Below are 71,067 nucleotides of genomic sequence, written 5' to 3'. Positions count from 1 at the left end.
CTCAAGATGAAAGTGTGTTTGAATTTTAAGAGAATGAAAGAGAGTATAAGAAAAAAAATTCTGTCTTTGGGGCCACATGAAAACTGTGGTCCAAAAGAGAAATAATTTAATAATTATTTAATTATTAGTTACTATTAATACTAATTTAATAATTATTAGGGTAAAGATTCGTTCAGTGTCTGCACCATCATCACAACCACCACCATCACCAACTCCATCGCCACCATAATTGTTGTCACCACCATTGTCTCCATTAACACCACCTCCATCACTATCACCACCTCCATCACCACCATCATCTCCATCACCACCACCTCCATCACCAGCACCATCATCACCAGCCTCTCCATCACCGCCACTGTCATCACCATAACTGTAATCACCACCATCACTACCACCACCCCAATTATCATCAACACCATCACCACCACTTCCATCACCACCATCATCTCCATCATCACCATAACCACCACCACCTCACCAGCACCACCACCTTCATCACTACCACCTCCATCACCACTATCACCACCATCACCACTACCTCCATCACCACAACTATTATCATCTGCATCACCATCATCTCCATTATCACCACCTCCATCACCACCATCTCCATCATCGCCACCTCCAGCTCTGTCATTACCATAACCAATACCACCTCCATCATCACCATTACCTTTACCTCCATCACCACCATCACCACCAACTCCATCACCACCACAACTATTATCACCACTGCCATCACCACTACCTCCATCACCACCATCACCATCCTCTCCATCACCACCAGTGTCACCACCATAACTATAATCACCATCATCACCATAACCACCCCAATTATCATCACTATCACCACCCCACCACCACCTCCATCAACACCACCATCACCATGACAACTATCACTACCATCATCACCACCACCTCCCACTCCATCATCACCATAACCACCACCACCTCCATCATCACCATCACCAGCACCACCACCTCTATCACCACCAAAACTCTTATCACCACTGTCACCACCAGTACCTCCATCACCACCATCACCATCCTGTCCATCACCACCACTGTCACCACCATAATGTTATCACCACCATCACCACTACCCACCACCATCACTACTCCAATTATTATCACCACCATCACCACCAAAACCAATATTACCACCACCACCACTGGCACCATCACCCTCCCCTCATGGAGAAAGTGACATCTAAAGTAGATTTTGAAGCTGGGTCAGAATTTCCCAGGTAGACAAGAAGAAGGTATTACAAATCCAAGACCCACAGTGTGTAAAGACAGGAAGAGCTTGTTTGGGGTGGAAAGGACTAAGAATGTTTGCCCTTCCTGAGGGTAAAGGTAAGAGAGGCTGAATAGGCGGGCGGACTGAGGGCTTGGGGAATGGTACATGTTCTGTTACAATCACATTTTTTCACTGTTGCTATTCAACACACTTGGATTTTCTGTTACAGGCAAAGGAGTTTAGAGAGGGAAATTATTAATTCACATGTTTATTCATGAATTTATTCAACAGGTATTTATTAAGTGCCTCTTACGTGCAAGATTCAAGGGATACAGCTAAGAACAAAACCACAAAAATCTGTTTAGATAATCTCATCAACCCTCACGATAAACCCAGAATGTAGTGAGTATATGTCCATGTTGGTATTATTAGCAAATAAGGCTTCTAAGCCCTAATTGAATGTTCACATTCTTCATGGCAGTCTCCTGTGGGATGCACGAAGTCTATTTCACAGAAAAAACTGAAGCATGAAGAGGTTAAACATACTGTCCAGACACATCCAGCTAATCAGGAATATAGCCAGGATTCAAAGCAAACCTGCCCTGACATCCAAACTCATGACCTTTCCCTTTCAAAGTGCTGACTGTGATAAATGCATGAAGCCATAATTTCAGACACTGGCCGTTGGTGAGTGACGAGCATTGGTATATTTTTGACATTGAATTTGATGTGCTTACTGGGGACATGCTTTCATTCTCCTTTCGTTTCTCTCATTGCAGGATACAATGACAAAATTCTGTCTTGCCAGTATTTTCCCATTTCCTCCTGAGAACACCACAGGCTCCCCAGGAAGTTTGCTGAGAACAGCTGTTCTTGGCTTTCCCCAGCCAGGATCCACAGAGGCTTTGAACACAGTCAAAGGGCCATTTCTTCCCCACACATTCCAAAGCAGCTTTTCAGCTGAACTGTCTCTGGGAGACGGGAGGTGTCACAAGCTGGGAGGATTGCTGGATAATCAGGGAGGCTCCCAGGTGCCTGGCAGAGAGTCCTCACCGCCCCTGCCGGATGTCTGGCTGTCATCTGAGAGGACCGAGCATGGCAAGAAGCAAAAGAGCAGCACCAGAAACCAGTTTCTTCATCCAAAACGTGCAGGCTCCACGCCAGAACAGAATCCACAAGCCGAGGCGCTGGGCCTTCTGAAGTCTGGGAAATCACTCATTCATCCCCAGTAAAAAAAAGAGCAAAACTTCCAATACTGGAAAAGGGGATATGGGGAGAAGTTTTTAAAAAATATCAGTCCAATATGTGGGAAAATATGGGGTGCAGACATACTCAGGCGTCAGGCGTCCAGATCCACGATGGTGATCAGCATCATGCCTCCGACTCCAGCGTCAGCCCTACAGTGAAGAGACACGCTGAGGCACAGCCGGTGCCAAGCCATGTTTGTAAATGAATACAGTGAGTGAAGTTATAGAGGGAGCTAACCAGCAATCTAGGAGGTGCCTCTTGTAGGGAAGAACCCAGGAAAGCCACCTTGCTTGATTTGAGAGACAGAAGTGAGTAGTGAGAAGACACTGCCTGCAAAAAGCCTCCAAATCACACATTTGAAGCTCTCCACTGTGCTTCCTGCTACGACAGGCCCTGCTGGGGTGCAAGACTGTGCTGCACATGGTCCCACCCTCTGATGCCTGTGATAGAGTGAGGAAGTGACCCACATATTAATGTTGAGAGCTGCGGAACTGTATGAGATCCTTGGCTGCTGGGACGCAGAGAGCCATGTGCTGTGCCGTCAGAGGGCAATTTCATTGACATTTATGGTCAACAAGTTCACTGCTCCTGCCCAAGGCTTTTTCCTCCCCCTTGTTATCCCTATATTACTATTTTGATGCATGTGTGTGCAATAGCCAGGGTGACACATACCGTTTTTCCTTCCTATAGAAACTGCCCCTCCCTAGGTGTCTGCCTGTGGGAGCTGTCATTTTATCACCTGTCCTGCTCCCATGTCCAGAAGTGTTTGACCCAAACAAAGGCACCTGAACCAGGTAGAGATCGTTAAAATTAGGCCCTGGAGTCAGAGAGAGCCAAGGCAATAGGTCTTGGTGGCAAAAACTGTAAGGCATAAGCTTTGGAAGACATTGGGGATGGTAGTTCCACCAGGTGTGTCCGAGTAGCTAAGAATTCTCACCCTCTGTGGTTCCAGGTAAGAGTCGGCTGCAAGACAAAGGTACTTCTGGTTTGGAAGGCAGACGTTAAGCAGGGATGCTCTGAGGTTGGTGTGGAGTGCCAGGCGCTGCTCCCCTTCACCTGCTGGCATACCTGGTGCTTGTGAACAGCACCTGTGCCAAGGGATCCCCTAGCCCTCACCAGGTCTCCTCCAGTTCTCCAGGTTTCAGGTTAGATGAGGGGCACCAGCCCCTTCCTCAGGTCACTGTGTCAGCCAGGCTGGAGTGACAGATGTGGACTCTGGTCTGACCTTCAGGCTTTAACCAGACCTCACTCTGCCCTATCTCATACCCTGGTTTTCTTCTCCCTGCCCACCTGGCTGACCTGCAGAGGTTCTTGGCTGACCACCAGACCCAGGATGACAGCCTTCCACAGACATCTCCCCAGCTCCCGCCACTGGGGGACCTAATTCCTGCAGTGATCTCTGTCTCATATCACTCTTGGCAGTGTGGCTGCCCAGGTGGAAGCCCAGCTCATGGAGGAGGAAGCCCAGCTCATGGTGGAGGAAGCCAGCTTGCAAAGAGAGAACAGAGCCAGCACACACACTGAAGCAAAGGCAAGGGCAGATGGAAGGTTCTGGCAGCATCACGTCAAGGCTCCCATCCGAGGCCTCCCTGAACCGCACTCTCTCCAGGTGTATCCTGCTCACTCGGCGCCATCTTGGATGCTGCAGGCTGGTACATTCCCACTTCCAAAGCTCTGTGGGGCTGGGTTCCTCTCTTCTCTGTCCAAATATCCCAGGAAGTGGATGGTTTTATCCAAATTCTGCAGGTGAGTAAAGACAGTCTCCAGGATGTGCGGTAGCTTTCCAGGGATGAGGTAACTAGGAGCAGAGCTGGTGTTCAAACCCAGTCTGCTCAACTCAAAATCCACAGCATTTCCCCACCCTAAAATGACCATGCTTCCCTGGCTTGCCCACATCTGCACTGCTGGTCTTTGGCCATTCAAGTATCAGCTTCCTGAGCACAGAACCTGGCTGTTCCTGCCATCTCCAGCTCCTGGAGCAGGGCCTGCATGGAGCAGCATTTGCTGTCTGTGTAGTTGCAACCCCTGGGATATGGGAACGTGAGTGAGGCTCCGTAGGGCAGGCGTCCCTATCCACAGTGATGCTGGATGGGTGGCTCCCTGCTCCTTCACTGCCTCTAGAGATGGGGGTGGGAGAGAGGAGGACCAGGTGGATTTGGTTGCCTGTTGCAGGGTAAGGTGGTGTAGAAACTCTGGGTTCCTTCTGTTCTATGTCCATATTCTCCAGGAAGCCTTCCCTAACCACCCACACAGCCCTGGCTCTTCCAGACACTCCAACTCTTCTAAGTTCTCAGCACACAGTATCCCCTTGTGATTCTGCCACTCGTTCAGTCCATGGCTTCCAACTCCCAATCATCTGCCTCTCCCACAGAAATGTGTTGCATGGCTTCAGGATCCCCCAGGCATGTCACCTCCAGCCCAACATTGTTAACTTTGGCCATGCTGGCCCATGGGGACCATTACGCCAGCCTTAGCAGACCCTGATCCAGGTGTCCAAGTCAGCCACCGAGTCAGGCCCAGCAGCAGGTGTGTAGCTGGTGGCTTTAGCCTTTTTTTCTGGCCAGAGACCACCATTTCTTCAGCCACAGTGAGTTTCCTCTGTCCGTGGAATCTGGCCTCTGCCTTGGGGTCCTGACTCATTGCCTACTCCCTGCTGGGGCTGCAATCCTGTCGCGACATCCAGCCTAATCCTCGTCCACACCCTCCCCTGCTGAACTGCACTCCACCCGGTGGCTGCAGAAACCCTGAATCAAATAACTATGAACTCAAAGCCCCACCACCTGCCTACCTCTGGCCACCAACTGCCACCACCTCAGAATTCCCTTGCACTCCACTTCCTCTGAGCCCTTAGATCTGGGACATGGCCAAGACCAAGTCCCTGGAATAGACCCACTGGCTCAGAGATCATCTGGCCCCACCTGCCAGACACCTCCATGGACCCAAATTGCACCCCATCCCCAATGCCCAAAGCAAGCCCTTTAGAGCCACCTCCAAGGGCCCACCCAGGTCCCTGCCACACCCAGCCCTGCTCAGTTTGCCCACTTCTTGCATTGAGTTCTAAGGTTGTTCTCCCACCTCCACCAGCCATAACTAGGAGGTGAGTCACAGCCACCAGTGGCTAGCAGAGAGTGCCCGCCCCGTAGCTATGGTGCCCAACTCTGGCACATGCCTGTAGCACATGAGTCCCATCTGGCCTGGCATGTCCAAAGCTGTCAGAGTATGCCAGGTGGGAGACAGCTGTGGCTAGGAGTGGGTAGGTGTGGCCACACTTTCAGAAATGCTCTGACTGCTGTGCCTCCAGCCCTTCGGGGTTGCTGCCAAAAACAACCATCTCCATCATTAGGGCCATCACAAAATAATAATTACAATTATATAAGGATAAGAATAATAGCAATTGATAACAATAAAACAGCAAATCAGCCTCCACGGAGTACCTGAGCTGCACAGTCAGGTATAGTCTCAGGGTTGTGCATGGGTTATCCTAGCCTCTCAGCAGTAGGGAGATGAATTTTATTGTCCTCATTTCACAGGTGAGTAGTTTGAGACACAGAGATGTGCTGAGATGTGGGGTCACCCTGGAAGTCTAGGCCTGCACCATGCTGCCCTTCTCAAACCCATACCCTTTTCAGGCTGTGAGTCCCCCAGGGAGCCACTGGAGTGACCTCCAGGCTCTCATTCAAGGAGGGAAAGCATTTTTGGTCTTGGAAAATGATGCAGAGGGGCTGATTGGCTGAAGTCCCACTGGTCAGGTTATTCCAGCATTTGGAAGTGCCACTGGAGGACGATGGCAGTTGTATGATTTTTAGGTTTTGTTTGTTTTTGTTTTTGTTTTGAGACTGAGTCTCGCTGTTGCCAGGCTGGAGTGCACTGGCACCATCTCGGCTCACTGCAATCTCTGCCTCCTGGGTTCAAGTGATTCTCCTGCCTTAGCCTCCCGAGTAGCTGGGACTACAGGTGTGCGCCACTACGCCTAGCTAATTTTTGTATGTTTAATAGAGTTGGGGTTTCACCATGTTGGCCAGGATGGTCTCTATCTCTTGACCTTGTGATCCACCCTCCTCGGCCTCCCAAAGTGCTGGGATTATAGGCGTGAGCCACCGCGCCCGGCCCAGTGTTAAGGTTTTTATCCCAACACCATGGATTCCAAGCTGAGCACCCAGTAATTTTTTTAAAATTCATTCCAGAGCAGAGGAAAATGAAAGCCACTGGTCCAGCCAGGGGACCCTTGCAAAATTCCAAAGTCACATCGCAGCCTGTGCATGGATGGTTATGGTTTACACCACACCTTTTATCGTCACTAGTTTCATTTACCCTCCCAAGGGATTTCTCAAACATTTCCTCAGGTTTATGGGTGAGGAAATCAAGATCCTGAAAGATGAAGTAACTTGAGGAGGGTTGCACAGCTGGAAAATAGCAGCCATGGAGCCTGAATCCATCCAGGTTTTCTATCTCTACATAGAATTCTATACAGTCTTTCCCCCTCAGGTTTTCTCTCCCTGCTTCAGATTCCTGAGTCTCTACTGTTTCTTTGCTTGCACTGCTTAAAGGTATCTGCTATCAACCATTTGCATCTTTATATTCTCTCTGAAAGTAATTGTCCTTCATTTTGTCTTGGATTATAAAGGCAGTTCTCTGTAAGAGGACTGTCTGGTATCAGCAAACAAGCCGTGGCAGCTCAGCATATACCCTTGCAAATAAAGGGTGACCTGCTTACCAGCCCACACATGGTTTCTATCAGCCTGCTTTCGCTTATCCTGGAAGGAGTGCTGGAAACCTGAATGAGTGAAGGGAAACTTCCCTTCTTCCACCTGCAAGGCAAGCTGTAGGATGGCTGCTTCCAAAGCTACACTCAGTATGACTCCTCGTTCTTGTGCTGGTGGCTTGAACTGGTAATGGTACCCATTTGGGAATGCATGGAACATTCTTGGAGAATAAAAGTGTGGGCTTGTGCATCTCTTCACTACATCTTCTCTGCCACTCGGCCCTTTCCCTGGTCTTAAGTAGACAACCACTCTGTTTTCCTGAATTTCTGAAAGCTCAGAAATGAGCGTTTCTTATCCTTAACTGTATAATAGCACATGAAATAGTCAGTAGTTACAGGTGAACTATTAGGGTAACCACTGATTGTCCATCAAAACTCCTCCTGAACTGCAAGGATCTCAGCCATCCTTCACATTTGATTTTTGCTGTCTGATTCATTATTGATAGCACATGTTTCATTTGAGAGGAAAGAATTGTCCTCCTGGGCTCCCAGCAGTGTTAGACACCCAACACCCTCTCTCTCGATGCTGGAGGATGAGAATGGTGAGCAGAGTGACTTCGATGAGCAGAGTCAGCTCCCTATCCTCGTGTTCATCTTTAGTAATGCCCATTAATAGTAGTTAATTCATATTTTATTAATTACTACTATAGCTATTGCTGTGATTATTACTAATTGCTTTTAACTGATCCTCTCCACATGGGTCATTGCATTTGATAGCACTGCTAACAATTTGATGAAATGAACAAAGCAGGTACTTCAGTAGTCCCATTGGACAGATGGAAATTGTGAGGCACGGAGGTGAGGTGACCCGGATGAGGTGGCCCAGCTTGCTGTGGCTGTAGGATCTGTGCTCTACCTCAATGTCACAATGCCCCTCTGAGATGGGCCCCGTGAATGGGTGGGGTATGGAGGTGCTGCCTTTTTGTTTAGAGGTCTTGATTTGACTCAATATCTGCTTCCGGTGGGTGCAAGTGATGTTGAACTCACACCACCACAGAATCCTTTTTTTTTTTTTTAAGATGGATTATCACTCTGTCACCCGCAATGAAGTATAGTGGTCCGATCTCAGCTCACTACAACCTCTGCTTCTTGGGCTTAAGCAATTCTCATGCCTCAGGCTCCCAAGTAGCTGGGACCACAGGTGCAACCACAACCCTCAGCTAATTTTTGTATTTTTAATAGAGATGGGGTTTTACCATGTTGGCCAGGCTGGTCTCAAACTTCTGACCTCAAGCAATTCACCTGCTTCAGTCTCCCGAAATGCTGGGATTACAGGTCTGACCCTAAGTGTCTGTGCCTTCCCTGATATGTGAGCTTATGAGGACTCGGGCTATTTCTCTCTCCCTGGCACCTGACTTGCTCCTGGTACGTTAGAGACACTCAACCCACTTTTCAACTCAAGTTTTGTCTCTTTGGAAGGAAGCAGGAAAGGAGGAGGAGGGAAAGGCAGGTGAGAAAGGTGGCTGGGACCCCTTCCAAAGGAGAAGTCGAATGGTTCAGAGATGGAAAACTGAAAGTGATGTCAGCCCCTGTGCCGGGCTGCACGAACCATCCAGAAAAACACTAGAGTGAGTCATCCCAAGAGCCGGCATCTAACAGTCATGGCTTTATGTGAGGACATGCAGACAGTCCCAGAATTTCCTTGATTTCTCCCAAACTTTCTCCACTAATAGTATCCACAGACTTTTCTGCTTTTATATTAAGAAATTCTTATGCAGCTGTACATCCATTTAATAACCATGTGACATTTGACAGATGACTCTATCCCAAATCTCAGTTTCTTAATCTGCATAGTGGGACAATAATCTCCCACAGACTCGTAAGATGTAAGTTTTTGTGTATGTGTGTGTATCTATGTGTGTGTGTATACACATGTGGTATACACAGAAATATACATGCTACTGAAATCAAATTGGCAGCCTACCTGAAAGTGCAGAAAAACATTAAATTAGGGACTTTTTGGCAGTTTTGCAATTTTCCTTCCATAAATACTTTTCTGAAATGCTCTTTTTAAATTTCTTTCTTTTTTCTCTTCTTTTTTTTTTTTCCGACTCCCGAGTTCAAGCGATTCTTCTGCCTCAGCCTCCCGAGTAGCAGCTGGGACTACAGGCACGCCCCACCATGCCTGGCCAATTTTGGTATTTTTAGTACAGACGAGGTTTCACCATGTTGGCCAGGATGGTTCTGTCTCCTGACCTTGTGATCCGCCTACCTTGGCCTCCCAAAGTGCTGAGAATATAGGCGTGAACCATCGCTCTCAGCCCTTTTTAAATTTCAACAGTTTTTTGGGTACAGGTGGTTTTTGGTCACTTGGATTAAGTTCTTTAGTGGTGATTTCTGAGTTTGAATGCACCCCTTACCTGAGCAATGTACACTGTACCCAGTGTGTAGTCTTTCATCCCTCACCACCCGCTCCCAACCTTCTCCCCTGGGTCCCCAAAGTCCATGAGATCGTTCTTTGCCTGTGCTCACAGCTTAGCTCCCACTTATGAGCAAGAACATACAATATTTGGTTTTCCATTCCTGGAAAAAGTTACTTCAGTTAGAATAATGGCCTCCAGTTCCTTCCAAATTGGTGCAAAGTACATTATTTTGTTCCTTTTTATGGCAGAGTAGTACTTCGTGGTGTATATATACCACATTTTATTTATCATCTCATTGGTTAATGGGCATTTAGGTTGGTTCCATATATTTGCAATTACAAATTTAACGGCTATAAACATGTCTGTGCATGTGTCTTTTTCATATAATGGCACAAAGGATTTCCTTTGGGTGGACACCTAGTAGTGGGATTGCTGGATCAAATGGTAGCTCTACTTTTAGCTTTTTAAGGGATCTCCACACTGTCTTCCATAGCGATTTTACTAATTTACATTTGCACCTGCAGTGTAGAAGTGTTCCCTTTTCACCACATCTACACCAACATCTATTGTTTTTTGACTTTTTAATGACGGCCATCTTGCAGGAGTAGGGTGGTATCTCACTGTGCTTTTCATTTACATTTCCCTGATGATTAGCGATGTTGAGCAAATGCTCTGTTTTTATATCCTCTTTTGTTCTGCTCTTCCACCAGCATCTAGATCTGGCTAGAATGACACTTAGCATGGACATAGGTCTGTATTATTATTTATTTTTTTTTTTTTAATTTTTGGAGACGGAGTTTCGCTCTTGTTACCCAGGCTGGGGTGCAATGGCACGATCTCGGCTCACCGCAACCTCTGCCTCCTGGGTTCAGGCAATTCTCCTGCCTCAGCCTCCTGAGTAGCTGGGATTACAGGCACGCGCCACCATGCCCAGCTAATATTTTTTTTTGTTTTTAGTAGAGACGGGGTTTCACCATGTTGACCAGGATGATCTTGATCTCTTGACCTCGTGATCCACCTGCCTCGGCCTCCCAAAGTGCTGGGATTACAGGCTTGAGCCACCGCGCCTGGCCAGGTCTGTATTATTTTAAGTAAAATTGATTGACAGCATGTCTTCCAATAATTTGGCTGTCTCAGGCAACCACAGATCCAATGTAGTTTCCTGTTGCCCATTGTACAGGTGGGTATACTGAGAACCAGAGGAAGGGGTGGCTTCTCCAGCCACCAGGTGCATTATGGATCACCTATGTCTGGAACCCAAACCACAGGCCCAGGCCCTGAGACCTCCCAGAGCTCGGAGGTGCGGTGGGGTTGAATGAATGGGTTGCCTGCTCCCAGGCTGCACCTGGGAAGTGGGACAGAGCCATGTAACATCTATGCCAGGCAGCTGTTATTCTACAGCAGTGCCAGGGTGCCCACACCCATTCCTGCCCTGCCCCAGGGAAGGAATCTAGGGGTGGACCATTCTGCTCAAAGATGAGCACAGCAATCAGGGCTGTGGAGCTGGGAGGGTATGGCGTGTGTCACTCTGGTTTCTGGTGCTCTCACCTTTATGTGGTTTGCTGGGTGCCAAACACCCAGGTCCTAGCAAGCCAGGCCCTCATCAGTGAACCTATAGAGCACTTTAGGTGTACCTAGCACAGTGCCCCTTGCTATTTGGGATGGGAGAGGAAAAGCAAGCCTGAGCTTTTCCGAAGGGTGAGGAAGAGAACTCCCAGATGCTTTGCTCTCTGAGTGAGACACTTGGCAGGGCCAATTGGCCAGGCTGATCCGGGAAAGGGGTGGAGGTGGCAGAGGCAGGCTCAGCAGGTAATTGGGCAAAGTCCACCCAGTTTGTAGACAAGGCTTGTGGGGCTGAGGAGCCTAGAGGAACACACTTGGAACCTGGAGGCTGCAGGACCAGGACTGAAAGAGGACTAGGGATCTGCGACACCTGGGGAAGGCCAAGGAAATCCGACCTGAGGAGAAAGGAGGAACTGGGGAGGTGAGGTTAGTCCAAGGGGCATTGTGTGTGTGTATGTGTGTGTGTGGTCTGTCTGTCTGTTTCTCTGTCTTAGGGAACAGGAAGAGAACCAAGGGCCAAGGTGATCACTCAAATAGACAGACATTCTGCATCCTTCTCATGTCTAACTGGATCACCAGTCTGGCCAAGAGTTTCATGGGTCCCTGCTGGCTGTCAAGATGCTGTGGCCATGCTTTCATTTATGGTCTACCAGAAAGCTGTCCATGCAACAAAGCATTCAAAACCAGAAGACCTGATTTTTGAATCCTGAATCTGCTGACTGTCCAGCTATATAGGAAACTCACAAAGTTGAGGTGAAAATTACATAATGTCTATCAATAACCATATCTACTAATACATGTATGAAAGTACCCTGTTTTGCAGAGACAGAGACAAAGAAGAAAATAAGATAAGGAAAATCGAAGCCGGCCCCCACCAACAATGTTTCAATGCAAATTTACCCAAATATTTTACATTTTTGCTGATTGAGAAACACATGTGGTTACTTATTGATATATAAGAACCCTTTGCTGTTAAGAACATTAGCTCTTTATCTTGTACACACGTTCCGATTTGTAATTCCAAATTTTACATGTTCTGTAGAGTTGAAACATATTGTATAAAGATGGTATATCCATCTTTGCCATCTTTTCTAACATGGTTTCTCACTGTGTATCATGCTTAAGTTCTTTCTCATTCTAACATTATGAAAAAGTTTTCTTCCAGCACTTGTAATTTTGTTTTTTGAAATGATTTGTTTGTTTCCCAATAACTCACCTTTTCTCAAATGTTCTGAAATGCCGTCTTGAATTTATTTGCTATTTACAGAATGCTTCCCAATTAGTTTTTTTGAAAATATGTTTCTATTTCTCTCTTTATATTCTTACTCGTTAGATTTTTGTATGGAAAGATTTTCAACATTTTTTACTAGAAGCTTTTTAGGGTAACCGAGGATCTTGGAGATAGCTTAAAAATAGTTTCTTTCAAAATCAAATATTTATTAACTTTAACTCATTTATTGATTAAGCTCCTCAATTGCCTTGTTGCTTGGAGGTACAGTATAATTTGCTCTAGTGGGATTTGGGCTTTGCAATGTTTCACATTCTTGATCATTGGCTCCCAAAGCTGTCTGTCATGAGCATCAACTGGGGATCCTGTGAAAACCAGAGAAAAGGGAGGCCACCCAGGGAAATGCAAAGTATGATCTGAGATGGTGGCCCAGAATCTCTCTCTCTCTCCCTACTCTACTATAAATGGACAATTGGGTTGTTTCCTCTTTGGGTTTATTACATAAAGGTGCTATGGACATTGTAGTACACATCTTTGTAAACCCACAAGCACTCATTTCTATTGGGCATATGCTCTGAGATATAATAAATGGGACAAAGGGTAAGCATATGTTTACCTTTTATAGATCCTGCCAAGCAATTTTCCAGCCACTGCGTTGGTGTTGGTTTGCATACCCACCAGCAGTGGAAGAGAGTTCTACTTGCTCCACGCCCTGGTGTTGCCAGTTCTTTTAATCTGAGCTATTCTAGTGGGTGTGTAGTGAGTTCTTGTAGTTTTGTTTTGCATATTTCTGATGACTAATGATGTCAAGTGCCTTTTCAGATGCTTATTGGCCATCTGGATTTCTTCTTTCGTATTTTTTCATGTCTTTGCTTAGTTTTTAAGTTGTTGTCTTTTTTCAGTCGATTTGCAGAAGTCCTTAAAAACAGCCATGAGCCCTTTATCAGACACAGGCATTACACGTACCACTCCCAGCCTGTGACTTGCCTTCGTACTCTCTTAGGTGATCTCAGAGGAACAAGGCTCTTAATGTTAGTGAAATTCCATTAATCACTTTTAAAAAACGATTAATACTTTCTACCTATCTCATGGTCAAGAAGATGTTCTACTATTAATATATTTTCTTCTAGAAGCTTTATTATTTTGATTTTTGTGGGTTTCGAGCTTAAAAAAATTAAAGATGAATAGTTTCATATGGTCCAATCTAATATCTTTCACATTTCAGTCTGTGACTTCTCAAATTAACTTCTGTATGTTGAGTAAAATGGTCACTGTTTATCTTTTTCCTATATGGACATCCACTGTTATTATTATTATTATTATACTTTAAGTTCTGAGGTACATGGGCAGAACGTGCCTGTTTGTTACATAGGCATACACATGCCATGGTGGTTCACTGCACCCATCAACCCATCATAAACATTAGGTGTTTCTCCAAATGCTATCCCTCCCCTAGCCTTTCACTCTCAACAGGCCCCAGTGTGTGATGTTCCCCTCCCTATGTCCATGTGTTCTCATTGTTCAACTTCCACTTATGAGTAAGAACATGTGGTGTTTGGTTTTCTGTTCTTCTGTTAGTTTGCTGAGAATGATAGTTTCTAGCTTCATCCATGTCCCTCTAAAGGACATGAACTCACCCTTTTTTAATGGCTGTAGAGTATTCCATGGTGTGTATGTGCCACATTTTCTTTATCCAGTCTATCATTGACGGGCATTTGGGTTGGTTCCAAGTCTTTGCTATTGTGAACAGTGCCTCAATAAATATATGTGTGCATGTGTCTTTATAGTAGAATGATTTATAATCCTTTGGATAATAAGGAATTGCTGGGTCAAATGGAATTTCTATTTCTAGATCCTTGAGTAATCGCCACACTGTCTTCCACAATGGTTGAACTAATTTACACTCCCACCAACAGTGTGAAACTGTTTCTATTTCTCCACATCCTCTCCAGCATCTGCTGTTTCCTGATTTTAATGATCGCCGTTCTAACTGGTGTGAGATGGTATCTCATTGTGGTTTTGATTTGCATTTCTCTAATGAATGTGATGATGAGCTTTCTTTCATATGTTTGTTGGTTGCATAAATGTCTTCTTTTGATAAGTTTCTGTTCATATCCTTCACCCACTTTTTGATTTTTTTTCTTGTAAATTTGTTTATGCTCTTTGCAGATTCTATATATTAGCCTTTTGTCCGATGGATAGATTGCAAAAATTTTCTCCCATTCTATAGGTTGCCTATTCACTCTGATGACAGATTCTTTAGCTGTGCAGAGCTCTTTAGTTTAATTAGATCCCATTTGCCATTTCTGGCTTTTGTTGTTATTGTTTCTGGTGTTTTAGTCTTATGAAGTCTTTGCCCATGTCTATGTCCTGAATGATATTGCCTAGGTTTTCTTCTAGGGTTTTTGTGGGTTTAGGTCTTACATTTAAATCTTTAATCCATCTTGAGTTAATTTTTGTATAAGGTATAAGGAAGGGGTCCAGTTTCAGTTTTCTACACGTGGCTAACCAGTTTACCTGACACCATTTATTAAATAGGGAATCCTTTCCCCATTGCTTGTTTTTGTTAAGTTTGTCAAAGATCAGTTGATTGTAGATGTGTGTTGTTATTTCTGAGACCTTTGCTCTGTTTCATTGTTCCATATATCTGCTGTGGTTCCAGTACCGTGCTGTTTTGGTTACTGTAGACTTATAGTATAATTTGAAGTCAGGTAGCATGATGCTTCTGGCTTTGTTCTTTTTGCTTAGGATTGTCTTGGCTATGTGGGATCTTCTTTGGTTCCACATGAAATTTAAAGTACTTTTTTTCTAGTTCTGTGAAGAAAGTCAATGGTAGCTTGATAGCATTGAATCTATAAATTACTTTGGGCAATATGGTCATTTTCACAATATTGATTCTTCTTACCCAGGAGCATAGAATGTTTTTCCATTTGTTTGTGTCCTCTCTTATTTCTTCAAGCAGTGGTTTGTAGTTCTCTTTGAAGAGGTGCTTCACATCGCTTGTAAGTTGTATTCCTAGGTATTTTATTCCCTTTGTAGCAATTGTGAATGGGAGTTCACTCATGATTTGGCCCTCTGCTTGTCTATTATTGGTGTATAGAAATGCTTGTGATTTTTGCACATTGATTTTGTATCCTGAGACTTTGCTGAAGTTACTTATCAGCTTAAGGAGATTTCGGGCTAAGACAATGGGGTTTTCTAAATATATAATCATGTCATTTGCAAACAGCAACAATTTGATTTTCTCTCTTCCTATTTGAATACACTTTATTTCTTTCTCTTGCCTGATTGCCCTGGCAAGAACTTTCACTACTATATTGAATAGGAGTGGTGAGAGAGGGCATCCTTACCTTGTGCCTGTTTCAAAAGGAAGTGCTTCTAGTTTTTGCCCATTCAGTGTATTGGCTCTGGGTTTGTCATAAATAGCTCTTATTACTTTGAGATATGTTCCATCAATACCTAGTTTATTAAAATTTTTTTAACATGAAGGGGTGTTGAATTTTATCAAAGGCCTTTTCCTCATGTATTGAGGTAATCATGTGGTTTCTGTCACTGGTTCTGTTTATGTGATGGATTACATTTATCGATTTGCACATGTTGAACCAGCCTTGCATCCCAGGGATGAAGCCGACTTGATCATGATGGCTAAGTTTTTGATGTGCTGCTGGATTCAGTTTGCCAATTGAGGATTTTCATATGAATGTAGGTCAGGGATACTGGCCTGAAATTTTCTTTTTCTGTTGTGTCTCTGCTAGGTTTTGGTATCAGGGTTTTTGTTTGTTTGTTGGTTGGTTGGTTGGTTGGTTTTTCCATTCATTGAAAGGGTCATCCTTTCCTTTGAACTGCAGCGATGCCCTTGTCACATATCAGGTGACTTACTGTGTGGCTCTGTTGGATTCTCCAGTCCTTTCCATTAGTTAACTTGTCTGTCTCTGTGCCAGTACCTTAATTCTGTAGCTTTATAGCCGTCTTGATATCTGGTGGCTGAATGCTTTAAAAGACAATGGAATCACCAGGTAGGAGTCACTTGTTTAGAGTAGGATCCTCAAACTTGGGTGCTCATTAAATCTCCTGGTTTGAAGTTCTTAAAAGCACCCTCACCCAGGCTTTATCCTGCATCAACTAACTCAAAATCCCCAGAGGAATGTTCTGAAAATAGGTATTTTTTTTTCTTTTTTTTTTATTGCATTTTAGGTTTTGGGGTACATGTGATGAACATGCAAGGTTGTTGCATAGGTACACACATGGCAGTGTGGTTTGCTGCCTTCCGTCCCCTCACCTGTATCTGTCATTTCTCCCCATGCTATCTCTTCCCACCTCCCCACCCCCCCGCCCCTCCCTCATTTCCTCCCAACGGACCCCAGTGTGTAGTGCTCCCCTCCCTGTGTCTATGTGTTCTCATTGTTCAATACCCGCCTATGAGTGAGAATATACGGTGTTTGATTTTCTGCTCTTGTGTCAGTTTGCTGAGAATGATGGTTTCCAGGTTCATCCATGTCCCTACAAAGGACGTGAACTCATCGTTTTTGATGGCTGCGTAATATTCCATGGTGTATATGTACCACATTTTCCCTATCCAGTCTATCATCATTGGGCATTTGGGTTGGTTCCAGGTTTTTGCTATTGTAAACAGTGCTGCAATGAACAAGCCCATTCAAAAATGGGCAAAGGATATGAACAGATACTTTACAAAATAGGTATTTTTAAAGCTCCTAGGTGATTCTAATGCACACCCAGGACGAAAACAGCTGCTTTAGAGATAGATTATTCTCATTTTGTGGTTAAAGAACTAGAAGCCCAAAGCCACATTTACAATTTCAGGAGGCATTAGATTGTTCACTCACCTTCTCCAGGATGCAAAATCCTTGATATGCTTCTCTTGCCCTCAGTTTTCTCCTAGAGAACACCTACTTATCTGTCAAAACCCAGCTTAAGAGTGCCCCATCTATGAAGCTGTCTAGAGCACCCCAGGTAGGATCAGGTGCCTCCTGCCTGTTCTCATGTCCCAAAGTTACCTCTACCTTGACCCTTACCTAGTGTGACTTGTATCTCTGTGCTCTCCTGTGTTCCCATCAGACCAGAGCTCTTGGAGTTAGGGTGTGGCATGTTCATTAACATGTTTCTGGCATCTGGGAGATCCAAAGAATGATAGTGAGGATGGAAATTCCTATCTCCCCTCTCACACCTACACAAGGAAATAATGTAAAAAATATTCAGACCACTCCCCAGCCTCTGGTCAGTGCCTCCGGCCGATTAACTTATAACAATAATTCCCCCAGACTGGACAATCCGCTTCATCCTCCTAGCCTCCGTGAATACCAGGCACAAATCCATGGTCCTTGAATCTTAACTGGAGGGAGGCAGGGGCTGCCTCAAGTCCAGGCTAAGGTCCCTTAATGGGTGTGTGGAGGGGGCTGCTCCCTCCCATGCCTGTCTCCTTCACTGCTCTCCACAGATGTTCACCTCCTCCTGGGCTCTTTTTCCCAGGCAGGACCAGCAACTTCCCACCAGGGTGTAGCACCTGGCTGGCCTGCAGCCCACCTGTGGCTATCCTCTGTCTGTGGCCTACTGGCCTCTGGCACTGTCTGAACTCAGGCATCACCAGTGCTACCCATGTCGCTCGGTGGGCATCCCCACCCTGGCCTCTCCCTACATTTCTTCTGTGGGAATTTGCCCTGGAGCAGAGTGTGTCTGGGGCAGGCAGGCAGGGAGGCGTGGCCCTTGGACTCACAAAGGCCTCACCCTGTAATTAGAGGGCAGGGTTTTCCCTCCCAAACCAGGGGTGCAAACCTGGATTCTGGGTCAGTGTCCACCTCACTGACTCTGATCTTCCACTGCTACAGCCTCCACAGTCACAGTGGGACCACCTGCACTCCCTAGCTTCAGCCTGTCCTTCTGTCTCCTCTGCCTTCCTTTGGTGACCAGAGCTGGCCAGCGTGAAGTCTCTTGTCTTGCCAGTCACACAGTGTCTCTGACCCATGCATCCCAGCAGGCAGACCTTGCTCCCTGGGTGAGAGAAGGGAGGGAAGGTGGTGGCTCAGAGGCTTCTTCAGGGGTGCTTTCCAGTCTGGGCAGTTCTGGAACCCACATCCCAAGGCCTTGTTCATCTAGGCCCTGAGTACATAGAGCTTGTGGCTGAACTAGGCCTGGGAATGAACTACTGTCACCTCTTTCCGAGAAGGTTTCTCTGGGTAGCCTGCTCTGAATAGCTCTGGGAATGACAGTCCTGTGTGTGCTAAAAGCAACAACCCAAAGAAAGGAAAAACACCACCCATAGCTCTTCCAAGGCCTCTGAGGTGCTTCAGTCAGATATGAGCTACTATGAAACACCACTAAGTGGGGAAGAAATATATGAATGATTTTTCTGCTCTCTGGAGCTCACTAGATAAAGCAGAATTGAAGATAGGTATGTGGACCTTATTGCTCTTCCATCCCAGGATTAGTGAGTTTGGGAAGTTCTCAGACGTCATCAATGCTTCTCTCTCCAAATGATAAAACAAGATAAGAATTTTATTTTATTTTAAGCCTTTGAAAAGTTAATCCTAAAGCAATATCTGTTTTTTAAAAGACAGTTTGGAAAATATAGAAAAGTAAGGGGAGGCAGAGACAACAGAACCCAAAGATGGTCTCATCACTCCAGCACAGCAAATATGAAATAGGAAAACAATTTGTCATTTCTGTGATCATGAACTTTGAGGTGAATTTTTAGTTCCTGTTCTTCTTAATGGAAGTTATGCATTTAGTTGTCTATTCATCTCTCAAACTTTTTCCCCAAAGGACTCCATGTGAGCTAAGGTAACAGAGCTGACACCTTGGAATACATGAAAAATAGCAAAAGAAAATGGTGAGCGATAAATGGGAAGACCCCAAGAAACCCAGTTATCAACCTGTGCCCATGGGCTGCAATGATAACATTTAGGTTGAATATTCAGTATTAGGACTCCAGGCTGATCTATTTGTAGACCATTCTGGCCTCCATACCAGGAGAGCAATTGGGAAACAGAGTCATTGCAAAAGGTGTCTAGTAGACTTCATTAGGGAAGCCACAGCCTCGTGGGTGTGGCCAGTACAATATCTCACCGCCACCTCCAGAGGTGAAGAGAACCCCCGGGGAGGTGCTGTGGCCATTGCTCCCAGAGCCTCTGTCACCTGCCCACTCACGCCAGCTCATTTTATTAGCCTTACTCTACTTTTCTAAGAAGCCATGGAAGTATAAATAATAAAGCAAGAAAGGCAGATGCATTTGGCTGGCTCAGTGGACTTCTGAATACACCGTGAGTATGAGACCTTTCCTTCCAAAAGATCAAGTGTTACTTGTCTATTCCACACGAAGCTTGCTTCAGATTAAGGGAGGATGTAGCAGTGTTCCAGGAGCATGTATGAAAGGAAAATTCTAGAGGATCTCCAAAATCTGGGGAAACCCCTCTTGAGGAATTTGCTGAACATCTTTGCCAGAGTATCTCAGGCATCTACTGCCCAGGGCTTTTCTAGAGAAAAAAAAGCTTCATGAATGTGAGGATGGGAGAGGTCTTGGGACATAAGGTGGTGCCTCCAACTTGGGTCCACCCCTGCTGCATGACGCTGACCACAGTCAACCTTGTATGTGAGGTGTTTGTGAATCTTTATCTCTCCCTGAGGACAGAGGCTGGATCCATCAACTCACTGGTTCATGGAGAAAGTGAGTCCAACCAGCCTGTTCAATGCATTTCTGCAGAATTGCCTTCACTGGCTGGATTCTCACCACTGATGCACATTGCAACCATCATCTCTTCCTTTGTCCAGTCTGGGCCTTGTTTCCCTCTTTATGGCACAGCCAGTCCTGAAGCTGATGATCTCTCAGCCTTTCCAACTCATATATCCCCTCCTCCTAGAATTAAGTCACTGAAGGGGAGGAGGACCAGGTCAGGCAGACAGCTGGAAGGATCTTGAGAGTTTGGAAAAGGCTACGGGGCTAGTTTGGCTGAAAGTCAGTCTGCAGTATCAATATGAACCATTTCTTGGGCATTGTCTCAGTGTCTGACACTGAGTGAGGACTCAAACATATTTCTTAAAGAATGAAGGCAGAAATCTACAAGGCAAATTACAAAGTGGAATGGTGACATGTGCTCCACTCTTTGTTTTCCAGGAAAGAGTAAAAAGCATATTGCCGTGGTCATCAGAGTTTGTTTATGGGGCTTCTCTTACTTCTAAAAGGGGAGAGAGGATATGTCTTACCACTTAGTTCTAAACATGCTTTTTAAAAATAATCATTGAATTTCTAATGTCTATAGAGTGATTCCTCTTAAAGTAATTTCAGTCCCTTAAGGCAGGTGAACCACAGAGCAGGCCTGGAGTGGCTTGTCAAGTGCAGGGCTTTGGTGAGGGTCTTCTGTTGGAAGACCACAGTACATCTACAGCAAGGATTCATCAGATTTCTCAGCCCCAGGGAGGGCACTGAGTTTACCCAAATGCAGCACATTCCAAGGGGTACTCTGAAAAGTTTCTGAAGAAAGGTGGGGTCTCAGAGGGCTTGGGGTTCTTGGGGCAGGAAGGGGTGCCTGGTGCATGCAGCCAGTGGGGAAATCATCTCCCCAATGAGCAGGCAACACACTGGTTGCCTGAAGCTCACTCTGCTGGGGCTCAAGACATGGGAGCTTGTCTAAAGCATTCTAAAGTTTTTGGCCTCGTTGGCTTAAGGAAGGATATTACATCAACTATTTCTAGCCAATTTCATCCCAGGGAAGAGAGGTAGGATGGTCAACTATCAGGAGAGGGGTGACCTACCCAAGCCGAGGGGAGGTCTCTCTAAAGTAAACTGTGGTTCCAAACCACTGTGAACTGAGCAGATCTCCTGTAGCCTGTGTGTCTGCTGTCTGTTTAGGTATTGTTTCTCCAAATATCTAAATGTGGTGATAACGAGGGAGCCCGTGTAGCCTGTGTGTATTCTGTTTAGATATTGTTTCTCCAAACTGTGGCGATAACAGGGGAAGCACTTCGTAAAATTACAAATTTTATTATTGTTGAGTCTGCTGTCACCGCTCCCTGTTGCTTCGATTGGCTGATTGGGACAGTGTGGGAGGCGGAAGCAGTGCCCTCCCACGGGGAACCCTCTCTCATGTAGACTTTTTTTTTTTTTTTTTTGAGACGGAGTTTTGCTCTTGTTACCCAGGCTGGAGTGCAATGGCGCGATCTTGGCTCACCGCAACCTCCGCCTCCTGGATTCAGGCAATTCTCCTGCCTCAGCCTCCTGAGTAGCTGGGATTATAGGCACGCGCCACCATGCCCAGCTAATTTTTTGTATTTCTAGTAGAGACGGGGTTTCACCATGTTGACCAGGATGGTCTCGATCTCTTGACCTAGTGATCCACCCGCCTCGGCCTCCCAAAGTGCTGGGATTACAGGCTTGAGCCACCGCGCCCGGCTCTCGTGTAGACTTAAGCTGCCTCTGCTGCCTGTGCAGAGGCTTCCTGCCTGATTTGGATCTGTCTTCAGGATGAATGACTTCCGGGTCAGTGAGGCACTATTTTATCTATTCATAAGAGAAAGAAATTATTTTTCGCAATTAATAGGGAACATGGGAGCAGGATGGTCAGAGAATTGAAATACTGACTACAGCTTTGCCTGTCCCATGTGTTCCCCATGGAGTTCAGTTTCTATCTTGTATTTTTTTTTCTTGGTTTTATTTTAATTTTCTCTCTTAATTTATTTTGAATGACAACCAAACACACACACACATACACACACACACACACACACACACACACACACACACACATTCCAAACTAAAAGCCAACAAACAATTACCCAACTCAGGAAAGCAACCTATCAATTCATTAGGAAGTAACTAGTTACTCAGCTATTTTAATTGACTGAATTAAAAAATTAGGCTACTCAGGCATCTAACACAACTGACAAATTTGGGTCAGTTTAAAGCCTGTGATGACAGATGGAAAGGCCAAGAATGAGGCCGATATGGGCTGTTTGGGGGAGAAAGGCCGGATGTTGGCACTCAGGGAGCCAGAAGAGGAGGCTCGGTGGGGACTTCTGGGACACAGGCATACAGCAGTGGGAGGGCACTGAGACCTGGCCAGGCGGGGGTGTGGGCTGTGTCCTGTGGGGGGTGACAGTGTGATCAGCAGCATCTCATGAGGGTAGAAACCCAATGATTACCATATCACCCTCATTTAACAGATGAATACTGAGAGCCTGAAGGTTTAGGAGACTTGCCTTGAAACACCTGGCAAACACAAGCTGGGAGGACATCTATCCAGACCTGGAAGTCCATAATCCGGTCTCGTTTCCAAAACTTGGTAATGCAGAGAAAACGTGAGGGCTCAGGGACTGAGCAAGCATCACTGTAAAGCTGTGCGTGCCAGGAAGCATTCCTAAGACGGTGCTTTCTGCAGGTTCCTTTCCTGCTCTGGCCCTGCCCTGCCCAGCCTCCTCCCAAGGCTCCTGCTGGGTTGCTGAATGGCTTCCATCTAGTTGGCTGCCAAACCCACTGCTGAGAATGTTTTCTCTGCTCCTTGAGGGACATGTCTTAACTTCTCCACTTCTGAGCACTAGGAACTTGTGCCCACTCTGAATAGCAGAAGCTTCTATTTTTAATCCAGGCAGCCTTCACAAACAGTGCAGCCCCCTACACCCTGAGATGGACTCCTTCCCATTTTCTGTTTTCTTTTGTTTATCTGAAGCATCCTTGGAAATTTTACTAATTAATTTCTCTTCTATAATCTGTTTTCAGACAGCCTGCAGAGCCCATGTTTATCACCACCTGTTACTAAGTTCTACCAAAAAGTGTTTTTGAGGGATAGAAGGTACTTAGAGAGCAGCTAGGTTCAGAGAGGGGACGTGCTTTCTGAAATGTCACATAGCTATGAAGGCATGAGAGCAGAGCACAGAACTCCTGCCTACTTAGTAGTCTTGGCATTTTAAAAATATCTATCTGCCTTTATTTGTGAGAATGTTTTTGGCTTCAAGGAAGTGACCATGTAACTCAACGTTACTAGAGGTCTAGAGGCAGGGTGGGCTCTGGGGTCATCTTTTTCTGTGGCCCCAGCTCCAGTTTCTCCCAAAAACCATTGGATGCATCCTCTTTGTGCTCCAGCTTTGTCTTAGCATCACTTCCTTCATGTGGCAAAACTGCTGTTAGTCCCTGCTCAGGACATCCCAGAAAAGAGACAGACAGCACCCCAACATTCCAACAGTCTTGAAACCCTCCCTGATTGCACCCCTTCAGCCACATACCCCTCCCTAAACAAGGATCAGGGCAGAAATTCCCACCTGCACTGATTGGATTAGGTCTAGCTCCTGAACCCACCAGTTGCAGGACAGTTGAGATGCCCCTGCACCAATCAGGGCCTCCTTTGGAGCTTGGCAGGGCTTCCGTCCCTGAGACACATGGGCTGCCTGAGAGAAGGGTATATTGCTGAAAAGAAGGAAAAGAAAGAGAAGAAGAAGAGAAGAGAAGGAGAGGCAGAGGAGAGGAAGAGGAGGAGGATCTATTGGGAAGCTGGGAGGGTGGATGCTTAGGAACAATGACCAGTATTCACTAGAACTTTCCAATACTATACTACAAACTCCTTGAAGACCTTTGCTGTCATCAAGGCTCTATCCACAGTGCTTGGTGTAGACGGATTTGGGCATGAAGAACCTGGAAACAGGGGACACTCCTAGGTACAGGCCTTACCTGGTGTTCATTCTTCTGTTCATTCAGTCAACCAGAAAGAGCCAGACATGGGAATTTAGCTGTGCAGACCCTGCTGGTGGCTGGCCCAGTTACCCTTTGCTGGTGCTGCTGTGAGGGCTGGTTGCTGACAGCTCACAGCAGCCCTCTCCTCTCCAGGAAAATGCCCTTGGCTGATAAGACCTAAGTGACCCAGTTATGCACCATGACCTGCATCTAGGGAACAGATCACAGCCACCAACTGACTGATTCTGTCCATCAGGTCAGCCTGGAGAGCCCTCCTGCTGTGGACCAGGCCAAGGCTAGATATCACCTTGGCTTCTTCCCTTTTCCATCCCACTCCCCTCACTTCCCTGCAGGCTACTGCTGAGGCAACAGCCTCAATACATAACATGCGCCTAAAGCCCCATCTCAGGTTCTGCTTCTAGGGAACTCAATCTAACACAACCATGAATAGCCTTTACTGTGGACAAGCTCACTATTACCTATGGATTACAGACATATAAGATATAAATTACAGGAAGAAAGCAGACTAAACGATATAGCAGATGCCCAAGCAAAGAAATCTGCCTTCATTTTACATATAAATTGGCGTAACCATTATTGACAGCAGTATGTCCAACCAGAGAAATCAAGAAGCTTTCTAGGCCAACATGCTTTTGGCATCTCTCTGTAGCATTGGGGCTGGAGATAAAGGGAAAACAGTAACTCAAAGTCTTGTCTCCCGGAAACTCACAATGGCATTGGAAGATGTGAAAGCTGAGAAGTGGGTGAAATGAGTGGCAGTCCAGAGCCAGGCAGACCTGGCTGCTCCTCTCCCACAGTGCCGTCCCCATTCCCTCCCTGGGAAACATGTAGGGAAGAAGGTTTTCTGGAGACCTGGGTCCTCCTAGAATATCTACCACCTAGGGAACCTATGAGCTTAAACAAAGGGCTTGATCTCTGCAGATTAGTCATGATTCTTTTGGCTGAAGGGGAAAAAAATTTCAACTCAAACCAACCAACTCTAAAAGGGAAATTTATTGGCTCTTACTCTGTGGCTGCAGCCTCTGATCAATGAACAGGGTGTTTCCAATGCTCACCTTGAGATCCTGGGTATTCTGGTTCAGCTCACGAATGATATAATGGAAGCCCTCATGAAGATCTTTTTCTGGCATGTTTCTGAAGTTGGAAACATGAAGGTGCATAGTAAATTGAGGTAAAGCTTAGTCCAGGAATTCCGAAGATGTGTCAGTCCCTTTCCATCTTTCCACCCCCCTCTATCTGTCTCCTCTCCTTCTGCATGTGGACCCCATGGCCACATTCAGCTTCTGGGCTACGTCACAAAGCCAACTGCCCCAAAGTTTAGAGAGTGACACTGATTGGCCTGATTTTGGTCACACTCTTATCTTTAACCAGCCAATGTGGCAAAGGAAAGAAGTATTATGTTGACAGGTCTGGGCCACATGCCTACACAACGGGGTATCCTCACTGTGGCCCAGTGGAGGGGAGAAGTTCCTCAAAGGAATTGAGACGCTTTCCATAAAGAGGGCACAAAAACAAAAGATGTCTTCTGCATTCAGTCCTCCTATTTACAAAATGTGGAAAATCATTTCTAGTCCCCAGGGTGATGATAAAGGTTAAATGCTATTTTAAAAAGACAAAGCACTCAGAAACTGCCATGTACAACACACACTAGTCACTCTATTTCTTCTTTCATCCGGTCTTCCTCTGGGTTACATGTGGGCAATGGGGTTATCATGTTCTTTTTTGTTGTTGTTAACCTCAGGTCTACTACTCAACAGGATAGTCTTCAAGGAGAATGAACCCCACGCTGGGCCTGGCCATTTTTCTGGCTGTTTTCCTCACTGTGAAAGGTTTCCTGAAGCCAAGCTTCTTGCCAACCAATTATGAAACTTTGAGCCAGGCCCAAAGGCAGAAGGAAAGAATGGCAGCCAAGAAGCTTACAAGGCAGAACATGGATTTTGGCTTCAAGTTGCTTAAGAAGCTGGCCTCTAACAACCCTGGCAGGAACATCCTTCTATCCCCCTTGAGTATCTCTACAGCTTTCTCCATGCTGTGCCTGGGTGCCCAAGACAGCACTCTGGATGAGATCAAGACGGGGTTCAACTTCAGAAACATGCCAGAAAAAGATCTTCATGAGGGCTTCCATTATATCATTCGCGAGCTGAACCAGAATACTCAAGATCTCAAGGTGAGCATTGGAAACACCATGTTCATTGATCAGAGGCTGCAGCCACAGAGTAAATTTCTGGAAGATGCTGAAAACTTTTACAGTGCTGAAACCATCCGCACCAACTTTCAGAACTTGGAAAATACTCAGAAGCAGATCAATGACTTTATCAGTCAGAAAACCCATGGAAAAATTAACAACCTGATCAAAACTATAGACCCTGGCACTGTGATGCTTCTTACAAATTATATTTTCTTTCAAGGTAAGGCTTTTGGCATGTTGGTGTGGAAAGAATAGGATGACCTTTAGACTTGGGTTAAAAACCTGGGTTGGCCACTTGTTTGCTCTGTGATCTTGAATTCATATGTGATTTATCTCTCAGAATCTCACTTTTTCTATCTGTAAAGTGGGTACCATGATACACAACTCATCACACAATTATTGAGATTTAAAGTGAAAATATATGTAAAATGAGCTTTATGCAGTCTATCATTTTCATTATTGGTGAGTATTCTAACACAACATTGATTATACAGGTTGGAATGATGTTTTATTCTCATCTCTTAGATGAGAAAAAATTCAGAGAGAGATTGATTAACTTACTACAAAGCCCATCAATGAGAGTCAGGACTGGAACCCATTTCTTCTGACCCTAGCACTGTGTGCTTTCCACCACTCTAATCAGACACCTGAGATGGTGATTATGTTGATTATGGTGATGGTGATTACTTGGTGGGTCTCCTTATAAAGTCTCTTTATCAGACTGAAAAAAAAAAAACAGTGGAAGAATCTTTTCAAATTTCAGCTTTATCCCCTAACACCACACAGAACACATGTACACAGACAGATTGGCCAAAATAGGTGAGAATCAGAGGCCAACACCCATCAGTCCAGACAAAATCACTGCTGGGATGTCAGCAACATGGTATTAAATATAAAAAATTGAGGGTTCTCAAAATCCACAGAGAGACTGATGGCTAAAGAGAAAAATAGGTGACCAATGACAGTCTAAAATTTCAGTCTGCCCAAACCAGAGAAGGAAAGAGGAGAATCTTGAATTTCCTGAAATCCCTATGTCCCCTACATAACAATAAGAATAACAGTGAAAAGAATGCTGCTGCCAATGACTAGCACCTACTCAACACTCACTATACACAGGCACTGAGCTGTGCTGCCTTATCCCACTACATGTCAAAGCTGTCAATATCCTCACTCTACAAATAAAAACACTGAGGTTCAGGGAGATTGAGACACTTGTCCAGGGTTAACCCTTGATAACCTTCTGGACAGGCAGATAGAACAGTGAGGCCAGGATTTGAACTCAGGGAGTTGGCCCTATAATGGGGACTCTGAAGTAGCAGGCTTGAAAGACCTAGGTCTGAGTCTATGCCCAATAGGTCAAGGTATCTTCAGAGTCCAGGCACCCAGGCTTCAGTGTTCACTGCTCTTTGGTAAGCTCCAATGGCAGCCTGTTCCACCAGTTTTCTTAGTCCCACATGAGAGCAGCTCCTTCAGGGATGACTCAGATTAGAATCAAGCATTTTTTCTCACAACAAACTCAATTAGTCCTCATTAATTGTAATGCAATCCCCTTTGTTAAGACATAATCTATGGGCTTTCTCAGGCTCAGGGGAACCTGGGATTATGGCAGTCTGATGTTCCTCTCTTAATTCACCAACCTAGTCCTGGCTTCTTTTGGGGACTAATAATTGCACCTGAGCCCATCTTATCAGAAGCCTCCAGGACATGGCATAAGGGCAAGGACTTCCCTGATATCCCAGAATATCCCCCTTTACCATGAATCTGTGTGAACAGAGACCAGTGGTTAGTTGGATTTAGTCACCTCTTTTCCCTTGGGATAATCATGTCATCTTGTCTTTCTTCAATCTAAGGCAAGTGGCGACATGAGTTTGATCCAAATCTAACTAAAGAGGAAGATTTCTTTCTGGAGAAAAACAACACAGTGAAGGTGCCCATGATGTTCCATAGTGACATGTACCAAGTTGGCTATGATGATAAGCTCTCTTGCACCATCCTGAAAATACCCTACCGGAAAAATATCACAGCCATCTTCGTCCTTCCTGATGAGGGCAAGCTGAAGGACTTGGAGGAGGGCTTGCAGGTGGATATTTTCTCCAGATGGAAAACATTACTGTCACGCAGGTAAAGAGGGTGCCTAGGCCTTGCAGCTTTTTCCTTCTCCCTGTCTTCCCTCTTATTTCTTCTATCTGAGCTCTTACCTTATGGCCAAGTTCTCTTCTGGGCTCTATAATAAACTTGTATTATGGTGGGAAGTGGATAGGGGAATAAGTCACATGAATAGAGTGAAGTTCTTGGCTCTTTGAGGGAGATGCATCAAGACTGTGAGAGCACAGTAGATGGAGTCTTAGTGGATGGAGGGCAGTGGTCAGTGAGGACTTCATGAGGATATTTGTGCCAAGTCTTCAAGGTTGAGTGGCAGTCTGTATGAAAGGGGGAGGAGCAAAGGAAACTTCAAGGACAAACAGGGGCTATAAAAGGGGGCTGTGAGTTGTTTGCTGTGAGAAGAATGATGTTGTCAACTGTGGTGTCACACTAAAACCCATGAAGTGTCCCGAGTAAGTTACACGAATAATAGTTGAAGAACCAAAGGGAGTTAAGTATTTTTTTTAAAAAACACAAACTGAGATTAGATTAATGCCAAGCCTACAGAATTCCTTCCAGGTACTTGCTTATTGACAGATTTGGGGGAGAGAGGTAAGGGTTGATGTTGGGTTTTACTCTTGGGGACAGAGTGTCAGCATGGACATACATGGTGCCTTAAAAGTGGCTGGGATAGTGGCCTCTGGTGGCCAGAGCAGTGAAGGTGATGTAGCAGAGTGGGTAGCTTCCACTTGGACAGGTGTCAGATGGCTGTGTTCTTCTCGTTCCCTCTTTCAGCTTTCCCCTGTCATCATTCCCCATGCATCTCCTTAAAGGTGTTTGCTGAAAAATTCTGCCACACCTGATGTCCTATCAGGCACCAAGGACGGTTCCAGAAGAGGTAGAGATGATGCCAGGACTGAGCTTGGCAACTCATGGGTGGTGACTGAACTTATGCAACTCCTTTCACAGAGAACATGGCCTTGGAGGCATCATTGCAGAAGGCATCTCTGATATCTAAAGTGAGCTGCAGGCTTAAGAAAGGGAAATTCTGATTCCAAATGCTTCCAATAAAGTCACAGTTCTGGGAGTGGGGGAGTGAAGTGGCACAGCATCCCAAGAGCACTGCCATCCATTGATATTGGCATAGCCTCACCTGCCCCTCCCATTGGGAATGAGGGAGCTACAAGGGTTGGCAGGGTCTGGCCACTAAAACAAAAGGAAGGGTCCAGATTACAACCTTTAGCCGAAACTTGGTCTTCCCTTCTGTGGTGTGTGGTCATACTCTTGCCAACATCACATTTATTCAAGAGAATAAATGTGCCTTAACACAGCATTGCCCCACAGAAAACACACCCAAATGTGAGCTCCTCTCTCCTTCTCCCTCCCATTGGCTGAAGAGGCAGAGTTCCAGGGTACCCCAGCAGAACTTTTGAACCTCTGGTTTACTGAATGGCAGGTGTCCTGCACATCTGACCCTTTTACCCTCAGGTTGAAGCCCTAGGGCAGCTGCCTTTCCACTGAAGATGTTCCCAGTGGGAAGGGCAGGTGAGGCTGTGCAGATCTCAAGGGATGGCAGTGCTCTTGGGATGCTCTGTCACTTTTCTCCCCTATTCCATAAATGTGACTTTTTTGAAAGCATTTGGAACCAGAATTTCCCTTTCTTGAGCCTGCAGCTCATTCTAGATATCAGGGATGCATTCCGCAATGATGCCTCCAAGGCTGTGTTCCGTGTGAAAGGAGCCGCATCGGTTCAGCAAATTTACCACCAACAGGATGTCCCATTTTGTCCTTTAACATGGGGACATTCCCAAAGGGACTGACATGTTTCTGCCTGCACTGTACAGAGTTTTAGAGTTCACAGAGATGGCTTTGGAGGCCTCCCTAGGAAATTGGGGGGTGTAGAAAGTGAAAAGAAGGTGAAAAATGGGAGGGATACCAGATGTTCCACCTCACTTCATCCAGAATTCCTGGCTTTGTGAGACTTGGACTCCAGAAGATGATGTTTCCTGTAGGACTCAGATTACAGTGGCTTGAGACCCTGCAGTTGCTTTGCTGGAACTCGGCGTCCTGAGTGCACTCTACCCCCATCTCCAAGCCATGTCTGACAGTTTCCTACAGGGCTATAGCTCAGATGTTGCACTGAGGGTTTCACAATCCCCTCGCCGAGGCCCTCTGCAGCCTATGCTGCTGTGACCACCATCAGGCCACCACCAACCACACAGGGATTTTCCCTGGGCACTGCCACCATCTCTTTGGCTTCAGGCTTCATCTCATTTTGAACCTTTACTCAAGAGTGGAATAGAACCTTCAAGATTTTCTGTAGGCTAGCACCAGCCTTCCTGGAGATTTGGGAATAACACAACTAAGGCTCTTCACAGGGACTCAGGATAACTTAGAGTCCATGGAAGTGGCATCTTATGAAGTCCAAGTGCAGGCTGCTCCCAGGCTGTCTTCCAGGGCACTTCCTTCCATTTAACTAGTGCCTAGGCTGCCTCCCCCATCCTTCTGGGACTGCTCCCCACATCTCCATGACTTGAGGCCAGGCCTCCCTGCCAGGAGAGTCATGGAGAGGAAGGTTCCTCTCACCCCAGTGATCTCTGGCCTCCCCAATCACTTCTAGTCTTGAAATGACAGATAGGTTAATAATGTCCACCTTCCTGAGAAGAAACTCCAAATCCTCTTGCAAGACGGGGCGGGGCGGGGGGGGCTTGCCCACAGTCCCCAGGGAATTACATTTTGTCAGAAAATGTTCCTACTTTCTGAGCTCATTATGTCTGGGAGACAAGTGGTTAAGTCAGTTTGATCTACAGATGGAAAGCCTAGTCCAGACACCTCAGTGGTCTCCTATGGGAGAGCAGAGGTGGCTGGGCTATCCCTGTGCACTCTTTCTGCACTTCCCTCCAGACTGTAGGGCCTAGAAGACACTGAAGAGAAAAATCACCTTTTCCCTAAAAAGAAGTAACCAAGTCCACAGACACACCCCAACTTACATGCGGGTAGAATATGTCAGCATTTAGGCTTCAGAGACTTCCACCTGGCCTCTGTGCAGGAGGCAGACACCTGTTTTGGATTTGCATAATTTGAGGCCACCTGCTGTTCTGATTTCCCCAGAGGAAAAGCTCTATTTCCCAGGATCCCCCTTTAGGAGTAGAAAACTGCTGGTGGCTTTGAAATAGCCATTGTCCTGCTCAGCAGTGTTGAGGGTCCACTCCCAGACTGGGTGCCCCACATACACTTTTCCGTACTTATTGGTATATGTGCTCTCCTGCCAGCAGCAGCTGCGTTTAGCACCTTCCTACGTTGGCACAAACTAAAGTCAATCTCCCCACTTGTGCACTGGACCTGTGGCCCCTCACTACTCAGGAACGTCACCCTAGAAATCCTCTCCTCTCTTTGCCACATCAGCATATATTTTTCTCTCTTCTGAATCATTTCTATCAGTTACAAAGATGCTCTTATCTTTTCCATCATGAAACCTTGCAGGGGGCCAGGGATAACTTACAGTTCATGGAAGTGGCTTCTATGCAAGAAGACGAAGCCGGTGTCTGCCTTCTGTGCATTCCGCCCTGTAAGGCTTGTGCTGGCCTGCAGGAAATCTCAAGGCTATTATTTTTCCAAAACAAAAGCTTCTCTTGACCTCTGCTTTTCCCCAGTTATTCCTCCATTTCATCACTGCCCCTTTGCAGGTGAATACCATGAAGCAGTTGCCTCTATTCATAGCCCCTAGTCCCTCTCATCCGCTCCTAAGCCCACTGTAGTCCAGCTTCTGTGCCCGCTTCTCATGGAGAGCTCCCTCCCCAGGCACCAAGAGTGTCTGTGTTGTGGAGTGCAGTCAGTCTCAGGCCTCGTTTTTGGGCCGGCTGGTGTCCCCACCTCCTTAAGGCGCTCTTCTCTTGGCTTCCACCTCTCCACTCTCACAGCGCCTCCCGCCTCTCCCCTCCTCGGTCTCCTTTGCTGGAGATCCCTCTCCTCCTCCAGGTCTCAGAGGAGAGTGTCTCAAGGCTCAATCCCCAGCCTTCTTTTCTGTCTATCCTTACCCCTGAGTGAGCGCACAGGCTCAGAGCTTTAATACCACCTCTATTACCACGACTGCCACGCTTCTAGTTCCAGACCCTGTTCTCCCCCAAACTCCAGAGTCATGGATCTTTCTGTTTACCCAGAGTCCCCACCGAATGTGCAATTGGAGCTTAGTGTCGACACATCAAAAATAGCATCCTGATCTGTCTCCAGTGAAGCTCTCCAAGCTTGCCCATCTCCGTCAATGGCGACTCCATCTTTTTAGTTGCTAAACCCAAAAACCCTGGAGTCACCCTGACCACTTTCAAATGCCTCATTCAGTCTGTCAGGAAACCCCTTTAGCCTGCAGCAAGCTACATCTGGAATTTGTGCTTCCCCATCATCTCTATGGCTCCCAACATCTGACGACCACACCCGCTTCCGAATGGTCTCCCAGCACCGATTTTTGCCATTCCCGCTTCACACACATCACCACCACATGATTATAAGAGTATAATCTTGATAAAGGAGACAGAATGATCTTTTCAAATCCTAAGCAAGACCATGTCACTCCTCTGTTCAAAACCCTACAGTGACTCCCCATTTTCTTTAGAAAAAAAAACTCCCTTGCTTGCCTCAAACTTTGCACAAACCTAGGCCCCATCCTTGATTCATGCAAGTTGATCTACTGACATTTTTCCATGGCACTTACTGCCTTCCGCATACTACCAGCATGTGTATGTTGGCTTAGGTGGTACTTGTTGTGTTGATTCTATCACCTGTCTTCCCTGCTAGAACACACAGTCAGGGGCAGGGAGCTTTGCCTGTTCTGTGCATAGATGCATCTCCAGCACCTAGAACAGTGCCTGGCATACAGTAGGCATTTAATAAATGTTGAGTAACTGAATGAGTGGAAAGGTAAATGTGAAAGTCTTTGGGGCTGTCGATATTGAAAGCTATGAGACTGAATGGCATGCATGGGGAGGGAGTGAAGGTAGAAAAGAGAAGGGGAACAAGGTCTGAGCCTCGAAGTAGCAGCCTAGCCGGTAGAGATGGGAGAGGTGGAGCCAGACAGGGGCAGGTGTCAGGGGAAGGAGGGGGAACCTCGAGGGGCGGGCTCGGAACGCTTCACCCTGGAGAAAGGGATGACTGTCAGGTGCGGCTCGCTGAGAGTCAGCTCTGGGACATGGAATGCTGGGCATCAACAGGGGCTCTGGAAAGAGTTGCTTTGTCGAAAGTTGATGTCAAAGAGCTGACTGGAGTGGACTGAGGCAATCATGGGAAAGAGTGGAAATAACTGGCAGAGACGACCTCTGCTATAAAAGGAAGAAAAGAAATGAGCTGGAAGCTGAATAGGCTATTCAAGGCCGAGAAAAGTCTCTTGATGTCAGTTGTTGAGGAGAGGGTCACTCTAGCGTGCGGCCTGCTCCAGAGGAGGACCAAAGGGCCTCTGTTTATGGGTGATACAGGAGAGAGAGGACACATAGGCAGGAATGAGGTCCTTGGGTAGGTGGGAAATGAGGTGCAGGGCCAGCCAGGCAAACAGGAATCCGGCCTGCAGGTACCTCAGGAGCACCTGGCCCTAGGCGCCAGGCAGGAGGCTGATCGGTCCAGCCACAGAGGATGTGGAGCTGCTGGGTGGAGGGCAGCGGGATGGATGCCTGCTCTCTGCTAAGCACCACCTGTCTGCTGAGTGCCTTGTCTGCATTTGCCTTAGCACCCCTAGTGAGGTATTGATGATCCTCTTCCTTCTCGCACAAGTAACTTACAAAGGAAGCTCACTTGCCCCAAGTTGCAGAGCTCATGAGAGCCAGCATGGATTTGAACTCAGTGCTGTCTAGCTCCAGATCCTGGGTGCTCTGCTGCCTCCAGTGTCAGGTCTTCTGGGGTCAAGATGGGCTCCAGGCTCAGGCATGGCAGACTACAGTGAGGACATCTTCAGGGACTGAAGTCTTCAGGGCGCTGAGGCGCCCGGATACTTGGGGGGACTGAGAATACACCCTGCAGATGAGGGCCCTAGGGAAGATGTGCTGGGAAGCAGGAACACAGTTCGAAGAGCATATGGCGTTTTGAAACCAGAGTCCCAGGGTTAAGGAGCCCTCCTCATTCTGTGGATGGAGAGAGATTGGAGACCTTCGGGGCTGGAGGACATGTGTTTCATTCCTCATGTGTCCTGAGGCTTGCCCTGCGCAACAACGGGGCTCGACCACTCACCCTTGTCATGTCCATTTCCCAGGGTCGTAGATGTGTCTGTGCCCAGACTCTACATCACAGGCACCTTTGACCTGAGGAAGACCCTTTCCTACATGGGTGTCACCAAAATCTTCGAGGAGCATGGTGATCTCACCAAGATCTCCCCTCGTCGCAGCCTGAAAGTGAGCGAGGTAAGCCCACCAGGCCTGGACTCCACTCCTGGAGTACAGGGGCCTTCGCCCAGCCCCGGGCCAGACCCAGGGTCACAGTGGCTGTCAGGGCCAGGACTCTACCCCCCAGGTGAGGCGGCTGTGAATCCAGCCCTGCCCCTTACCCACCCTGTGATCCCGAGAAAAACACATAACCCTTGCCAGCCTCATGCTTCCAGGCTTTCAAACTGCTGCTATTTGGGAAACCAATTCAACGAGGCAAACGTTGATCAAGGCCTAGAACAGTTATCAGACCTAGAACTGGTCTAGGTCTGACCCAGACTCTCTCTCAAAGGCCACACATTTCTTTTCTTTTTTCTTTCTTTCTTTCTTTTTTTTTTTTTTTTTTTGAGACAGAGTCTCACTCTTGTTGCCCAGGCTGGAGAGCAGTGGTGCATCTTGGCTCACTACAACCTCCACCTCCCAGGTTCAAGCGATTCTCCTGCCTCAGCCTCCCAAGTAGATGGGATTACAGGCACCCACCACCACACCGGGCTAACCTTTTTGTATTTTTAGTAGAGACAGGGTTTAGCCATGTTGGCCAGGCTGGTCTCAAACTCCTGACCTCAGGTGATCCACCCACCTCGGCCTCCCAAAGTGCTGGAATTACAAGCGTGAGCCACCGCGCCCAAAGCCACACAGTTCTTAAGCGTTAGCAGTAAGCACATGCTGCATAGGAAGAGATGGTCAAGCAAAGGGCCCTGTGATCTCTGGCAAAGGTGAGCACCTGACTGTCTGGGGTGAGAAGAGAGCACCATACAGGTAGGGTCACCAGATTTAGCAGATGTAATACAAGGTACCCAATTAAATTTGAATTTTAGATAAACGATGAATAATTGTTTTAGTGTCAATATGTTCCAAATATTGCATGGGACATACTTACACTAAAACATATTCATTATTTAACTTGAATTCAAATTTCACTGGATGTCCTGTATTTTACCTGGCAACCCTACTTTGGGGTTAAAAAGGCATTGAAGGAGGGGAAAGATTTCCACAAGCAGATATGGGTGCCGTGCTGGGTGTAGCAGCGTGGCCAAGGCTGGGGGTTGGATATCATGGAGCAGTAGGTGGTGGGGACTGGGTGCTTAGTCGGGGATGAAGTGGGAGGTTCAAGCCAGGCTGGGAGGGATCCGGCTTGCCAAGCTGAGCCCGCTGCTCTCAGTCAGATGGCACAGATTTCACTGTATTTTTCACTTTGATGTAAGAAACACAGTTACTAGAATTTTCCCACTTTCGAGCTTTCCCACAGACTTCCCACAAACATTCAATGTCAGCTCTGAAGGGCTTGTCGAGTCCAACGGCTCATTTCTTTTGGAGTTACATTTGCTGACAGCTGTGATTCTAACACAGGATGCTGTCCAGTTTTCTGCAAGTAAAATTGTGAGAATTCTGGAGACTAGAAGAAATGTGCCAGGATCTCACACAGTCCTATCAGTTTTCCAGTACTGATCACCTGTTTACAGATGTTGATGCCTTTGGAGTGGGTCTGGGATGTGAGTCATCTCAAAGAGCTAATCCAGAATCCTTCTCCCTCCTAACCATCCACCAGGCGGATGAAAGGGGGTGCTGGAGGCTTCCGGGTAGGGAATCCCACCATCTCATTTTCACCACCTTTTCTGCCACGGCTATGATTGATGCTTCCCTGTAACCCAGAGAAAGAAAAGAAAATGCCACTCCATCTCTCCCCCCACCAAGCCCCATAACTGATGCTCGCCCTGCACCATCTTTTCCTTCATGTGGCATCTACCTGTCAAATACTCTCCAGCAATAATAGCAAAAGAGACAGGAACCCTGGAGTGGCTGACACCAGCCAAGTTACTGCTGTGTTGCACGGCTTTGGCCAAGTTGTCTCCCTCTCTGATCTTCTCTGGATCTCTGGCCCACCATGGTCACTGAGCAGCTTGGCAGGCCCTGACTTTGCCCTTGGCTTCCACAGGCTGTGCACAGGGCAATGCTGAAGATGGATGAGAGGGGCACGGAGGGGGCCGCAGGCACCGGAGCACAGACTCTGCCCATGGAGACACCGCTCGTCGTCAAGATAAACAAACCCTATCTTCTACTGATTTATGACGAGAAAATACCTTCTGTGCTCTTCCTGGGAAAGATTGTTAACCCTACTGAAAAATAAAGGAGCAAGATAGACAAACCCTATCTGCTACTGATTTACGACGAGAAACTATCTTCCATGCTCTTCCTGGGAAAGATTGTTAACTCAATAAAGGTGAATTCCTGCTTGCTGCAGACTCTGAACATGGCTTGGGGCTAAACATGTTTCATCTTCCTTTGATGGAAGTCACAGGCATAGTCAATTTAGTCCCTCACCGTCACCATCTCCCTAGACTGCCCGAATGAGCAAAATTGCAAGTTCTAGGAACCCCTGTGCCCCGTTTCCTTCCTGCCCACTCAAATGCTGGGATTCAGTGCTCCACCCCCACCCACTTAGTGGCATTCTCCTCTCCCCTCCAGCAGGCTGAGGGACTTTGTGATTTAATAAACAAACGTTTCTCCTCACAGCCCTGCCCCAGGTTGACCAGCTGTTGGTGGGTAATTTGGGGAAGGTATGGGCCACAGAAAGTACCTGGAGTCTGGAGTAAGAGAGGAGTTCAAATCCCAGAACGAGGTATCTTTGGGAAAGCCACAAACCCTCTCTGAGCCTGTCTTCTTATTTCTGAAGTGAGAATCCTGCCCCTCCCTCTGGGGCTCTGAGGAAGCTAGCTCGGTGCTTTAGAAAAGTTGGTCCCCCCTCTGTGAGCCCTTGGCCAATTGTCCTCCCCAGGGTGTCCACGTGGGAGCTCTGGGCTCAGCCAGGCATCCAGGTGGATGGGGAAACAGGGGTGCGGCCAGTCCAGCCCCTCAGGCAGCATTAGAAGGATGAAATCTAGAGTAGCAGCTAGAACTTATCGCCAGCTCTGTCTATTTCAGGCACAAAGGAAGATCCCGGCACCCTTCCTTCCCTGCCTCCTCCCCATCTTGTCAAACGCAGGTCCTGAGGTTTAAACTTGTTAGCAAGTTCATTTGAAGGGTGAGTGGGGTCCCTGCGCCAACCCCAGAAAATGTGGCCCTGCAGGGTCACCTGTGGCCACTAGAGGAGGCCAGTACACAGGTTCAGCGCACACCAGGTGCTCACAGGGCCCTGCACAGGTTCCCGGCCTGGGGCAGGCTCGGTTCAGGCATCAGGTTCCTTCCTCTCCTGCAGGGAATTCCCACGGGTTCCGGTGTTTGGGGAGGAGAGATACTGGCTGGCTTGACACAGGGAAGCCTCGGCTGGCGCTGCTTATCATTTCCCCGGGCGTGTTTAGCGGTTTGCAGCTCATGGTGTCTTTTGTGTTCTGGTCACAGGTGCCTTCTGAGCAGCCAGAGTGGGTATCCCTATGACAGATGTGGAAACTGAGGCTCAGAGAGGTGAAGTGGATTCCTAGTGGCCTCAGGGTTAGCCACAGGCAGCAGGCACCCCATCTTCTGGTTTGGGGCAGGAAGGGAGGGGTCCCAGATGCTGGTGGAGAAGACCACCTGGGGCAGGGCAGGGCTTGTGGACAGAGATGAGGGCTGGGCCTGGGAGCCCAGAGTGCGCAGCCCCTTTTGGAGAAGGTAGGGGTCAGGGAGAAGGTTGAGAACCCGCACAGGGACACAGACCTGGGAAAAAGGCTGGGAATCCCGGCCAAGCCCTTTGCCGACATCATTTCCCCTGCCCCAGCCTGAGGGGTGGATATGGAAAGACACAGAAACCCTTAGCCACGGTCTCCAGTGCACAATAGATCACACTGGGGACGTGGCACTGCCAGGCAAGCCATTGAGTGGCCAGGTGACCTGGGCATGCCACTAAACCTTTCTGAGCCTCAGCCGCTTCATTTACTGAGAGAAGGTCATAATATCTACCTCCAGCAGCTAAGGTAGAGACTAATATCCTCTATCTACCTACCTACCTCTGAGGATCACGTGAGGTTGCAAGGCCGTCATGCCTGGCACGGGGGCATGCAGTAGACAGCCCCGGCCATGGTCCTCCACCGGCCCTCTCCAATGTCTGTGATGACCCAAATTTTCCCCAAACTCTGCCCTCCAGGCATTTGCTTCTGCCATCTCCTCTAATGGGAATTCCCTCCTCCAGCCTAACAAGCTCCTACTCACCCTTTAATACCCATTAGGACCTCTTTATGAACTCCTCTCTACCTTTTCAGCATCTTCCAAGAGGCTTCTTCTAAGCAGCCTTCCAAAACCCTCGCCTCCATGCTTGAGGATGGCGGGTGGGTCTGGTTCCCTCCAGCCCCATGTGGGCTGCAGTCAATCCTCCATTAAATGATGACTTCCGGGCTGCAATCTCTGAGCTCATTGTTGACACATGTAGACCAGCTCCTGGCTCCATGGGATTAATATTCAGTGGGGTAAGCCACCATGAATCCAGTAAACACACAGCTGTCATGAGCTGCAGTGGGCACCGTAAAGGAGACTTTGCAGAGCTTGCAAAGGGTGTCACAGAAGGGTCGTGTCCAGCCAGAGTGCCCAAGAAAGGCTTCCCCAGAATGTAATATTTGGGGAGAGCTCCAAATTCTGGGAACTCATCTGTTTTTAAACTGTAGTTAGGAATTAAAACTGCACATAGGGCTGTTTTTCCATCTTGATTAATAGTAAACGAAATACCGGTTGGTATTTCTAAGTATACTAATAGGAATCAGCCATATTCAAGTTCTTTATTCATCTTCCTTTTAACTAATTTTGTTTTTAAAATGACTGTTGCATATCCCAAATATTTTTAAACATCATTGTCTGCTTTCGTTGCCACATTTGTATTATTCACTGCAAAAATAAGTTCTATTTTGAAAAAGAAAAAAAGAGGAAGAAGTGAGGTTGGGAGCCCAAGGAGACCCCCCAAGCAGTGGGAACAGTTGTGCAAAGGCCTTGAGGCATGGGTGAGGAGCTGAAATGAGACGAGTGTTGCCAGAACAGCAAAGCAGGAAGGGGTGGGAGCAGGCTGAGAGGTAGGCGGGAACTTGTGGGCCACAGAGGGGTGCTGGTCTTTAATTGAAGAACTATGGCGGGCTGCAGCAGGTATGGGCAGCAGGTGTGAGAGTGGTCAGGCAAGCCTGTGTGCTGTGTATCCCTCTGCCTGCAGCCTAGGTGTCTTTGTATCCCCTGTGCCCAGGCCAGTGCATGCCACAGAGCACACACGCAGCAAGCGCTTGCTGGAAAAAACAAAAAACAAAAAACTACCCTGCCAATCACCCTTTCCAGACATGCCCAGCCCCCTCCAAAGCTCCCCTTTCCTCTGGGAGGAGAGTCACATGCCTTAGCCTGGCAGGTCTGCCCACTGGGATGTGGTCGTGCCTGCTCACCTGCTCCTTCTTGTGGGTCTGTGTGCCACCTCCCTACGTCTTCCCACCCTCCCCGGATGCTCTCCTTGCTTCTCATCCTCTCCCACTCCCACCGCCAGTGTCTTACTCAGTCTTCCAGGGAAGATCAACCCCTACTCCTTCTCAGAAGCCTCCCCAGGTCACATATTTGAGGGCTGACCGACCTTGTGAATAAATGAGCAAATGAATGCGTTCATTTTGATGTTGATGTAACCACCACTTCCTAGATGCCTATTGAAGCCTGGCACTGCACGGGTGCTTTCCCCGCCTCACTGACCCACAAGCCTTCCAGTTAGTGTGACCATCCCATTATACTGATGAGAAAATTGAGGCTCGGGAAGATCACATCACTTGCACAAGGTCCCACGGCCAGACAGCCACAGAACTAGGACCAAATACAAGTCCCCTGAGCACTTGTGGCTTTTATTTGTTCCATCACTTCATCCATCCATCCATCCATTCAACAAATATTCACTGAATATATTTTATTCACAAACTCCTAAAAGTCCCTCTCTGTCCCCACACAGAGAGGACACTCAGGGAAAGGAAAGGAAAGGAAAGGAGAGGGGAGGGGAGGGGAAAGTAGGAGAGAGGAGGGGAGAGTAGGAGAGGGGAGGGGAGGAGAGGAGAGGAGAGAAGAGAGGAGAGGGAAGGAGAAGAGGAGAGGCAGGAGAGGGGAAAGGGGGTAGGGAAAAGGAAGGGACAGAGGGAGGGAGGGAGAGAGAGGGAAGGAAGGAAGGAGAAGAAAGAGAGAAAAGGAAGAGAGAAGAAAGAAAGAGAAAAGAAAGAGAAAGAAAGAAAGATGGAAAGAAGGAGAAAGAAAAAGAAAGCAGAAAGAAAGAAAAGAAAGAAGAAAAAAAGAAAGAAGAAAAAGAAAGAAAGAAAGAAAGAAAGAAAGAAAGAAAGAAAGAAAGAAAGAAAGAAAGAAAGAAAGAGAGAAAGAAAAGAAAGAAAGAAAGAAAGAAAGAAGGAGACATTAAGTGGAGCGGGTAAGGGCGACTAGAGGTGCCAGTGGTGCTGGCAGGGGTCACAGCTGGCCTCCCTGCGGGGCTGAGACAGTGAGTTGTATGATTCTCCTCTTCAAGGTCTCTGCTGCGCAGTCCTCTGGAGCCTTTGGCCTGCGCGATGATCATGCAAAGGTGGACTCGACGCATAGGGGAGAGATTCACCCTAACCAAGAATGAAGGTGCCCAGTGTCAGAGGCCCAGGAGAGACAGGCTGCCGTGGTGTGGTCCAGCTTGACCTCCTACACGAGGCAGAAAGCCTCTGTGCAACTTTCAAGCAGGAGGCTTTCTGCCTCTTCCAGCAGGGGTTGGGTGCCAGGACTCTGGTTTCCCATCTGCCCCCACTCTGCCTGTAGCATCACCTGCCTGGGCTGAGGTCATTCTTGTGGGCACATGACAAAAGTGACAGACTGGTGTGTTGGCAAGGGTGATAACAGATGGGAAGTCCTAGTTCCTGGCCCTGCTTTTCCCAGACACTGACCGTGTGGCTGGAGCAAATACCTTCTTCCTCATGGGTGTACACTGCCCATTTGCACAGTGATGAGGTTGCCCTGGATGCCCCCAGAAGATCCTTCTATTTTGGGCAATACTTTGATGCTCACATGGGAAATGATAGAACTGGCTCCAAAGTTTTATGAGTAGCAAAATGCATTTGTTTAGTTAATAATGCATAATAATAATAATAGTAAAATGCATTTGTTTAGCCAATAAATACTTACTGGGAATCTACTGTGTGCCAGGCATGCTTTCCGGGGATGGAGAAGCCAGGGTGGACAGGAGAGACAGAGACCTGGTTCAAGCAGAGCTGAGGTCACATGGCTTGCTTCCTCCCCATCTCCCAGTGTCCCCTTCAGAACCAGCCAGGAGCATGTTCCTGGCCCTGCTGGGTCACCATGTCAGTGCTCAGGGTTTTCCACAGGGGTGCAAAGCCAAGACCTCCTTTCTCTTCTGGAAATCAGCTCTCCTTTGGGGCTGTTTCTCAAATTGTATTCATTCCCAAACTGCCTTCCTGATTAGGGCTGAATTCCCATCTGTTTTTTACTATTACTCACTTAAGACCTATCCTTAAATCAATTCATGTTAAGAAAAGGAAATCTGTTTAAGTAGAAAAACGAATATTGCAGTCACACATAGAAACTAGCACAACTCGCCACAGTACAAAGTACAAATGCACACAACAAAACTAATTCGGTGACTAAATTCCACCAAGACTGTCGCGGGTTGCAGACTCCCAGCCTCTGGTTTGCTCACCCTTGTTAGAAAGGAAAGTCACCAAGTCTAAGAAGGTGGTAAAGATGGGCTGGCACCAAGCCAAGACTCACTCGCGGGGGAGCTCAGAATGATCAAAAGAGAACTGGAAGAGGGAGGACTTTGCCACTGAGTGATTCCACGTCATGGGCAGAAACCACATGAGACTGTTTACCCTGTGAACGGAGCAGTCATCTCCCTGATCCCTGGAGTGCTTGGTCAAGGTAGAAACGTTTTCCTGATTTATGTCCTTGACTGACTGGCTTTTCTTTCTTCTTTTTGAATTTTGGAATAATTTTAGCTTCAGGTAAAAGATACAAAGAGAGTCCACAGAATTTCCATGCACCCTTCAACAGCTTCACCTCATGCTAACATTTTCCATGACTATGACACACCAGTCATAACTGAGGAACCAATGTCGGTAGTTTACTATTCATCAAACTGCAGGCTTTATTTGAATTTCACCATCTTTTAAAATGAATATATTTTTTCTGTTCCCGAATCCAGTCCAGGATACATGTCGCATACAGTGGTCTTTCATTTTAACGACTTTGAGCAAAGGCTGGAGGTTGGTGGGAAGCCCTGGAGTCAGACAGGCGGAGGTCAAATTCGCAGCTGTGCCATTTATTTGGTTTGTGATGTTAGGCATGTCATTTGGTGGTCCAGTCCTTAGTTTTGCATCTCTATGATGTGAGGATAGTAATACTGATCTTTCAGGGTCTCAGGAGGATTCAGTGCTATAGCACACATGCATCCACTTGGCATCTGCTGAGCATGTATCCATAGAGTACTGGCTTTTAGAGGCCTCTAGGGTGGGAAGGGTAGTCCACTGGATGGACTTCCATGAACATTGAACGTCCTTCCAGCACAGACAGCTTTTTGATAGTTGTTTCTTTCACCATGATGTGAATGGAGGAATCACAGATTCCTGGGCAAGGCAGGAAAGGGGCCCTCTGGGATGAAGATCCCTGCTGGGGTAGGAATCCCATGTGTCCCATGATGTTGAAATAATGACCCCTTGCCAAAAACAAAACAACAACAACAACAAAAATAGACTAATTAACAGACAGACAAAACTCCTCAGGGCATGGGGTCCAGTCTGGATCTATCTTCCTTCCCCATCTCTACCCTCAGCTTGGTTCAGATTCTTGGAAGTCAGGTGATCACACCGGGCAGGCTAAGAAACAAACAGTGTTGCAGTACAAGGGGTGGCAGGGAGCTGCACTTCCTGAGATAGATGCATGGTGGGGACTGTGGATCTCAGCTGGGGAGGTGTCTTGACAATCCAAAGGGTAGCCCCTACCTAAGATGGCACTGCAAAAGTAGCCTTGAGGCACCCAATCTTCTCCACTGTTAGGAGAAACAATGGGTGAAATATTAAAATAAATATTGAAATAGAAAAGTATAAAGATACAGCCAGTTTTAAAAGTAGCATGATGGTGCGTGCCTGTAATCCCAGCTAATCGGGAGGCTGAGGCAGGAGAATTGCCTGAACCCAGGAGGCGGAGGTTGCGGTGAGCTGAGATCACGCCATTGCACTCCAGCCTGGGTAACAAGAGTGAAACTCCATCTAAAAAAAAAAAGTAGTATGAATATCTCCAATAAATTGGAAATGGAGCAGAAGCATAAGAATGTGTGAGGCAGGCAAGAGATCCTGTAGCCAGGAACCCAAGGGGATCCCAGAAAGGCCTGGACATAGCAAGAGAGGCTCCATGGAAGAGGATGGACTTGAGAGAAGACTCCATTTTTATGGGTCCAGGGGGATCTGCTTCCAGGTGGTTGCTACTCCAGAAGCCTTGGTTTTATGAATCTGGTGATAAATAGATCTTTACTTTCCAGGTGGCCCTGAGGCCCCAGGCACCAATGACCTCGGAGTTAATGGGAACCCTGAAGAGCTTCTCTCGGGGGCAAGGAAAGAGGGTGGAGTGAGGGGTAGGGGGAAGAAGCACCCAGCCCTCTCCACTCTCTAGTCTTCTCATCTTTCCCTGAAAGATCTGATTGGGTAGTTCTGCATGGGACCTGGGAATTTGCATTTTAATGAGATCCCAATTAAGCTTGACACTTACTTCCCACACTTCTTCAGGCTGCCTCTCTGTGTTTCACCAACTATGAGTCTTTACAAAAGTGCCTGGGTGTGGGTGAGTCAACAGTGACTGGCACTCAGGGTTCCCAACATCCCTCCCACTTCTTCCTCCCTCTTCACATTCCCATGTATTCTGCTACTGCTTTCCCTTATCACTTGCTAATAAAAGTCCCAGCCCTGGAGGATGCCACACAAAGTCCAGACTGTCTAATCAGGGAGACAGACATACAAGAAGATAGACTGCTGTGGTTTGCTCCAGGTGTTTGTAAAGGGAGGGGCAGACTTTCTAGGGGATCTAGAGAAGACTGTGCAGTGGGTGATTTTGAGCTGGAGCTGGCAGGATGAAAAGGAGTGTGTCAGGTAAGGAAACTGGGATGGGTAGTCCAAGCCAGCTGAGAATTGTGTGATCTTAGAGTAGAGAAAGAAACAGCAGGATGGCATTCATTTCAATGTATTGTGTTTTGGCTTTTATTTAGGTATAGTTCACATAAAGTATACAAGTATCACAAATATTTCTGCTCACTGTTTCTTCAAAATTTTCTGTTCTCCACTCTCCCCAACTTTTTTTGCCTAGAACTCCAATTGCACATATGTTAGACCATTGATGTTGTCCCACAAGTCACTGGGAGACTATTATTATTATTATTATTATTATTATTATTATTATTATTTTCCAGCTTACTGTCTTCAGTTTGAATAGTTCCTATTAATATAATTTCAAGATCACAGATCTTTTCTTCCATAGTACTAAATTTTCTGTTAAACCTAGTCAGCGAATTTTTCATTTCAGATATCGTTTTTCATCTCTAGATGTTTGATTTTCTCACATTAGCGTAACATTTTTATTATTTAAGCATATTTTAAGTAGCTGTTTTAAAGTTCTTATCTGTAAATTCCTTAATCTCTATTATGTCTGAGCCTGTTCCTGATGCTTAATTTTTGTTCTGGTCATCGGTCACATTTTCCTATTCTTAGAATGTCTAGCAATTTTTGATTGGATGCTGGACATCATAACATTACAATTTTATTGTCCGGATTTTGTTGTCTTCCTTTGCAGTGTTTGACATTTGTTTTAAAAGTCAATAAGTTACAGATCTGCTTGAACTTGTCAAGGCATGTTTTTAAGTTTTGTTAGTTGGGTAGAGTGCAGCTTTAGTTCAAAGTTAATTTAGCCCTAATGCCAAGATGTGACACTTCTGGGTCTCTACTGAATGTTCCAGGTCTTTCTACTTTGGATGGTCATAACCTTAATATATCCTCATGCTTTGTGAACTCTGGGAATTGTTCTGTTTATACCTTCACATTAGGTTTCTTTGTTCTGTGTGTATGTGCATGTTGACCAGCCATGTGAAATTTTGCTTTATGCATGCAGAGCTTAGCACTTAGCTTTGAACTTAAGGAGACCTCTATACACATTTCTAAAGCTCTCCTCTAGCACTTCATTGTACAGATTGTAGCTTCCTCAGCTTTCTCAAACTCTGATGTCTGTCTCCTAAGCTCAGCAAGCCTACCATGCTTTCCTTGAGTTTTCTTCCACACATCCAGAAAGTGTCCTTAGGCAGAAAATTGGGACAATTGTAGAGCTTATCTCATTTTTTTTCTTCCCTGCCTGTTCTCTAATGTCTGAATTGTTTTATATATTTTTTCAAATATCTCAATAGTGTTATAAATTTTGTCAAATTTTCTATCTGTTTACAACTGTTTGCAACCAATATCAGTTACTTTATATTGGCCAAAAGTGTAAGTCAACTCAAATTTTACATATATACCTGTGTAACTTTCCTTTAAGTAGCTACAGGACTTTCATCACCCTGAGTTCCCCTTGCTTATTACCAGTCACATGTGAGCATCAAAAAACAGGGCAGAATGGCCTAACATACATGTCAAAGGCAAAGGGCTTCACAATCTGTGATGAAGTTACAGGGGCCAGCAGAGCCCAAGCTATGCAAGTTAAGACTTCATTGTTTACCTTGGGAAATGGGAGGCTATTGGGACATTTTAAAATAGTAAGTGACATAGTCAGGTTTGAGTTTTAAAAGACGATTCTAGCTGTCACGTGCAGAGTGAATTGAAGGAGCAGGATAGAGTATGCAGAGAGAGCTGTTAGGAGGCTTTGTAGTATCCCAGGCAGGACACAATGACAGCACAACTAGCATGTTAGAGGGGAGGCAGAGAAAAGTGGATGGACTTGAGCCACATTTAGAGGAGGTAAAGTTGACAAAACTGGGAATATGTTGACATAAAGAAGAAAAAAGTACAAGGATGTCTCATAGGCTTAACTAACTAGGTGAATGGTGGAGCCAGTGATGAAAATGTTGAAAGGAGGTTTCAGCTGTGGCTGTTGCTGGGAGCTGTTCTTTGGGAAGGAGTCTGAGTTCATTGTGGTTCATACTGCATGGAAGGTTTATTTCAACATGAGAAGGAGATATCAAGTAGGCAGTTAGACATACAGAGATCAGAGGAAAGGACTGAGCTGGAGACTAAAAAGAATACTAAGACATTTGCGTGTCTTAATAATGAAGCCATGGGTATTGTGGCATGAAGTCAGCTGGAGGGAGAGGAGAGATTAAAGTGACAAGAGAGCTACAACCAAGTAAGCAAGTGGCAGGACTCGCCAACCACACATGGACAGAGCAGGAGAAAAGGAACCTGCAAAAATGAGTAAGGAGGAGGTACAGAGATACTGGGAATGTCTGAGCCAGAGGGAAGGACTGGATCAGAGCATGGTGTTCAGTGTCAAATGCTACTGGGAAGTCAAGTAAGATGAGAACCTAGACACATTAGCTGGCTTTTAGAAGCACCTGAGTCACATGTTTGTGGATACAGAAGCCAGGATGGAGTGGACCAGTGAATGAGTTGGAGGTAAGGCCACAGAGACCATGAATACACAGCTCTTGAAAATCTGGGCCACAAGGGAAGGAGTGTGGAGATAGGGCAGTAGCTAGAAGCAAATGAGAGGGTGAAAGGAGTGTTTTTGTTGTGGGATCATTGGTCTCTTTGTCTTAACAGGCAAGACTTGAATATATTTCCAAGCTAACAGCAAGGATCGGGTTGAGAGGGAGTGTTTAAGTACAGAATAGAGGCAGAAGGGTCCTGAGATGGAGAGAAGAGATACTTTCCAAGGCTCAGGAAGCGGGACTGGCCATCAAAGGAGGGCAGATCAAGTAGAGATAGGCAGAGAGGATGCCCTTTGAGGAAAGTTGAGACAATTCCTTTTCACAGAATCTCTTTTATGTGAGATAGGTGGCAAGGTTGTCTACCGTGTGTGCGTGCGTGTGTGTGTGTGTGTGTGTGTGTGTGTGTGGGTGGGTGTGGGATGGGTGTGGGTATGGGTGTATGCATGCATGTAGGCACATATGCATATGTAGCGGGGTGGGCATCCATTCCACCCTGGAATAAAAAGGTTAAGGACATGGAAAAGGTGAAGGTATTCCCTGAAGTCAATGGGAGAGTGAGCTGATGAGTTACATGTTGCCAGGCAGATAAAGGCTGGTGTTTGGGAACCCACAGTGGACCAGGCTGCCTTGCAGAAACCCTCGTCCAGCAGCACTTGGCAGGGAAGGGGCAGACAGGTAGGTTCTGCCACACGTAGAGACTTGTCACTGGACTGGGACACGAAGACAAAGGCCTGGGGGTGAAGCACATTGGATTAAAATGAAGCCCTTGACACCCAAGCTGGTTAAAGAGGCAAATGAAGACAGGGCATGGAGTGGAATTGAGAAATGCAAACAACTGGGTCCTCAAAGATGAAACTGGGGAAGTAAGTAAGGGCCAAAAAGAGAATAATCTTGAATGCCAGGGGCCTGAGCATTTTTCCTAAACTTAGTGGGGAGCCATTGAGGAATTTAAGGTGAATGACACACCGGATCAGCATTTGGAAAGCTCACGCTGCCTGCTGGGTGGATGAGCACTTGGAGATGGGAGTGGGTGAAAGACAATGGAAGGTGGAATACAGGCTGTGGTAGCTGGGAAGGAGAGGCCCAGAAGAGGTAAGCCCTGGAGACGGCAGAGTGTCCCTGTCACCCCAACGACGAGCAGAGCCCACTGGCTGAACACTCACATAAACCCAGGTCACAGCCAAGAGAGGGGCAAGGGCCTTGGCAGGGCTGGAAGAAAGAAGGGGTGGGCACAGGATGACAGGAGTTCAGGGTGGGGAGAGGCCAAGTATGGTGGATTTTAAGAGCCAACTGAATGAGCTTTGGCCAGGGTTTTTCCCCAAGAATGCAATGACCTGGGGGCCCTCAGACATAGATCCCAGACTCAGAAGGGAGGGAGGGGCCTTTTGAGACCACCTCTTCCTGAGGTTTTGTGAAAAACAGAGACTTACCTGAAGTCACATGGGGGCCGCTACCCTTAATGGGTCAGAACACTTACTAGCCAACTCCCTGACTTCAGGTGGATCTCCCCTACTCAACCCAAGGCCAGAAGAAACAAGACTTAGGGCATGGAGGCCATGTCTAATAGGCCATCTCTGCCGATGGGGATGGGGATTCTCTGGGAGGGACAATGCAGTGTCAGTGGGGTCCCCTGAGAACAACCTGCCCCACCCTCAGCCTCCCCAAAAGAGGCACAGACCCCTGGTGGTGGTGGCATACCCCTGTATGTGGCTGATATCCTCTTCTTTCAACCTGGTCCCCTCTCCCATGTTTATGAATCACCAGGGACAATCCTATTCCTTCACCCTGCTTCCAAGGGAAGAACACAAAATTATAAGAGCCACAAAAGAGAAGCAGCTTTGGTCTCCTGTCCACCATGGGCCAGATGCCACACTGGGCGTTCTGTAGACATAGTCTCGCCTCTCCTCAGAGCTGCCCTCCTTATAGATCCAACTGATGCCATTCAGAAGGTGAAGCAACGAAAGGACAATGTTACTCTCTAAACAGAAAGTACTGCTCTGAGGTTAGGAGTGTAAGCATGATCTCGCTTAGGCTCTGACTTCTGAGTGGCTGTCAAGATCAAGTGCTTCCCTTTTGTGATTGAGTCTAGAGGGCTGCAGACCCCAAGTTAACACAGTAGATCCCAGCCTGTCACAGGGAAGCCTATAGATGTCACATTCTTACACAGCTTCCTGAAAAGCCCCTGTCTGTCACAGAGCTCATCAAATAAAAGACACTCGAGGTTTCAGTCCCATGTTCTTCCAGGTGGCTTCCATTTCACCATTCCAGCCCTTTTTTTTTCTTTTTTTTTTTTTTTTTTTTTGAGACTGAGTTTTGCTCTTGTTGCTCAGGTTGGAGTGCAATGGCACAATCTCAGCTCACTGCAACTTCCACCTCCCAGGTTCAAGTGATTCTCCTTTCTCAGCTTCCCAAGCCCCTGGGATTACAGGCACCCACCACCATGCCTGGCTAACGTTTGTATTTTTAGTAGATACAGGGTTTTGCCCTATTGGCCAGGTTGGTCTTGAACTCCTGATCTCAGGTGATCCACCTGCCTCAGCCTCCAAAGTGCTGAGATTACAGGCATGAGCCACCATGCCCAGCCACCACCCAGTTCTGAGGCTGGTATAAATGCTTCTCCATCTCGGAGCAGTGCATCAAGTGTCTACTGAACCCCTAGAGCGGGCACTTCTCCGTGCTGGTGGGAGAAGGGGGTCGGAGGACAGAAAGCAAGTGTGTAGAGCAGCAAAGAACACAGACAGGTGCCAGGACAGTCTTCAGAATTCTCTGCTGCGGAGGTTCTCTGCAGCCATCCCCCAGTGGGGACCGGGGCCCGGAACCAAGTCAGCATATCCCTGCCTGGGCCCCCTCTCTCTGTAGCCCATCTCTCCTGCTCCCCAGCCCTTCCTGCCAGCCACTCTGGTGCTGAGATCCATGTCACAGAACCTTTTCTGTTCCTCAAAGCTGCCTGGCTCTGGGTTCCCTCTGAGTCCTTGCACATGTGGTCCTCCCAACCTGAATCTTTCTCTTCTCTGCTATTCCCCTTTACTTTGCTAACATTTTTCAAGTCTCAATCAACTGTCACTTCCTCTGGAAGGCTTTCCTGTTGTAGAATAGGTGTGCCAGTACCTGTACTTATCACACACACACACACACACACACACACACACTTGTGCCCAGTGGTGTTTGCTAATTGCCCATCTTCCCAGTCAGCTCCTTAAGGACCAGGACCCTGTCTCTCTGTTCCTCACTGTAGTCCCAACACCTCCTGTAGTACCTGGAGAATAAGTGCAATGTTCAACGCAATGGACTGAATGCATGAATTACACATTCAAAGAATCTAGAGATTATCAAAAGGCACGTGTATGGTCAGTGATAATTCCTCTGGTAATAGAAGTCGAGTAAATTTCAGAGGTGGCAGAAGACAGAAGGGAGTGATGAAATCACGACAGGGGAGAGGGACCAGGGAGGGCCTCTCAAGCCAGTAATAGCTGAGTAGAGTCTTCCAGAGTGAGAAACAATGGCTTTTCCACATGCGAAGGAAGGTGGTGCCCGGGAGGGGCATTCGTAGCAGAGTACGCTGTACCTGAGCAAGGCATGGGTGAGTGGGAAGTGGAGGGAGGGAGGTGGACCCTGGGCTGTTTGCTGTTGGTGTTGACTGCAGAGAGACTGCAGATGGATACACAGGAAGGCAGTGGGGCCAAAGAGAGAGGGGAAGGGGTCAACTCTTAATGCTGTATATCATAGGGTTCCCAGTGAGCTCCTTGAGAGCCAGGATTCTGGCTATCTGTCCCCAACACTTCTATCTCCCAGCAGATCGTCTCTGCTCAGAGTCAAATTGGTGACGTTTCTTAAGAAAAATGTTTTGAGGAAACATGGCCAGAGGAGGGAGATGAGATCAGAAACCTTCAGGATTGTCCATGGGGGAGATTAAGAGGGGCTGGACCAACAAAAGGGCAAAGAGATGGAGAGAAGCTGGGGCTTGCAGTGTCCCGGGGAGGAGGAACGGTGTGGGGAAAGAGGTGGCCGAAGAGGGCAGAGTGACCATCAGTATCCTGACTTGGAAGACAACAGCATGGGTAAAATGGGCTTCTCAGAGAAAGGGAGAGATGCGGCACTCAGGGTGGGGGCAGATCCAGAGGTCAGTTCAGAGCATGGGTGAAGAGTCCAGTAGGTGAATGGATGGACGCAGGCGTAACTTAGGAAAAAACCCACTTCAGTCAAACAGGCACACACAAAACTACAAAACAGAACTCACCCAATCACACAAATGGAAATAGAGAGAAATGAACACTTCTGCAAAAGAATTACTCATTCAGCAAAAGGGTTCTTTATAAAGCTCCATCTAAGTTAAATTACACCTGGTATAATGAAATATGATTCATTAGCGTATTTCATTTCCACAGAGAAATTTTTGGGAACGTTGCTGTTACACGATGCTTAGTCTGACATAGACAAGTGGCTGCGCGTGCCAGTATTTTTGTCACTCTGGGCAAAGGTTCTTTTGTATTTTTCTTCTCCATTTCGGGTGAACTCATTGTTCACTTGTTGACTGAATTCTTGTTCCAGGGGTAAAGTTTTTCCTTCACAATCAGGAGTAAAACTTCATCCAGTGCCCCTAGGAGAAGAGTGGGTGGCAGTCATTCACACTGTAGTATAAATGACCAAAGAGCAAAGTTTGATGAAGGGCAAGGGGGGTTATGAAGGCACTGTGCTTGTGAAAAGGGTGATGGGGGAAAGGACATCCAGGTCATGGGGGAGAAATTATAAAATGGGAGAGAGAGAAAAGCCTTCAGACAGATGTAAACTATTGGAGCACATACCTGCTTTGCTTTCCCCTATGGCTGAGCGCAGACCCCACCTTGCATTAGATTCACCTTCCTTCTATAAAATGACCGTTTACTGTTGTATCTCAGGATCAACCCACAGAGTTGGAGCTCCTCTGTAAAGGTGTGTTAAAGCAGATGAAATCTTTCTAACAAAACTGAACAGGTGAGCGTGCTGTAGGCAGTGCTGGGGAGACCTGTGAGCATCACTTGACAGAGTTACCCAGATCAAATTATCTCTGACTTCAACAGAACAATGGTAAAAGCAATATGTTGAGCATTCACAGTTTATGCGCCTTATCACACTCAATCCTCTGAACAACTCTGTAAGGTAATTAGCTCTGTTTTACAAAGGTGAAACAGACAAGTCCAGAGAGGTTACTTGCTCACCATGAATGTCAGGGTAGAATGCAAGCCCAGCCCTGTTGGGGTTTGAAATTGCCATCAGGTCATTTCATCTGAAGTCTCCTTGGTGTCAAAGACTTGTCAGCTGAGGCTTGAATGGGGAGCAGACAGATGTGGCTAGAGCTGTGGCTCATCAGTAACTGACCCCCAGTGCTCAGTGCTCTGGAGGAACACCGCAAAAAGGACAGCATTTTGCTCCAGGTTTCTACTTTTTGAGAGACATGAACACATTAGTAAATGCCTGTGTCTGGGAACAGAAAGCCAGGGTGAGATAATTAGATCTACACAAAATGGCCGAGCGCGGTGGCTCAATCCTGTAATCCCAGCACTTTGGGTGGCCGAGGCGGGTGGATCACGAGGTCAAGAGATCGAGACCATCCTGGTCGACATGGTGAAACCCCGTCTCTACTAAATATACAAAAAATTAGCTGGGCATGGTGGCGCGTGCCTGTAATCCCAGCTACTCAGGAGGCTGAGGCAGGAGAATTGCCTGAACCCAGGAGGTGGAGGTTGCAGTGAGCTGAGATCGCGCCATTGCACTCCAGCCTGGGTAACAAGAGTGAAATTCCATCTCAAAAAAAAAAAAAAAAAAAAAACCAAAAGATCTACACAAAATGGATAAAGAATGTGTGAAGGGACCTCCAAAGGGTGAGAAACCACTTCTGGCTGCTAAGAGGGGGGACCCTGTGATCTGGTCTCACACTCTCCATTCTTAAGAAATAAGTCTATGAAGCAGAAACAGCAAAAAGCATGGGATTTGGAATTTGAGACCTGACTTTGAAGCCCACCCTGAACACCAACAAGTCAATGGTGTGATCTGGGGTAAGTTATACAGACTCTCTGCAGCCTGTTTACTCATTTGCAAGTAAAACAAGAGCAATGATAATATCTACATGGTGGGGCTCTTGCGAGGCTCAAAGGAGATTGCGTGAGAGAGCTCTGCTAACCGTCCTATCTGTCCTCATTCTGCTGCTGATGGCATAGGTGTCGAAGGGTCTCTGATTCAGGGCCTGGACCCTCAGTTTACCCCCTCAGCAGTTCTTATCTCTCTTGCAGACGTACTTTGTTCCAAAATGGCATCTTCACTTTATGGAGTTCTCTTTGCTGTTGGCCTCTGTGCTCCGGTCTACTGTGTGGCCCCGGCCAATGCCCCCAGCGAATACACCCACCCTTCCTTCACAAAGAGCACCCCTACCTCACAGGCGTATTCCCTCAACACTGACTTTGCGTTCCACCTGTACCGCAGGCTAGTTTTAGAGACCCCGAGCCAGAATGTCTTCTTCTCCCCCATGAGTGTCTCCACTTCCCTGGCCATGCTCTCCCTTGGGGCCCACTCATTCACCAAGACCCAGATTCTCCAGGGCCTAGGCTTCAACCTCACACACACACCAGAGTCTGCCATCCACCGGGGCTTCCAGCGCCTGGTCCACTCACTGACTGTCCCTAGCAAAAACCTGATCTTGCAAATGGGAAGTGCCCTCTTCGTCAAGAAGGAGCTGCAGCTGCAGGCAAATTTCTTGCGCAATGTCCAGAGGCTGTATGAGGCGGAAGTCTTTTCCACAGATTTCTCCAACCCCTCCATTGCTCAGGAGAAGATCAACAGCCATGTGGAAAAGAAGACCCAAGGGAAGGTTGTAGACATAATCCAAGGCCTTGACCTTCTGACAGCCATGGTGCTGGTGAACCACATTTTCTTTAAAGGTAAGGATTTGAGAAGTTGATTTTTATTTATTTTATGATGAAGACGATGATTTTTGCTTAGTGAAATATGCAAGCCAGACAAACCCTAGACTGGTGGAGAAATGGGAGGACCTCAGTTCTAATTAGCATTACATTAGCTGGCTGCAGGACCTGGGATAGCTCCTCATTTAGTTCTCTTTAGGTAGACAGATTAGGTGATTTGAGGTGTTGCATTTGACTCAGTGGGAGGCCCATAGGAGAAATCTGGAAACTACTTGACAGAAAGGATCTCTTGCTACCAGCAGCTGTCCCACTGCCCCTTGAAAGTTTTAGAGAAGGAACATGGAGCTCTCTAACAATGCAGTTTAAGAAGCAAATCCGGCCGGGCGCAGTGGCTCAAGCCTGTAATCCCAGCACTTTGGGAGGCCGAGGCAGGTGGATCATGAGGTCGAGAAATCGAGACCATCCTGGTCAACATGGTGAAACCCCGTCTCTACTAAAAATACAAAAAACTAGCTGGACGTGGTGGCGAGTGCCTGTAATCCCAGCTACTCAGGAGGCTGAGGCAGGAGAATTGCCTGAGCCCAGGAGGCGGAGGTTGCGGTGAGCCGAGATCGCGCCATTGCACTCCAGCCTGGGTAACAAGTGCGAAACTCCGTCTCAAAAAAAAAAAAAAAAAAAAGAAGCAAATCCAAGAGTGAGAACACTTTCATAGATATAGAAATGTAGACAAGCTGATGTGACTGTCATTCACACCCCATAGATAGGTAGGTAGATAGATAGATAGATAGATTTAGATACAGATAGATAGATAATGTTAGAGCTTTACAGTTTTCACTGTGTTGCCTTTGCAACACATCAGCTTTGAAGACAAACAACTTGGATTTGAATTTCACCTCTGCCCCATACTTGCTTTACGATCCTCAGCATATGTCTCTGAAAGATCTACCATGTGTTGAATGCCTGACCTGTGTCAGTCTCTGAGCTGACTGGATGGTTGGATGATGAAGCCAACTTTATAGGGTTGTGCTTGAGTGGAAATGCCTGGGGTCTCTAGGCAGAGTTTTCTTGGATGCCTTCATATCATCCCTTCCTTCCTCTGTCCCTTTCCTCCCCTTCCTTCCTCCCTCCCTTCATCCATCTGTTCACTCATTTATCCACGCACTAGTTTATCTGTCCATCCATTCAGGCATGCACCCAGCCAACCAGCCAGCCGTCTTTCCATTAATATATTTATCTATCCATTTACCCATTCACCAAGCTATCCATCCATTTATCCATCCATCAGTTCACCCATCCATCCATGCATCCATTCATCCACCCAGAAAGCCACCTAGCTAGCCACCACCTATCCATTAATCCATTCATCTATCTATCCACCCATTCACCAAACTATCCACCCATTTTTCAATTTGTCATTCATCCATTCATCCATGCATGCATCCGTCTATCCACCCAGCCAGCCAACTATTTATCCATTAACCTATTTATCCCTTCACCCTTCATCTACCCATTAACCAAACTATCCTCCCATTTATCCATCTATCAATTTATCCATACATACATACATACATCCACGTAGCTAGTCACCTAGTTAGCTACCTAGCTAGCCAACCACCTATCCATTAACCTATTCATCTATCTATTCACCCATTCACCAAACTATCCACCCATTTATCCATCTGTCATTCCTCCATTCATCACACATGCATCCATCTATCCACCCAGCCAGCCAATCATTTATCCATTAACCTGTTCATCCCTCCAGCCTCCATTGACCCATTCAGCAAACTACTCACCCATTTATCCTTCCATCGGTTCATAATCCATTCCATTCATCCATATATCTACTAAACCAGCCAACCATCTATCCATTAGCTATTCATCTATCCATCCACCCTCTATCTGCCAGGTTATCAACCCATTTATCCATCCATCCTGCCAAGAGGAAAGAGAAAGAAAGAAAACGGATATGCTTCAAGCCCTTATTAAGTTGCCTTCACCTTATGTTGCTCTGTTTAACTTAATTCTATTTTTAATTGAAATGCAATTCACATGTCATAAAATCCACCATTTTAAAGTGTACAATTCAGTGATTTTGGGTTTTTACTATATTCACAAGTGTGGGCAGCTACTCCATTGTGTTATTCCAGAGCATTTTTTTGTCACCTCAAAAAGAAACCCTCATATCCATTAGCAGTAATTCTCCATTTCATTTTGCTGTCTTTACCTCACCAATTGCACTTTGACATAAAGATGTCTTTTCTCTCTTTGTGCTAGCCAAATGGGAGAAGCCCTTTTACCCTGAATATACAAGAAAGAGCTTCCCATTCCTGGTTGGCAATCAGGCCACTGTGCATGTCCCCATGATGCACCAGAAGGAGCAGTTTGCTTTTGGGGTGGATGCAGAGCTGAACTGCTTTGTGCTGCAGATGGACTATAGGGGAGACGCTGTGGCCTTTTTTGTCCTCCCTGGCAAGGGCAAAATGAGGCAACTGGAACAGACCTTGTCAGCCAGAACACTGAGAAAGTGGAGCCACTCACTCCAGAAGAGGTAGGCGTCTATGTCAGTCAATCTCCTGGGCCCTAGGGCAGGGGACGCACACATTCAAGGATGAAGGAGAGATTGTGCCAACAGCTGTTAAATAATCACTTCTGCACAGTGAACACCAACTGCATACAGGATAAAGAGCCTGAGGCTGTCTATACATGTTCTCACTTGAAGTTCACTATCACCTGATGTCTTAGTACCACTCATTTCACAGATGAGGAAATGGAGGTTTCAGGGGGTTAGTGAATTGCCCAAGGTTATGTAGCTGTTATATGCTAGCAGAGCTTGCCCTAGAAGCCAATCTGATGTTGAATTCTATGGAATGATCCCATAAAAACAAGCAAACAAAAGCATTGGTGGTCACCTATAAGAATGAGGATAACAATATTACCAAATCCAAAGGTTGGTGAAAAGATAAAGTAACCTACTATTCACAAAGTGCTTAGAAGAATTCCTAGAAGATAGCAACTTTACAGTAAATGTTAGCTAGTAATGTGATTATTAGTTCTGTAATTATTATGGAGAATATCCAAAGTATGGAAAATATCAAAAACATCAATCATGAGATAAAAAATGTCAAAAGTTTATGTTCTGTCTCTTAGCTATATAATTTGCATCATAGAACACTTTTTAGCATCATTCCCTGGTGCTCATAGTCTAGGAAGAGAGAAAGAAGGCTGTAGCATAACCGGAATTCAAGAAAGAGATTGGACAATGCCCCGGGGGAGGGCAGGCAAAGTGCTGAGGAGCTTCTGAGCAAAGAGAGATCACTTTCAGCTGGGATTCAGGGACAGCTTAAGGAGGTGGCTGCATTTAGCCCCACACGTATGGGTAGGATATGAGCACACAGAAGCATGGGAAGGGCAGCTTTGGTAGAGGACACAGCACTGGCAAAATCTCAAAATTAAGGATGAAGAGATGAAGTTGCTGCAGGGTGTGCCAGCAACTTCTTCTCAGATGCATCCGGGGCTGGAGAGAGGAAGGGGAGGTGGCTCAGAGGCTGGGGAGGAAGGGATGGAGCGCAGAGTAGCAAATGGAGCACAGAGGAGACAGGGAAAGTGGACAGTGACGGAGAAAAGAGAGCTGTCCCTGCTGTGAGGGGTCACAAGACCCCTGTCAGATGAGGACTGAAATGTGCCCATCCAATATTTTGGTGCTTTCATTTCTGTAAGTCACTAAGTACATGACCTTGGGCAAAGCACTAAAACTAAGCTTTACCATCTTTAAAATGGGGGTAATGCTAGTGAATGTGCCTGGGACAATGTCTACCATATAATAAACGTTTAATACATGCAGGCTGTTTACTCTTGGTTCAGGGAAACCCTTGCAGAGGGAAACAACATATTGTGTGAAATTATCAGGTGGTGTTGTTCAGTATAATAGCTACTAAGCCACCTGCAGTTATTTACACTTAACCAAAATGTAGTCAAATTAAAATTGTAGCTCCTCATTTGCACGAGCCACTTTTCAAGTTGCTCAGTAGCCACACGTGGCTAGTGGCTACCATATTGGAGCATGCAGGCACAGGATCTTCCCAGCATCACAGGAAGTTCTGCTGGACTTTGCTGCTCTAGGGCGTCAGCAGGGCCTGTGTCAGGAAGTGCTGGTGAGGAGGTACTCCAGACAGTGGGTGGCTGATGAGCTTCCATTGAGACTTGATGTCTCCTGTTGGTTTCTGCCATGGACTCCCTTGCTGACCACCTTCTCACCTCTGCACCCACTTCAATGGGGGGGGCCGTCTGTCTCCTTGTATGTCTTCAATGCTGGACCTGCTCAGCTGGGAGGCTTACTTCAAGAGCAACCTGGGTTGCTTGGCTAGGATGTGTTGACCTTTTTAGCATCAACTAGCAATGGCTGGAGGAAGAACGGAGTCTCCCAAAATATCATCTAGGAGCAGAGATGCAGACACCACAGGCTTGTGACCTCATCTTTTCCTTTTCCCTACTCCACAGGTGGATAGAGGTGTTCATCCCCAAATTTTCCATTTCTGCCTCCTACAATCTGGAAACCATCCTCCCAAAGATGGGCATCCAAAATGCCTTTGACGAAAATGCTGATTTTTCTGGAATTACAAAGAGAGACTCCCTGCAGGTTTCCAAAGTGAGTCGAATGAGAATATTTGCAAAAAAGTCCAAGCTGCAAGCATATGCAGAATTAATCAACCACTCTTATTTCATTGATAAGGAGACAGAGGCCTGGAAGGTGAAGTGAGGTTTTCTGCGGCCAGAAGAAGCAAACCTTGTGTGGCTTACTGCCACTATCCCTCTGGCACACAGCATCTGTTTTCCCTCTTCACACAAACATTCCAAAGGCATCCTCAGAGGGCAGCTTCTCCCCCATGCCTGCAGCAGGCAAGCAGGCGACCCACTGGGACCTGACCTCACCTTCTTCCTCCCTGAAGTTTAGATTCTTACACAGGCATCACAGCCTGGCTGCCCGTAGACCATCCGCATCCTGTAGATACGTTGTCTGGCCTTCAGTGTGTAAGGAGAGAGAGAAAGAGAACTTTTAAAACCGAGTATAGTGAATCTAAAAGTCTAGATTTCTGATCCTCTTGAAAAAAAATCACGGAGTCCAATTCCCACATGGTAACAGTGAGCCCATGTTTCCACACGGCAGCCATCACTGGAGCTGGGCTGTGAGTGCCCCTTTTAGCCAGATGGTACCCTCCAGGTAACGTGGGCACCCCATGCTCTTACAAGAGGTCTCCCTCAGTTAATTGGGGTTACCTGCCTAGCCCCTGCCCATATGGGTTACTGATCCCTGACCTAAAATTTTATTTTGGTAATGGATCATAATGGTCAGAAGTGAGCCTGGGGCCACTGAAGGGGACCTTTGTTGTTGGATTTCAGAAAATGTGGAGAGTCCCCACTGGAATATGATGAGCATAATGGACTTCTCACGGAAAGTGCATCTGTGACCCTATGAAAAACAATGCCTGTGGTCACAGGAGCTCAAGCCTCCTTGAAGCTTAGAAGTACAGGAATTCCGGGTTAAGACTCTCTTCCCTAGAAGACAAAGAAGGGATCTAACCTTAGTCATAACAAACCCATGTCTGCCACGTGAGAACTGCAGCAGTTACTACTGCTGGCAAGTCTGTGAGCACGTGCTTTGTATGATCTCCTTTAATTTACACAATAACCTTGTGGGATACGTGCGGTTATTATTACCTTTTGTAGATCAGGAAACTGAAGCCTGCAGCATCTAAATAACTTTTGCAGCAATAAGTGCAAGACTTGCTCCGGTCTTCCTGCTCCGTATTTGTAACCATCTCACTCCAGGTATAAGGACTGATGGGCCATAGTCAACACCCACTGCAATGTACTGAGCAAACCCAATGCCAGGCATTTGAACCTTGAATCTTTTCAAGGCAGACATCACCATTCCAGGGCAAAACACTCACTTTAGTTTACTCAGTTAAGTAAAGTGTCTCCACTGGGGCCACTGATGTTTGCTTTTTCCTTGGCAGGCCACCCACAAGGCTGTGCTGGATGTCAGCGAGGAGGGTACTGAGGCCGCAGCAGCCACCGCCACCAAGTTCATAGTCCGATCAAAGGATGGTCCCTCTTACTTCACTGTCTCCTTCAATAGGACCTTCCTGATGATGATTACAAATAAAGCTGTAGATAGTATTTTCTTTCTAGGGAAAGTGGAAAATCCCACTAAACCCTAGGTGGGAAATGGCCTATTGACTGAAGACACATTCTAATGCGCAAGAAATAACAAACCACATCCCTCTTCCTGTTCTGAGGGTGCACTTGACTCCAGCGGGGCTGCATTTGCTGGCAGGGATCAATCACCAAACCATCAACAGGGACCCCTGTTGTCACAAGCCAACACCCATTCACCCCAGTCAGTGCTCTTTTCCACAAATTCTCCCAGGGAACTAGCTTCATGGGATGTTGCTGGGTTGGTATATTTCCTTTCCTTGGGGCTCCTGGGAATGAAAATACACCAACCCAGGCCAGGCACCTCTAATGCAGAATTACATTAACACATTCAATAAAACTAAAATATGAATTCACCTGTCACCAGAGTTCTAACCGGAAAGTGACTGACTGGTGAACTCTCAGTGGCGGGGTTGTGGTCCCATGACATCTCAGAGGCTGCATGACTTTTTCCCTTCATTTATTCAGCAAAAACTCATTGAGCACTTAATATATGTTAGGAGTGAATCCGACAGAGAAAACTCCTGGCCTATTAGGCCTAAATGGGGGAGACAGAACCCCCTGCAACAACAATAAAACCAAACCTATACACATGATTGTGACAGTTTGTCAAGTGCCGTGAAGGCATTGAATAGGATGCCTGAGCGTGAGGGAGGGCAAGTGGGGAGGGGAGCACAAAGGCTGTGAGTCGGGAACGAGGGATGGGCAGCATGTTGGAGGGACAGAGCAGGGGCCTTGTGGCTGGAGCGTCATGTGTGACAGATGGAAGAAATGAGGACACAGAGGCTCAAGGAGGTCGGCTGGTGGAGACCATTGTTGGCCAAGGAGAGTCTGGGTTTATGGGGAGCACCAGGACTCCGGCTGACGAGGGCTAATGCGTGGGCTGTGAGAGTCTCCCCGAGTGCCATGGAATAGTTTGCCATCTGCTCGAGGCTGGCTGCCTTCCTGACTCTGACGATGTCGCATATGCACATGCAGCCCTGTGGGTGCCCAGCCCCTTCCCTGCTGGTTTGTAATGGCAATGGTCCCACTCCCACACCCTGAGTCCTGAGAGCAGCACAAGGAGCAATGGGCCATGGTGGCACCGTGGCAAAGGCAGCTTGTGTCCTCTGAGTCAGAACCACCATCCCTTTCTCCCTTGCTGCCTGATGGGCTGTGTTGGCACCTCTGTGTCACCCTCATTACCAAGGGCATCCCTGGCAGTCTCAACAGAGCCCTTGCTCCCATCAGATCCAAAGACTCCTTATCTGGAGGGCCCGGTGCCCCACCCACCTTGGATGTGCCAGAGGCCTTGTGTTGGCTTTCTCATGCTCTTCTACAAGGAAAGAAATAAAACAGAAAGGAGTTATGCTGGAGAGCTGGAAGAAGCCCCAGGAGAACCCAACCCGCTGGTCCTCATGCTCCCACTTTATTTCACGAACAGAACAAGCTGCCATTGCACTCCAGCCTGGGCAACAGAGCAAGGACCTGTTTCAAAACAACAAGAAACAAACACACACAGAATAGCTGAGACTCAAAGAGCAAAAACAGCTAACCTAGACCACAGGGCCTTCCTGCGCTGAGTTAGAACAAGGACCAATGGCCGGTTATGAAGGGCTCCCGCAACACTGCCTGGAGAGAGCACTGTTTCATACACAGTGCTCTTCCCTCAGGCTCTCCATTCAAAGAGTCATAGAGGAGAGGCCAGGCATCCTTCCTGGGAAGGAGCTTACCTGCTCAGACACTGCCCCAGGCTCCTGCAGACTAGTCAAGATGCCCTACAGCACACAAAGGAGATAGAGGGTGTGAAGAAGTGACTAACAACACTTGTTGCTCACAACTAGTTCTTTCTAGAAACTGCAGGGAGCCCCAAGTAGTCAGCAGTGGGTGAGGGCTGTCAGCATACCCCCGATAGCTTTGCTTCCGGTGGGACTTACAATGAAAGCAAGCTTAGGTGGCATCCTAGTGCCCACTCAGACTTGCACTGGCAAGCAGATACAAGAACAGCCATGGGACGTTTTCCGTCAGCTTGCTGAGGCCCCAGCTCTGTTTTTTGAAATGCAAATCATTTGCATTTGTTTTTAACTGTGCCTCATATTTTGTTTTCTTTCCATTGGGTATGGTAAAGTGACAGACAGAGACACCTGCCTTTGAAAGAAGAGTTTATTACTTTGACCACCCAAGAGGAGGGGGCCTGTGCCACAACACAGGGCCACATGGATAAACACCGGGGCTGGTCCAGAGGCATGGGAGCAAGGGAAACATGTGACCAGAGCCTTTAGTTTTGCAGTGTGGGGAGTGGTTAGGTGGGACGTCCCTATTGGGCATGAAGTAAAGTACACAGGTTGGGGCTTGTGTTTGGAGGGTTTGTAAAATGATTCTTGCAGGTCCACGAAAACACAGAGAGGGCACGGACACAATCAACTGCGGCCGTTAGTTTGAGCCATCATTTCAAGCAAAATCATCAGTCACACAATCTCAAGCATGAATATTACAGCATCGTATGAAAGTTTCACTCAAGGCAGGAGTGGCAAATACAGACCCATGAGCACCCACACCTCCACCCCATTTAGAGAATCGGGTTCAGCCTCCTGAGACTTTATGTTTTACAAAGGCCTTGATTGGAACCACTGTGCAAACCTCAGTGACCTTCCATTTTAGGGTAAGCTTCACTTGTACTATTCAACAATTCTACTTTTCGACAATATTGTTTTATTGTTTTTAACTATAGATAAGATCCATGCTCTTTATAAGAAATTTGGAAAATACAAAAATCTACAAAAAAGAATTTAAAGTCACCTTAATTTCATCATCAAGAGATTCTCTCATAAATAGATACTCATTTCATTCTAAGCTGGTTCCAGACACTTGGGAGAATGGATGATTGTAAGCCAATGATTCCACTTCACACATTTCTCAAAATAGCAAGAGGAAAGATTTTTTTCTGTTTGTGGAATATCCTGCCAATTTTCTTTTTGTCACCCAGGCTGGAGTGCAGTGGCACAATCTCAGCTCACTGCAACCTCCTCTGCCCTCCAAATTCAAGGGATTCTCCTGCCACAGCCTCCCAAGTAGCTGGGATGACAGGCGCTTGCCACCACATCTGGCTAATTCTCGTATTTTCAGTATAGATGGGATTTCACCATGTTGGCCAGGTTGGTCATGAACTCCTCGAGTGACTCACCTGAGTTGGCCTCCCAAAGTGCTGGGATTACAGGCATTTGCCACCGGGCCCAGCCCCTTCCAATCTTTTTATCCATACACAGATTATATTTTCTTTGAAGTATCAACACAATGCTGGAATGGTCTGGTGTGGTGGTGAAGGCTTGGACTGGGCGATGGGATCCAAGTTCTGCATGTGGCCCCATCCCTCCACTTAATGAGCAAGTTACTTAACCTCATAGAGCCTCAGTTTCCCATCTATAAAGTAGGATGACTGCCACCTCTCTTGTGGTGCAGGTGACCAATAAAGAACACAGCCTAAAAGAAAAGAAGGGGGAGAGTGGCAGACAGAAGGCAAGACTAGATTGCATCTCCCATTGGACAGAGCAGTGTGTGGAGACTCACATCTTGAGCTTTTGCTCCAGAACTTCTTCAGGAATAAACCGGGAAAACCGAGAGAATCCACAGACCCTCTGAAGGAAGCAGGTTGCTCCTGCAGGACCCAAGAGACAGTCCAAATAGTGTGAGTGCCCAAGGTGTGAAAGCAGGAAAGGGGAATTGTCCACCACCAAACACATACCCTCACTGGGGCACCTGAGGGTCTAGATCACAGAAGAAGGATCTGACTTTACCTGGAGCTAAGTCAATTTAGAAAGCCAAGCAAAATACAGGTAGAGGAAACAGCAGGAAAAGCCCTGTGGGTTTTCCACCCTTGGAAAGCTATTTCAGACTTTTCTCACAGGTGTTCTTGGGGAAGGCTGACAGAGGTACTAGGAAGAGATCACAGGGAGAAAGAAACCTCCAGTTGAACTCGTTAACAATTCCAACTGAACAGGAAGTCTTCTGGCCAGAACTCAAGGGAGAGTGTGAATCTGGTGTGCAGACTCCACAGGCTGGGAGAGGTGAAAGCCCTACTTGTTCTCACAGGTAGGAAGCTGGTAGCCTGGGGCAAGTTCTCAGCCCACCCACTGCCTGTAAACAAACTGGGCGCTGTTTGGGAAGCCATGGTGAGAGTGAGACCAGTCTTTTTGGTTGCATGAGATCTAGGTTAGACCTATAACTTCCGGCTTTCCCCCACTTCCCTGACAACCTGCATGGCACAGCAGAGTCAGCCATAACCCTCCTGGGAACAACTCCATTGATCTGGGAACCATACCTCCATCTCCCACGCAGCCACAGCAAGCCCTGCTCAAGGAGAGTCTGAGCTCAGACACGCATAGCCCTGCCCCCCACCCCGTGATGATCCTTCCCACCTACTCTGGTAGCTGAAGACAAAGGGCATATACTCTTGGGAGTTCTAGGGCCCTACTCACAGCCTGATCCTCCCTACACTATCACAGCTGATACTCTCTCAAAAGTGCCACCTTCTGGCAGGAGGCCAACCAGCACAAAAACAGTGCATTAAACAACCAAAACTAAGGATCCTCACAGAGTCCATTTCACCCTCGTAACCCCACCATCTCCACCAGAGCAGGTGCTGGTATCCATGGCTAACAGACTTGCAGACACACTCTGTGCAGACAACCCCTAGTACCAGCCTAAAGTCTGGTAAATCTGCTGAGCGGCTAGATCCAGAAGAGAGATGATAATCACTATAGCTCAGCTCTCAGGAAGCCACATCCCTAGGAAAAGGGGGAGAGTACTACATCAAGGGAGCTCCCTGCGGGACAAAGGAATCTGAATAGCAGCCTTGAGCCCTAGACCTTCCCTCTGACATAGACTGTCCAAATGAAGAGGAACCAGAAAAACAATTCTGGTAACATGACAAAACAAGGTTCTTTAACACCCTCAAAAAATCACACTAGTTCACCACCAAACCAAGAAGAAATCCCTGATTTACCTGGAAAAAATAATGCAGAAGGTCAGTTATTAAGCTAATCAGGGAGGCACCAGAGAAAAGTGAAGTCCAATTTAAAGAAATTTAAAAAAAAAAAAAAAAAAAAAAAAAAAAAAAAAAAGGATATAAGAAACGAGGAGAGAAATCTTCAGTGAAATGAATAGCATAAATAAAAAACTATCAACTCTTTATGAAATAAAAGAGAGCATGGAGTGAAATGCAAAATATTCTGGAAAGTATCAGCAATTGAATCAAAGAAGCAGAAGAAAAAACTTCAGAGCTCAAAGACAAAGTTTTCAAATGAACCCAATCCAACAAAGACAAAGAAAAAAGATTAAGAAGAAATGACCAAAGCCTCCAAGAAGTTTGAGATTATGTTAAGTGACAAAACTTAAGAATAAGTGGCATTTCTGAGGAAGAAAAGAAATCTAAAAGTTTGGAAAACATATTTGAGGGAATAATTGAGGAAAAATTCCCTGATCTTGCTAGAGACCTAGACATCCAACTATAAGATGTTCAAAGAACACCTGGGAAATTCATCACAAAACGATCATCACCTAGACGCATTGTTATCAAGTTATCTAAAGTCAAGATGAAGAAAAGAATCTTAAGAGCTATGAGACAAAAGCATCAGGTAACATGCAAAGTAAAGCCTATCAGATTAACAGCAGATTTCTCAGCAGAAACCCTGCAGGCTAGAAGGGATTGGAACTCTGTCTTCAACCTCCTTAAACAAAACAAGTATCAGCCAAGCGAAATTGGCTGACAGTTTGTATCCAGCGAAACTAAGCTTCATGAATGAAGGAAAGACACCGTCTTTTTCAGACAAATGCTGAGAGAATGCACCACTACCAAAGCAGCACTACAAGAACTGCTAAAAAGAGCTCTAAATCTTGAAATAATCCTGGAAACACATAAAATCAGAACCTATATAAAGAATGCATTTCACAGGACCTATGAAACAAGAATAGAATTTAAAAAAAACAAAGTCTACAGGCAACAAATAGCATGATGAATAGAACACTACACGTCTCAATACGAATGTTAAATGAAAATGGCCTAAATGCTCCAGTTAAAATATACAGAATGGCAGAATGGATAAGAATTCACCTACCAAGTAACTGCTCCCTTCAAGAGACTCACCTAACACATAAAGACTCACATAAACTTAAGGTAAAGGGGTGGAAATAGACATTCTATGCAAATAGACGCTAAAAGTGAGCAGGAGTAGCTATTCTTATATCAGGCAAAACAAACTTTAAAGCAACAGCAGTCAAAAAAGATAAAGAGGGACATTATATAATGATAAAAGGCCTTGTCCAACAGGAAAATATCACAATCCTAAATATATATGCATCCAACACTGGAGCTCCCAAATTTATAAAGCAATTGCTACTAGACCTAATAAATGAGATAGACAGCAACATAATAATAGTGAGGGACTTTATTTTTCCACTGACAGCACTACACAGGTCATCAAGAGAGACAGTCAACAAAAAAATTGATTTAAAACATATCCATTTTTTAAAACAAATGGACTTAACAGATATTTACAGAACATTCTACCCAACAAGCACAGAATATACATTCTGTTTATCAGCACATGGAATTTTCTCCAAGATAGATTGTATGATAGGCCACAAAACAAGTCTCAATAAATTTAAGAAAATCGAAATTATGTAAAGTACTCTCTCAAACCACAGTGGAATAAAACTGGAAATCAACTGTAAAAGGAACCTTCAAAACCATGAAAATGAAATAACCTGCTCCTGAAGAATCAGTGGATCAACAATGAAATCAAGATGGAAATTTTAAAATTCTTTGAACTAAACTATAATAGTGACACAATCTAACAAAATTTCTGGGATACAGCAAAGGTAGTGCTAAGAGGAAAGTTCATAGCCCTAAATGCCTAAATCAAAAAGTCTGAAATAGCACGAATCATCTAAGGTTACACCTCAAGAAACGAGGGAAACACGAACAAACCAATCCAAAACCCAGCAGAAACAAAGGAAATAACCAAGGTCAGATCAGAACAGAATGAAATTGAAACAACAGCAACAAAAATACAAAAGATAAATGAGACAAAAAGCTGGTTCTTTGAAAAGATAAATAAAAATAATACACCATTATCAAGAATATCCAAGAAGAGAGAAAATCCAAATAAGCTCAATTAGAAATGAAATGAAAGATATTACAACTGACACCACAGAAATACAAAAGATCATTCAAGGCTACTATGAACACCTTTATGTGCATAATCTAGAAAACCTAGAGGAGATGGATAAATCCCTGGAAAGATACAACCATCCTAGCTTAAATCAGGAAGAATTAGCTACCCTGAACAGAAAAATAACAAGCAGTGAGATCGAAACGGTAACTTCAAAAATTACCAACCAAAAAAAGTTCAGGACCAGATGGATTCACAGCTGAATTCTACCAGACATTTAAAGAAGAATTGGTAACAATCCTATTGACACTATTCCACACGGAAGAGAAAGAGGGAATTCTCCCTAAATCATTCTATAAAGTCAGTATCACCCTAATGCCAAAACCAGGAAAGGACATAACAACAACAACAGCAACGAAACTACAGACCAACATCCCTGATGAACACAGATGCAAAAATCCTTGACAAAATGCCAGCTAACTGAATCCAACAACATATTAAAAAGGTAATTCACCACGATCAAGTGGATTTCATGCCAAGGATGCAGGGATGGTTGTCAATAAATGCGATACACCACATAAACAGAATTAAAAACAAAAACCATATGATCATTTTAATAAATGCAGAAAAAGCATTCGACAAATCCAGCATTGCTTTGTCATTAAAACCCTTAGCAAAATCTGCACATAAGGGACATATCTTAATGTAATAAAAGCTGTCTATGACAAACCTACAGCCAACATAATACTGAATAGGGAAAAAAGTTGAAAGCACTCCCTCTGAGAACTAGAACAAGACAAGGATGCCCACTCTCACCACTTCTATTCAACACAGTACTGGAAGTCCTTGCCAGAGCAATCAGACAAGACAAAGAAAGGGCATTTATATCGGGAAAGAGGAGGTCAAACTGTCACTGTTTGTTGATGATATGATCATGAACCTAGAAAACCCTAAAGACTCCTCCAAAAATCTTCTAGAACTGATTAATTCAGCAAAGCTTCAGGATACAAAATTAACGTGCACAAATCAGTAACTCTGCTATACACCAACAGTGACCAAGCTGAGAATCAAGTCAAGAACTCGACCTCTTTTAAAATAGTTGAAAAAAAATAAAATACTTAGGAATATACCTAACCAAGGAAGTGAAAAATCTCTACAAAGAAAACTACAAAACACTGCTGAAAAAATCACACAAACAAATGGAAGCACATCCCATGCTCATAGATGGGTGGAATCAATATTGTGGAAAATGACCATATCACAAAAAAGCAATCTACAAATTCATGCAATTTCCATCAAAATACCACCATCATTCTTCACAGAACTGGAAAAGGAAAAAAAAAGCTAGTACTAAAATTCATATGAAACTGAAAAAGAGCCTGCATAACCAAAGCCAGACTAAGCAAAAAGAACAAATCTTGAGGCATCACGGTACCTGATTTCAAACTATACTATAAGGCCATAGTGACCTAACACAGCATGATACTGGTATAAAAATAGGCACATAGACCAATGGAACAGAATAGAGAACCTAGAAATAAACTCAAATACTTACAGCAAACTGATCATCAACAAAGCCAACAAAAGCATAAAGTGGGGAAAGGCACCCTCTTCAACAAACGGTGCTGGGATAATTGGCTGGTCACATGTAGGAAAATGAAACTATATCCTCATCTCTCACCTTGTACAAAAACCAACTCAAGATGGATCAAGGACTTAAATCTAATATCTGATACTATAAAAATTCTAGAAGATAACATTGGAAAAACTCATGTAGACATTGGCTTAGGCAAGGATTTCATGACCAAGAACCCAAAAGCAAATGCAATAAAAACAAAGATAAATAGGTGGGACTTAGTTAAACTAAAGAGTTTTTGCACAGCAAAAGAAACAATCAGCAGAGTAAACAGACAACCTGCAGAGTGGGAGAAAATCTTCACAATCTTTACGTCTGACAAAGGACTAATATCCAGAATCTACAAAGAACGTTAATAAATTAGCAAGGAGAAAAACAATTCCATCAAAAAGTGGGCTAAGGATATGAATAGACAATTCTTAAAAGAAGATATACAAACGACCCACAAACATTTGAAAAAATGTTCAACATCACTAATGATCAGGGAAATGCAAATCAAAACCACAATGTGTTATCACCTTACTCCTGAAGGAAGAGCCATAATCAAAAAATAAAAATAATAATAGATGTTGGCGTGGATGTGGTGAATGGGAGCATTTCCACACTGCTGGTGGGGATGTAAACTAGTACAACCACTATGGAAAGCAACGTGGAGATTAAGGAACTAAAAGTAGAACTACCGTTTGATCCAGCAATCCCACTACTGACTACCCAGAGGAAAAGAAGTCATTGTACCAAAAAGACGCTTATTCACACGTGTTTATAGCAGCACAATCTGCAATTGCAAAATTGTGGAACCTACCCAAATGCCCATCAATAAATGACTGGATAAAGAAACTGTGGTATATATATACATACATATATATAATGGAATACTACTCAGCCATAAAAAGGAATGAATTAATTGCATTCCCAGCAACCTGGGTGGAACTTGAGACTATTATTCTAAGTGAAGTAACTCAGAAATGAAAAGCCAAACATTGTGTTCTCACTCATAAGTGAGAGCTAAGCTATGAGGATAGAAAGACATAAGAATGATACAATGGACTTCAGGGACTCGGGATAAAGAGTGCGCAGCGGGTGAAGATTAAAAGACTGCATGCTAGGTTCTGTGTTTACTGTTTAGGTGATGTGTGCATCCGAGTCTCACAAATCACCACTAAAGAACTTACCCATGTAACCAAATACCACCCATTTCCCCAAAACCTATCAAAATTAAAAATTTTAAAAAGAGAAAAAAAGAATACAGCCTGGATCACATAAGCATGGATACAGGCATCAGCAGCAACCACACCGCCACCCACTCCTAGCATCAGAATATTCTTAAACGGAGCCTTGGCTTAAGTCATAATCCAGCATTTGTTTGTGGGACAGGCAGCCAGGGCAGATACTTTGCGGAAAAAAAGAGCCCTTCCTGTTTGCTGTGCCTTATCTTCATGCCAGTTCCCAGAATTGACACGACAAATATTGACCAGGTCGCTGCAATCTTCAAACACCATTTCTCTGTGGGTAGACGTGATGCAGTGCTGAAGACCTGGGTCCCCGCTCAGTGGCTTTGCTCTGTGAGTACTGTGCCTGTGCCTAAAATGAGGGCAGGGGCAGCAGCTGCCTCCCTCCCTTTCTCTCCCTCTCTCTCTCTCTCTCTCTCTCTCTCTCTCTCTCTCTCTCTCTCTCTCTGTGTGTGTGTGTGTGTGTGTATGTGTGTGTGTGTGTCTGTCTCTCTCTATGTGTCTCTCTCTCTTTCTGTTTCTCTCTTTCTGTTTGTCTCTCTCTCTCTCCTCTGTGTGTGTGTGTGTGTGCATGTGTGTGTGTGTGCGCGCGCGCATG

General features: G+C 46.1%; 3 protein-coding genes across 8 annotated transcripts in view; all 3 read left to right on the top strand.

Moving 5' to 3' along the window:
• Window positions 1–11,444: 11,444 nt before the first annotated feature.
• Window positions 11,445–37,020, top strand: SERPINA12 (serpin family A member 12). 4 transcript variants are annotated; one of them, XM_039469137.2, is made up of 5 exons: window positions 11,445–11,600; window positions 25,857–26,507; window positions 28,138–28,408; window positions 34,602–34,749; window positions 36,707–37,020. In XM_039469137.2, exons 2-5 carry the CDS (start codon window positions 25,874–25,876, stop codon window positions 36,896–36,898), a joined length of 1,245 nt encoding a protein of 414 aa, XP_039325071.1. In that variant the 5' UTR covers window positions 11,445–11,600; window positions 25,857–25,873; the 3' UTR covers window positions 36,899–37,020. The 4 variants fall into 4 exon arrangements, with proteins under 4 accessions (XP_039325071.1, XP_039325072.1, XP_010337762.1 ...); XM_039469138.2 differs by having other exon boundaries at window positions 25,841–26,507; XM_010339460.3 differs by having other exon boundaries at window positions 11,445–11,605.
• Window positions 37,021–42,329: 5,309 nt separating this feature from the next.
• SERPINA9 (serpin family A member 9) lies at window positions 42,330–60,473 on the top strand. 2 transcript variants are annotated; one of them, XM_039469171.2, is made up of 5 exons: window positions 42,330–42,591; window positions 53,614–54,258; window positions 56,518–56,791; window positions 58,741–58,888; window positions 60,258–60,473. In XM_039469171.2, the coding sequence occupies exons 2-5, from the start codon at window positions 53,631–53,633 to the stop codon at window positions 60,459–60,461; spliced, it is 1,254 nt and encodes a 417-aa protein (XP_039325105.2). In that variant the 5' UTR covers window positions 42,330–42,591; window positions 53,614–53,630; the 3' UTR covers window positions 60,462–60,473. The 2 variants fall into 2 exon arrangements, with proteins under 2 accessions (XP_039325105.2, XP_039325104.2); XM_039469170.2 differs by lacking the exon at window positions 42,330–42,591 and adding an exon at window positions 44,671–44,810.
• A 10,252-nt stretch (window positions 60,474–70,725) lies between these two features.
• The window catches only part of SERPINA11 (serpin family A member 11), a 12,377-nt gene continuing 12,035 nt past the window's right edge, over window positions 70,726–71,067 (top strand). For both annotated transcript variants that reach the window (XM_010339459.3, XM_074393553.1), the window contains exon 1: window positions 70,726–70,802. The gene's annotated coding sequence lies outside the window, so the exon portion shown is untranslated. The remainder of the gene's footprint in view (window positions 70,803–71,067) is intronic.

The sequence above is a fragment of the Saimiri boliviensis genome, chromosome 2 (assembly GCF_048565385.1).
Source record: "Saimiri boliviensis isolate mSaiBol1 chromosome 2, mSaiBol1.pri, whole genome shotgun sequence".
Lineage (NCBI taxonomy): Eukaryota > Metazoa > Chordata > Mammalia > Primates > Cebidae > Saimiri > Saimiri boliviensis.
The sequence above is the reverse complement of the archived record's forward strand: the minus strand, read 5'-3'. Positions and strand labels throughout refer to the sequence as shown.

Excerpts from the sequence above, each read along its gene's own strand:
- SERPINA12 (XM_039469137.2), top strand. The coding sequence starts at position 25,874 with ATGAACCCCACGCTGGGCCTGGCCATTTTTCTGGCTGTTTTCCTCACT. Across the intron at positions 26,508-28,137 it reads AAATTATATTTTCTTTCAAG|GCAAGTGGCGACATGAGTTT; the intron begins GTAAGGCTTTTG and ends CTTCAATCTAAG. Across the intron at positions 28,409-34,601 it reads AAAACATTACTGTCACGCAG|GGTCGTAGATGTGTCTGTGC; the intron begins GTAAAGAGGGTG and ends TCCATTTCCCAG.
- SERPINA9 (XM_039469170.2), top strand. Across the intron at positions 56,792-58,740 it reads AGCCACTCACTCCAGAAGAG|GTGGATAGAGGTGTTCATCC; the intron begins GTAGGCGTCTAT and ends CCTACTCCACAG. Across the intron at positions 58,889-60,257 it reads ACTCCCTGCAGGTTTCCAAA|GCCACCCACAAGGCTGTGCT; the intron begins GTGAGTCGAATG and ends TTTCCTTGGCAG.